The sequence below is a fragment of the Solanum dulcamara genome, chromosome 6, assembly GCF_947179165.1.
Source record: "Solanum dulcamara chromosome 6, daSolDulc1.2, whole genome shotgun sequence".
In the NCBI taxonomy this organism is placed as follows: domain Eukaryota; kingdom Viridiplantae; phylum Streptophyta; class Magnoliopsida; order Solanales; family Solanaceae; genus Solanum; species Solanum dulcamara.
Genome location: NC_077242.1, coordinates 8,223,110 through 8,295,198, shown reverse-complemented (window position 1 = coordinate 8,295,198; position 72,089 = coordinate 8,223,110). Strand labels below are relative to the sequence as shown.

Here is a 72,089-nt window from a genome sequence, read left to right as displayed (position 1 = left end):
TGCGTTGCATTGCACCTTTCTGATTATTTGTGAATTTGTGTTTACCCCTATATTGCGATGTATATGTTGACTTGACTTGATATGATTCATTGATGAGATTATTGATGAGTATTCGTGGACTATATTGTTGTTGTTATTGTATAAGTGTAGAGTTGGGCTGATTTTATGCAGGTTGTAGTTAAGGAGGTTCGGATGGGAGGACAGGAGTACTTGTATCTATTAAGCTTTGCTTAGTTTTAGTTGTCCACTTGCTGAGTACCGTGTTGTTTGGTACTCACCCCTTGCTTCCACACTTGTGTAGGTTGTGAGCCCGGACCTGCTTTATCTTCTAGCATTTTCTACTACATCCGAGGCTATCATTTCGAGTGTCGAGGTAGCTGTTACATCTATCTAGCGGATACCTCTTGCTCGTTTCTTATGTTTTAGTCCTATTCTAGAGACAAAGACATTATGACTGTATTTCTTTTCGTACTTCGATAATAAATTAGTGGCTTATACACGTGACAACCAATCTTAGGGGATGTTGAGTTTCTTTTACGTGTTTTCGCTTAAGTTAAATTTTGATTCTTTTCTTTTTCTTCCGCATCTACTTTTCGTTGGGTATTAGGCTGACTTATCTCGGTGGATTGAGATGAGTGTCATCACACCCGAATTCGGATCGTGACAATGAGATACCTTGTCCACATGCAATTGCCGTTTTAAAAAGCAAAAATGTTATTGATATGCATCCATGGTGCTCAGATTACTACAAGTTAGATGCATTAGCAAAGACTTATGAAGTTTCAATGGTCCTAATGTCAGATAAGATAGATTGGTCGGTTTCAGATTTTGTTCTAGATGAAATATTGTTAACACCCAAATACAAGAGAATGTTTGATCGATCAAGGAAAAGAAGGAAGAAGAACCTAGATGAACAGATAAGCTCAAATACAAATTGTTTTGACCGTTGCGGACAAGAAGGGCACAACCGACGTACTTGTACTTTTTTTCCCAATGAAAACGGACAATTATATTTTATATTACAAAATTACTAATAAATATAATTTTGGATTGTTCGAGTAGATTCCACTGCACTCACAGATTTGAAGGACATTTTTGATATATTTTATCTTTGTTTCAATTGAAATTTGAACATGAAAAATGCATAAGTTAAGATTCATGTGTTATAAATAGTTTCATCTTCGAAATTAGTGAAATTTTAGTATTCTGATACAAATAAATGGCCTATCAATCATTGGTTGACCTTTCCTTGAACCAGTCACGAAGCTTTCAACTTAATTGATTCAATAATAAATAAAATTGATACAAAGAATTGTACTTGATACAACAAAATTAGAAGTATAAAAATTTTGGACTTTTTAAAATAATCAAAGTTGATACAAGGAACTTTGAATTGTGAGATTTTTTCAACATGTTCCAATTAAACTTGTTATGAAGAATCTAATTTGACACATGATTAATATAAGTATATAATTTAAGTTGGTAAAAGAAAAACTAATAGATTAAAACAAGATAGAATTAAACTTGTTTAAAAAAAATAACTTGACATGTAAAAAATATAAATTTATCCAATGAAATTTAAAGTATATAGTTGTACTTGATACAAGGAAATTTGAGATGTTTGAAACATGATGCAATTAAATTTGATTCAAAAAATAAAGTTTGATATATGGAATAAAACTTGATACAAGGAGAATACAAATATATATATTTGTATTTGATACAAAGAGATTAGAAGTATAAATTTGAACTTGATACAAGAAAATTCGAGCAGCTTGTCATTTGATAACATATTTCATACCCTACATTAACAACCAAGAAAAATAGATCATTCAATCAGGTTTATACTAATGAGATTGATACAAATATAAATTACATAAATTTAAACCATGTATCATAAATATTCATAATTATGTTTTGAAATTAAAACAAGAAAACATGGTGTAAGTAAGTTTGATACAATGAAACTGCATATACTGATACTTGAAATAATAAGAATTGATACAAGTAACTATCACTATATATTTGAACTTGATAAAAGGGATTTGTGATCTTGATACAATGAAATTTGAACTGTAAAACTAAAATTGATACAAAAAATTTTGTGCTCAAGGTTTAAAATATAATAATGCTAATAGAATTAAACTTGATACAATACATCTTCTGACCAGCCAACTATATACAATAAAACTTGAAACACTCGAATTAATACAATGAATGTTAATACAGGGAGATTATACAATAAAACTTGATAAGATAAAACTTGATCCAAATCATCTCCTTAAAACACTCGAATTGATAAAATGAAAGTTAATACAAGGAAATTATACAGTGAAACTTGATAAGATAAAACTTGATACATCAACTTAATACAAGGAAATTTGTTGTAAAAGGGAAATTTGATACAATGAAATTTGATAAGAAGAAAATTTGATACAATGCACTAATACATTGAATCATACTTGATACAATGAAATTATAAAAATTATAGCTATACATTGAAACTTGAAATTCTTTTTCAATGTTCATAACATTCAACTTGATACAATAAAATTTGTGAGTAAGACTTGATACAATGAAATTCGAACAATATAGTTTAAATTGATACATGAAAATTGTAACATAACTATATCATAAAACACACATGCAAAGTCCAGAATTATCACATTACTGAATCAACAAAAATCTAGATACATTACGAAAGCAATACCTTGGGTAAACAAGGGCGCGAAGTAACCGCTTCGATTTTTTTCCCCTTTTGCTTTGATTTCTCTTGTTGAGGTTTCAATGATAACTTTGGATCATGAAATTTTTTAGATCTATTTTCACGAAATCCTACCTCATCCAAAACTAAGTCACGCCTCTGAGGGAGATCTTGATGAACTTCTTCAACTTGAGGAAGTTCTTCATTTTGAGAAACTTCATCTATTTGTACAAGATTTTCTAACTGAGAAAACAGACCACTTTCTTGAACGAGTTTGGATTCATCGTTAACTAGACGAGGATTACCTATTTATGTAATATCGAGACTAAATGATGGATTATAATTCATGGTAGCACCGAAAACAACACAGTAAACGAAGAAATTGAAGAACAATCAAATAAAATTGAAAAAGGGAACGAAGATGACAATGGCGATTTTCTTCAGATTTCATAAGTTTTGACAATAATGAATAAAATTTGAAAAAAGGATGTTGTAAAACAATCGCGGAAATGTTGCCTCGACTTTAGGAGTAAATTTAGCACGTCAGATATTTTAGAGGAATATAAAGGGTCATGTATCAAAAGTTTGGAGAGAGAAATACAAAATCAGGGATTACTGAAATATTTTGAAACGATAGGGACTTTTAAAAAATATGATTTTAAATGTTGTGTATTTCTGCAAAAATTCCATTATCTTTCTGATTTGGGCCCAAACGGAGGATTGGGCCAAAAATTACCATGCCCTTTACATGCCCAATTTCTCCTCATCTTCATCCTTTCAATGCATCTCAAATCAATTTGAATTAATTTTTAAATTATTAAAATCAAAATCTAATTAAATATAATATATATTTATTGATTTGATTCTTATCGATTTTGATTCGATTTGGTTCAGTAATTCAGTTATAATTAAACACAAAATAAAAAAATAATTTATTTAAAAGGGGAAAAAAAGACAATAATTAATTCAAAAAGGAAAATAGTAGAATGACTGGTATTACTAAAATTTCGATCCCTGAATTTACAAAATTCATCACTTTGGCGTAAACGTAAATTCACTATTTTGGCCTAGACAAAAAAAAGACAGTGACATTTTAGTCCACCAAAAACTGTCATACACCCTCATATACATGAAACCAATAAATATTTTTTTTTCGTCTCAGACCTTTTTGTTTTCATAAATAAGATAGTAACTAAATTTTGCTAGAAACGTATATAAGATATTTAAAATTGTTCATAAAAATGATATATTATGTATGTGTAATTATAATATATATATATATATATATATATATATATATATATATATATATATATATATATATATATATATATATATTCGGTTATTTCTTCAGATTTTTTTGAATAAAATCAAAATCAAACTAAATATTATCGAATTTTTAAAATATAAAAGCAAATTTAAAGAAATCAAACTCGAATAAAATTAATTAATTTAACTAATTTAATTTGAATCAATTTTCATCCAAATCGTAAATATTTCTACCACCACAAATTTTATAACTGCAATCTCTGAGTTCGAAGGATAGAACAGGAATGATATTTTAAAATATCATGTTTGTTTTTTAGCCAATATATCAAAATCTTAGTTACAGAAGGAAGAGTAGTGTGTTGGTGTGGAGATATTTTAGATGGATGCATAGAATTCAACAGCCTCACGTGCAGTGTGTGGATATTTGGTTTTCCCTGAAATTGCCGTCCTTTTTATCACGTGTTCCATTTGGGAATTTCTCTGTCTTTTTTTTTTCTTTAACTTACGTTTACCTAAAAGTACTATTAAATCATTATATCAAAATTATATTTTAAAATTTATATACAAATATTAAGTAATACTCGTATATAATAATTTATTGATGAAGGGTGTTCGATTAGACTTTTTTGCACCATTATAGCTCTTTTCTTGATTATGATACTCCATATTATTCTCTTCGTTTATTTTTACTCTATCATTTTGAATATTTCATGTCATTATAAAAAAATAATGATTTATAAGAATTGTTTTATTGTAATATTCATATTAACTAGTGTTTGGTTAACTTATTGGATTTTTACTCATTTTGCAGATATCGATAAGACATGTTTGACATTAAGATGTGTGCCTTTCTCCTCTATTCACATTTTCTAACTATCACTTGCCTTCCTCTCTACTCTTTTCCCCCAATAGACTTGTTCCTTCTCCCAACCCAATCCAAGTTCTAATCCATCCCTAACCTAATGAGATTTATTGAGTATGATTGTTAAATATTGTGCATCATAGTGAGTGGAGTAGATTTCTATACATTAAATGACTATTTTTTTTCGTCCATCTTTACTTCATATTTAATTTAATACATCTCTTAAAAAATATTCTCTCCTTACTATTTTAGTTGTTATGTTGCGCTTTTAGAAAGTCAATTTGACTGATTTTTAAAGTTAAATTATATATATCTTAAAATGTTAGTCAAAGCTCATATAGTTTGACTCTTAAAAAAGAAACCATGTAACTAAAATGGGACGGAGGGAGTAATAAATAGAAGGGTAATTTTGCTATATCACCCCTATTAATTATACGTCATTTAAATGTTGAAAAATGAATAACATTAAATAGCAAGGTAAAAAAAATATAAATTAATAAATTATCTCTTGATTTTTCAAATTGGACAAATATTGTTGGATATTCTAAAATAATATAATGTATAAGTAAATATGAACAAAGGAAGTATTATATTCAGACACTAGATTAAATTTTGAGCGTCCTACAGTAGATTTGATGACCATCATTATTTAAAAAAAATGCATATGAAGGTACTTAAAATTGACGCAAAGTTTTACTTATATACCTCAACTAGAATTTATACCATTAAAACACTTGTAATATGATTCAATTGTGTTATTTTGACATTTTACGCTAACTTGACAAGTTGTGAATTTCACAATAAACCGGCGCATGGAAAAAGCCATACAAAAATATCAGAATTTTTTTTTCCTCAAAACTTTTTCAGAATTTTTGTTGAGTTTCATTTTAATTTATTTCTTTAGAATAGTAGATTTTAAACTATTTTTTTCCTTTTTTTCATATATGTTGTTTTTTTAACAGATGGGATGTTAATTAAGTTTTCTTTTTGAGAATATTATTTTTATTTTGTTTATTCGATTTTGAAATACTTTCTCCTTTTCTTTAAAGTCAAAATACCCTATATAATATGTTAATTAGTTGTTTTTGTCACGTCAACAACAAGCAGGGGCGGAGTAACCCTCGGGCAAGGGGTGTCAAACGACACCTCTTTGTCGGAAAAGTACATTATATATATAGGTTAAAATTTAGTTTAATGAATATGTATAAAAGTGTTACACCCCTTAACATAAGTTAAAGCTTTAGTGCAGTGATTAAGGAGTTGCAAAAATTGCTTAAGATTGTGTGTTCTATCATTGATAACAACATCTATTTTTGTACTTTATATTTTGACACCCCTTAATAAATTTCTAGTTCCGCTCCACTGACAACAAGTGTATTGCGCTCTTCTTATTTATTTGTTGATTGTTAAAATAGTGTATAGTATGATCATTTTTGATGGTTTGAGTATTCAGTTATAACGTGTTTTAATTAAGGTATCTAAATAAAAAAATCATATTAATTTAAGATGTCTTTGTACGTGTTCAGACAAATTTAAACTCAAAATATTCAGTTCAATTATTCTCCAGTAGAAAATGAGCAAGCTAGACTTTGTGCTGTCCTTTAAGTAATTAAAAAGGGTCTGAATGGTAATTACGTTATATTGAAAAAGTAGTGTACCTTTTATAATGAAAACAAGTTAAGCCTTTGACAAATTGGGCAATAAATTCAGAAGCCCATACACCCCTTAAATAATACTATAGCATGGCATGTTCTGCCAGCAACTTTGAAGTTGACACATCACTCAATGTTATTAAGTCAATATGGAGGATTAGTTGTGTTTAATAATGGAGCATATAAATTTGTATTCATCCAACATTTTTCAAATGCCTACTTCTTTTGAATTCTTACCGTCACATTCGGTTAAACTTGAGATCAGTGTTTTACTAGACTTTTTTGGGATTCGCCATGAGGCGGGACTCTAGCTAAACGTCTCAAAACTCAAGTGTGAGACTTGGTTCTATAAGACTTACGTTTTAGGAGTCCGATTGTACGCTTTAATCACGTTCATCGTCTAATGCTCGGGGCTCACCTAACAAATCTTACACAAATTATGAGCCGTTTGAATTGACTTTAAGTTGGTCAAAATCAACTTAAAGCCCCTTTTTAACTTTTGGACGTGTTTGCCTAATGCTGACTTTAAGCCATAAAGTTCTTAAAGTCAGTCAAAAATGAAAAGATAGGATTCCTAATTTTTTTTTTCCAAAGTGCTTAAAGTCATTTTTTCTTTGACCATGGAAATTACTTTTATATCCCTTGTATTTTAACTAAATTCCCAAACTACCTTTTTTTATTCTTTTAACCCTAAAATTCACATCATAAGCACTTTTATCCAAACACTCAACTGCTTATTTATAAAAATAACTTTCAGCACTTCAAAGTTCTAAAAGCACTTAATACATAAAAGTTACTTTTTTTAAGCCGATCCAAACGGGCTCTATGTGTTAAAATCTTTAATTAACATTGCTGACCCTCATAATTATTGAATAAATGAATGACAATTAATAATTTTTAATCTATAGAGATAAGAAAATTGAGAGTAACTCAAATAACAAGTTGTAGTAACACATGTTTACTATTTGGTAACACTATGAAGGTGATTATATATTACGTAGCGAAATTTTATTTTTTCACTTATCATTGGTCTTCATGATTTTGTCATATGTCTCAAAATTATCATATTTTATTTAGCTATTTGAAAGTAATTTTATTTTATTCATGATGAAGTGATATTTTTATTATAATACTAAATTTCATTGATTATTTTCTTTTAGGGGGATAAATTGTATAGTATGATAAAAAAAAATACTTTGAGAAATAATGATTCTTTTATTATTAGAAAGTTAAGATATTAGATTATTTATACTTGTATAGTCATTTTATAAGTTTCCTTAATCATATTTGTAATTATTTCAAATTATTGATGTATTTTTATTATTTTGTGTTATTATATTATTATACCATAGTGTAAATTAAAAATTTAAAGATCCATAAGGCTTACGCCTCACATCTCGAGGCTTACGACTCGCCCTATACTAAGTAAAACGCCTCACCTTACGCCCCCATCTTTTAAAACATTGCTTGAGATTGGTATAAAAAGCTCGATTTTATTAGCCAATCAGTCTCTTGCAAGTGCTACAAGACTATGAGAGAAGCATGCTTTGGGAAGCAAAGGAGCTATTATCGTCCAGCTCCCTAACCTACAGAATTATTTATTGGACATCAAGAAATTGTAGCACGAGGTTGTAAAACTCATTTAATAAAATAAAATATGTACGACTATGAATAAGCTAACAATTTCCCTTTTCATTTAATTAAAAAAAATATCGTCTGACTAAGTGTTTAAATAAAATTCTTCATTTTAATTTAAGAGTCTTATTTTAATTAGACACAAAATTTTAAAAAATAAGACAAATATTTTCTCCAAGTATGCACTTCCTCGAACAACATTACTGTTAAGTGTAATTCGTCTCAGATTTGGGGAAAATTGGATGTTAGTGGATGTCAGTGGCTGATCATTTAGTCATTTTAGTGATGGCCAATATTGACTTCAATTATTAGGAATGATAGAAAAATATTGAATTATTATAGTGGGCTAAGTATGCACTTCCTCGAACAACATTAGTGTTAGTGCAATTTGTCTCAGATTTAGATTTTCTTGCTTTGGGTTATCATGTTACAAAATAAGTTTCGACACATTAAGTCGGGTAACTAAATATTAGAAATATTGTATTATATGAATATCCTCAAATTTATGATATTTGAAGGAAATTGAAACTTAATCCTATGCTTGATATTTAAGACTTTTTTTTTGGTAAGTAAATGATTTTATTTATCAAAAACCACTACAATTAAAAAATAGCAGACTTGGACATACAGCCCCAAGTCTTACTCAAACACCTGCCTCACGTTATTCATCCCTATCTAACGATATTTATCATATTGAGGGATATACATTAAGTTCTTGTAGTCGACTCGCTAGCCTAGGATGCTGGATTCCTCTGCCATGGACCTCTTGTATGACTTGTCGAACAATACTTTCCTGTGGTCTCGATTTCTTTTGAAAGATTCTGTAGTTTCTCTCTTTCCATAGACAATATAGAGCTCCAGCAAGTGTCATTATGTACACTTGATTCGTGCTACTCTTTTCTTTCTAATGCTTCAGTGCCCATCTAACTTCCTCCTGATACTCTAACTGCGTATTCCTTGCCATATTAATAGTTTTGTCCATACATTTGCAGCATACGAACATTGGAAGAACAGGTGATCTATGCCTTCAGCAACTAATTGACATAGTGGACATATTACTTCATCAGTTGAACCCCATTTTGCCAATCTATCTTTTGTCAGCAGCCTCCTGTTTAAAGCAACATACAGTATAAACAACCACTTAGGTACCCCATATTTAAGACTTGATTATAGATTTGGGTGAGTTTTTGGGTCTAGGCTAGACATATAGTAATATGAGTATTGTTAGTTTCGAAATCTTATTGTGACTATTTATTTGATTAGATTGTGGTGTTTCAAATACTATTAGAAAGGGGAAGGCTCAACTAGTTAATTGATCGTGATTTGATTAATATAAGTGAACTTCTAAAACTCCGTAAATCTATAGAATCCTCGAATTTCTTTTCTTGGACGCGTTGGGGAGTAATGGGAATGAGGTGATGGGTTATATGTTCATATGAGTTGATCTTAATAAATGAACGAGGTTAATAAAAAGGCTATGTGTTCCTATGATTGTGATTGAAAAGTGTGAAATGCTTAATAGTAACATTGATGTGAATCTTATGATACGCCTTGATAGTCCCATTGTAATTGTGAATTGGTTGAACTGGTCATTTCCTCATTATTGTGTGAATATGCTGAATTGCATTTTGTTCTTGGACACTATGATGAGATAGGGAGTGTGATGTTGATGTCATTTTCGGTGAGAGTGTGATGCTAAGGTCATTTTCGGCGAGAGTTCGATGCCAAGGTCATTTTCGACGAGAGTGTGATGCCGAGGTCATTGTCGGCAAATGTGATTGATGCTTAATTATTTATTGTGAATGAGTATCTTTGCATATTTATTTGTGGTGTATTGATTCTAGTGTTTGATTCGTGAGATACTTATAATATGACTTAATTGTGATTGTGGAACATTGTTTAACTGTGTATTGTGAAATCTAGGTTGGGCAGATTTGTCGTGCAAGTTAAAGTTATGGAGGTTCGGTTGGGATGAAAGGAGTTTTTGTATTCTTTAAATTTGTCTAGTTTAATTAGTTGACTTGCTGAGTACCGTGTTGTTCGGTACTCACTAATTGCTTCTACACTGTGTAGGTTCGGAGCTCTGAGCCCGGACAGTGAGTTTGAGTTATCCATTATCCTCCGAGGCTTCGAGGTCACTTAGAGAGGGAGCTGATTGACGCCCGACGATCTCCCTTGTCCCTTTTTATCTTATGCTTTGTTCTAATTGAGATACAAAGGCATTTGACACTTCTATTATCTTCATTTCGTATATAATTAGTGATTTGTACACGTGATAACCAGTTATTGGGGGTTATTCTAGTTTATTTCAGACTTCTGCTTTTGTGTATTTGATATATATAGTATTTTCGCAATATTTCCTATAATTATTGAGTTTAGACTAATTTGTCTATGTGGGATAGAACGAGGGTCATCACTGACAAACATCCTCAAGGAAAGAAAATAAAAGGAGATTTTTTTCTATATATATACTTCTATATCTGTTTCTTTTAGCATTTTCCTTCTCCAAATACATGGCTTCACAATATTATGTGCTTCTTCCTTTCAACTTAATTGTGAATTTTCTAATCAATAGAACGCCAAAAAAAGAATTAGTATTAAAGAACTAAAGTTCATAAAATACATCTATCAACTCAGTGCTCCTTTATCCAAAACCCAAAAACAAAAAAGGATTAAAATTATTCTCTTTGTTTCAATGAAAAGAGCAGTTCAATTATGAAGATTTGACATTGCACCAATCAAACAGTAGATTTCTTTCGGTGTTACAAAGCTTTTCCAATTATTGAAATTCATTTTTACTCTCCAGAAAAAACTTTGACCGGTCGAAAGTTATTGATTGCAACATGTCTAAAATATCTATTTTTTATTTTCCTCTCCGAATTCGATAATCATATTGGAACTCGATTAATTCAAATTTATGTCACACACTGCTCTAAAAAGTCATTTAGTTCATGTCACAATCCAACCAATCGGACTGTGCAGGCACCTAATCTAACACCTAGACAGGAGAACCCTTAACCATTCTAAGAAAACATTGCGAAAGTTAAATCAACATTGAATAATTAAACCAAGGTTCTAAAGAAAACTATATCAGACTTAGAACATGTCAATTATACAAAAACTCCACGGATACTAGTCTAAACAGGTACAAGAACTTCTAAGAGTAGTAATAAAATAAAAGACCAATGACTCAGCTTCCACCATAAGAAAGAAAAATTAGAAGCCGCTGGAGGATTGCCTTCGTCTTCACCTAAGAGACATAATTGACCCTGCAATCAGACTATGCCAAGTGGCATAGCAAGAGTAGTATCAGTACAAACAACACGTACTGGTAGGCATCATCGTTCAATCTGATATTCACCATATAATATATGAACAAAAAAATAAGAGATATCAGAATAATTAAACTTTATCATTTTATCCCTCCCAACCAAATAAATACGCTCCTTACTCCCACCTTAAGGTGCTCATCACTCTGAACTTCAGGGTTCCACTACCATTCTAGTTACAACTTAAAACTTATGGGTTATGAGCCCACCATACTACTGTTCATTCACTATAACAGCCCCGCCTAACAACCTTAACCACTCAAAAATTTCACCCAACCATCACTAGTCTTAGTCTAACTGTCTTACAACACAAGGCATATCCATCTCACAACCACACTTTCTAACTCACCCCGAGTTCTAGGTAGTCACTATACCTACCACGGTTACTCGTGAATATCACAATGGTAAAACTCTCTTGCATCTAGAACCTCAACTTCTAAATCTATAATATAGAATACGATTATACCATATAGATCACATCTAGGCCTAACACTAATGAGTTTGTTCAAGCTCACAATTTTTATAACTAACACACCTCAATTCAAGAGTTCGTTTATCGATTCTTAATCAGTGGCGCACTTGCCACTAACCTTACATTACATAGAGTTACAGATATCGTCAGTTCCTCTCATGGAATCATTTAAACATGTACATACTTGGCCCTCTCAGAGGACCCAATCCAGTCATATTTGTGTCAGAACGTGACACCAGATCCAAGAATGTGTCGAAACGTGACCCCCAATTCATATATGTGTAGAAACATGACACCCAATTTATATATGTATTGAAACGTGACACCCGATCTAAATATACCACAATCACATATACATTCATATGTTAACAACAATTTATCACCAGAACAGGTTCATCATAAAACAAGTCTGTAATTAATCATTTATATAAAGACTAACCTGTTTCCCTTATCTGTACCCATTTAGGCATATCATAAGTAACTCAATTACACACTTAAGATGATTTCGGGAAACAACCCAATACCCACACTATCAAAGCTTTAAGATTTATCATCAATCTCTACTTGGTTTTATATTAATGTATGCGATACTACACCCATTATAAATTAACCATCTGTATGCAATAATATCACCACCAAAAACACTTTCCCCAGATCATTATAGCACCCCTTTACCAAGTCACATTCGAATTAAATACTAACACAACCGAATTTTTACCCGTGACCCATGACCCACAGCTTAGTTATATAATTTCTCATTAAATTCCCTTTTATACTACATAGAGGGTATAGATTTACTACTCAAAAAAGAGAAGCCTAGCCTACCTGGGCGCCAAGCAACCGTGGGGAGATAGTGTTGTTGAAACCATTGATTTCCAACACCCTACGGGCAAGACCGGGTTGAATTTCACCAGTTGAAGCCTTTCAAAAGTTGAGATTCCCTCCCCTCCTCTTCTCCAGTCAAGAGCAGCCTTTTTGGAGGGTTTTGCAGAAACCCTCGCCGCCAACTTACACTTAGGAGAAGTGAGGGAAATGAGAAATTCGCGACTTAAGTTCTGTCCCACGATCTCCCGCTCTGGCGGCGTCGCTGAGGCGGGACCACCCCGCTCTGGCGGGGTGGTGGGATCCAGTCAAACCAAATTCTTGCGATTTCTTTTCAGTCATAACTAACGACGGTTTGGATTGTTACAGTTCGCTGATAAATTTATCTCGTTATTATAGTTTTGAGATTACTATAATTTTTTAATTAATTTATCTCTTCTGAACGGTGGGATAAAATATAAAATAATACTTAATTTGAGTTATAAATTTATTTTGAGATTAGTTATACTTTCGAATCAAATAAAATATATATTTAATCACAAATGTAATTATGAAATATCCGACCTTACACTATTAACCAAACAATTGTTGAGAATACATTCTTTGAGAAGTTCAATGGAAACTATATTACTATAACTTATTGGAAGACAACTGTTTTATCAGCAAATTGAAGTAAATAAAACATTCAAGATGAGGATAATCTGGGATCTGTCTGAACTAGATCTCACCTGCTACATTCCTCTTTATAATTTTGTAATTATAATTCTCTGAATAACCTCTATATTTAATTGCATAACCCTAGCAAAAATCATTGTTTAGTGTATGCTTCTTTAATAACAGGAGTACTAATACTCTATTACTGGAATCCAGTTGTAGAATATTTCTTTGTTTAGTACCTAAAAATGGTGCCCTTACTACGAGGAACGGAGGTTTTTCCATCGCGGATTAAAGAGAAATTTGTGCAATAGAACATAATTTTTTAACTCATTTTTCACTAAATCAACTTATTGAGAAAATGATCGGTGAAAAAAAGATTTTCACTTAAATGAAGTGAAGCTTCCTAATTTATCCATATGAAACATTTATTATTAGTGATTTTTTAGTAACATATCTTCGTCTCAATTTTTGCGTCACCTTTCATTTTTTAGTGAGTGAAACAAGTTTTTCTTAACCATGATCTTTTCATATCACTTATAAATATAGTTTGAATTGTCGTTAAAATTTTAAAACATAACTTTTGAAGTTGCGAATGATAGACATAAATTGAGACACAGAGTTTAACAAACAGGTTGTGTAATATGGTACACATGCAAGTTGATGCTCTAAACATGTACACACAAATAATGAATAAAGTGTGCCGTGTGAGCTTCAAAATAATATGGGCAGCTTTAAATTAGAAAAGCTTTAAAAAGAGAGAAGGAAAAGATGTTTGAGTATGATGAGTGCGCCCTGGCAAAAGTAACTGCAGCTGGCACTGACATTATCACACTATACTAATTCCAAAAACAAATGCAAAGAATAAAAGTGACCAACAACCCCTAAAGGTCCCCACAATTTCTTCACTTATATCAAGTATCATTTGAAAAATAGATTTGTGAAAATGTATATTTGTCAAGTATCTATCCCATTAAATTATTGGTTCTCATTTAAATTATGAAGTATTTAATTGGTTATTGAACACACGATAGACAAATTTAATTTAGATATTTGATCGCCTAAATATATAATAGACAAATTTTATTTAAACACTCAAATATGATAAAGTATTCATATTAGACGCTTATGATTTATATTTTGAAAAAATTTCACATATGATCAAGTACATATAGTTTAGTTAAGCATATAAATTATGTCCTCTTATAACTATACAGATCAACATCAATTGGAACATCCATGACATTTCACGTTTTATTAATTAGGCTAATGCGTGCAATCAATGAATATGACATATTTTAAGTATTTTGCATATGTAATTGATGCTTGAGAATCCATATAATATTTCTTTTCAAATTTAAAGTCAAAAGTGTCTAATGAGAACTTTATAAATTTTGGGAAATATAATTTAATTTCCTATTCTCATTCTCTTATCGTTTCGAGTATTACCAGAATGTACTATAGATAGACCTCAAAAATGCTTAGTAGATAATTTATGGATGACATATAACAAACAAGACAATAAGTATTATATAGCAGCATGTAATGCATTATGTTAATATTTTACAGACAAAAATAAAGAGAATAAATTCAAATACTATGTAGTCATATATGGAAAGACTAACAATGTTTTTCAGACATGTGTAGAAATAGTAGACTCCATAAATGAGATAAAAAATACATTTTCCAAAGATTTTAATGATTTTAATGAAGTTTTAGATTATGCTAGAGGAATTCTTGGTCCAAACTATTATATTTTCCCGGCCCTTAAACAAAGCCCAAATCAAATTCCTCAATATAATATCCAAAAAGACATCGATAAAATATTTTTTTGTGACCATTGCACTTCTATGACTGAGGCTTTTAAAAGATTGAATGAAAAAGTAAAAGTCAAACAACAAAAATTCTAGCTCTACTCAAGAAGAATGTTAAACTAGTAGAACAACTGGAGACACTTAAACGAACAGTTATTCTTCAGAAGATTAATATAGGTACATAGACATCAGAATCGAGTTTTCCATCTAAAAAAAATGAATGAGAAGAGTGTCCATTCCCCAATGAATGCAAAGAAATTCACTGCATCGGATAGAGATACAGCTAATCCGGTTCAAACGGAAACCGATAAAGATACATCAAATCCGTTGATAGCTGTCATTTTGCCAAAAAGTGAAGATGAAGGTTCTTCATCACAAAGACAATTACTCAATTTTTTACTCAAGGAGAAGTATTATAAAAGAAACACACTCTCTAAAAAGAAAAAACTGAAAATATTAAAAATATAATTAAACAGACATTAGAACAATTTTTTAAAAATAAAAAATATGATAAACATGTAATTAATAAAAGAAAATTCAAGTCCAAGTCCAAGTTTAGAAAAATTAATTTCAAATATAGATGGAGTTCTAAATGAAAGTATATATATATATATATTAAGTCGAAATTGTTTCAATAGGACTGAAGAGTATTTGAGATTAAAGATGTGATGTGGTTGCAATTGTTTTCAATTATAATGTGATGTGACATCTCTTTATAATTTTTATTTGTATTTTTTTTTTTGATTTTTTGATTTTATTTAAATTAATTATTGTATAAAAGTAAATTACTTAATTTATTACAAATAAATATTTTATTAATAGAGAAACATTTAGAACAGCGATTCTTAACATGCCAATTTACAAGAATTAATTATTCATAACTCAACATATCTTTAATTTTCAATCTAAATAAATTCATTTTTCCTTTTTATCTTTTTTTTCTTTCTTCTAATCATAAAATGATAATATTTTAAAATTTTATATTTTTATTATTTAATTTATACAAGGAGTAATTACCCATGATTTACACTCTTTAATTTTTACTTTTAATAATATTCATAACCCCCATAATTTTCACATCCATTACCTCAAAACTTTAATTTGTAAGTTTTTGGTGTCTTATGGTATTACTCTATTTGTCTATATAAATTCATATTTAGCGTTATGAACATTCACATTGAAGGTTATTCTTTTTGCTCTTCATCATATTAATTTGTGAATGAAGTAACATGTAACAAAAAAGAAGCATATGAAGGTAAAAAATATTTTATTTTCAAGTCTTTCTTTCTATTTTCTCTATTTTGCTTATATAAATTTTTATTCAGTTTCATGGAGATTCACATTCAAAATATCTTTTCTCTTATTCAATATATTGGTTTGTGATTTAACTCACATATAACAAAAGAGAATTATATTAAGGGAAGAAATATTTCATTCTCAAGTCTTTTTTTTATCTTTATGCATTTTCATGTTTTTAATATTGTATTAATTTATGTATTATAATCCTCCAAAAAGTATGATAATGATTATTTTCTCTAACAATTAGTGTGCAGTTGACACTAACATTATAATCATATACTGTACTTTGATTACAATAGTTGATTGATTTGAAGAGATGATTATTGTTTATTGTTAGTACAATTAAAAATATAATTTGTAGATACATTGTATAGTTTAGATTTCTTTCTTTTGATATGATTATTTTTAATTGGTATAATATTTTATTTGTTCATATTATGTTAATTTTTTTATTCAATTTATAGCATATGATGAAGAGTTTGACATAGCTAAAGAGCGGAATATGGCGGCGGATCTACTTGCAAAGAAAGATGGTAGAAGATTTTTTTTTGAAGCATAATTAAGAATTACTTTTGCTAGAATTTTTTCTTATATATAACTTAACTACTTTTGCTAGAACTTTTTTTAAAAAACTTTGGTTTGTATTAATAACATAGCTAGATGTATAGAAAATACTACTCATTTGATCTTTTGCTATTCTACTTTTTTTTTGTTGTGAAGCACAATTAATATAATTATTCCATTTCAATCAAAGGAATTACAATGTTCAGGAGTTTCATTTTTATTATGCTCGCAAAAAAATAATTATAAATAAAATATTAATTCTATGATTCCATTTTTTGTTTTGCGTATGTAACAATCTGTTTTCATCACTATTTTTTTTTGTTTGAAATGTTTTTATAATTTTTTATTTTCTTTTTTAATTATTTTGTCAATGTAATAGTGTAAGTTATTTATATATTTTCTATGAGTCTTAATAACATAACAAAAAAAAATCTATCATTTATATATCATATAATTGGAGTTTTTAAAATAATATGGTGACACAACTTTTATAGCCACCAATCATTTTTTAACCCCCCGCCCCCCTATTTTCACATTCATTAATTTATTATTACAAATAAAATCAATGCATAGTTAGTAATACATTTAATGACTCATTTCTCTTGATATTACTTGTAAACTTCTACTCTTAAATATATTTTTATAACTTTTGTGTGTTCTATTTTCATAGTATTTAAAAGATATTTAATTAATGTTTAAAAAATTATTACAAATGAATGTAATAATAAAGACATAATGAAAAAATTCAATTTTTTTACGAAATCAGAATTTGTATATATAATTAAGTACTCTCACAAAAGATAGAGAAAATTAAAATATAAAAAATATTTTAACATAGAATAGTATATTGTTATTTCAAAATATGACCTCTTATTCTATTTGCTTTACCACAATAAATATTTTGTTTTACTATATATATATATATATATATATATATATATAAAGTGAGAGAGAGAACCGCGCGAAGTGCGGACAATTTCACAAGTATATATAAAGTAAGAAATCTTCTAACACGTTTAACTTATCGTGATATCTTTGATTGCTATTTTGGTATTACTAACATTTTTCAGTAACCTAATTCATTCATACTATTAATAATCACTATCTATTTCAAGGAACTTACAATTTATCAGGGAGAGTCGGTAGAGGATAAGTTGGGAAATTATCAACAATTTTAGTTCGAATTTAGTATATCTACTAAAAAGAATAATCTTAAGGGGTACAAATAATTAATTTTGAACCAAATAAATTGTATCAATTTAATGAACTCGAGCTCAAAAATTTTAAATTTTAATTTCACCTCTAAGCAATAAGTATAATGATAATCATACAAAATATACTATAAGCATAATATATAAATATGTCTTTTAACATGGACCCAATTGATATTATACCTTTTCAATTTTAATTTTGTATAAATAAATAATTAAATTTTTATAAAACTGAACAAATAAACATATATAAAACATATGAAAATTGTCACATAAAATGCTAGTTAGAGTCCGTTTAGATGGAAGTGCTGAAAGTTATTTTTATAAATAAGCAGTTGAATGTTTGGATAAAAGTACTTATGCCGAAAAAATAAGGAAAATAATGTGAATTTTAGGATTAAAAGAATAAAAAGAGTAGTTTGAAAATTTAGTTAAGATATAAGGGATATAAAAATAATTTCCATAGTCAAAGAAAATGACTTTAAGCACTTAGAAAAAAGTTAGAAATTCTAACTTTTTATTTTTGACTGATTTTAAAAATTTTAAAACTTAAAATTAGAATTAGTCAAACAGCATAATAAACTAAAAAAGACTTATAAGTTGATTATAAGCTCATCCAAACTAGCTCTTAATTATAAACCTTTCTTGTACAAATTAAAAGGAGTGAGTGTCTTTTTTTCACTACACGCGAATAGAATACTTGGCTTTTAGAAAGGAAAAAGAATTTCCCATTTTTAAAAACTGTTCACGGCCAATTAATGACAACTGTACACTGCAGTACCAGCTGTAATATTCCACGTGTTCATCTCTCGATGGTTAGTACATTTACTCATCCTTTAATCAACAGTGACTACACCTACTGTGCTGTTCCCCACCATGGGACCAGCCTTTTTAAAAATCCAGCTAAGCCAATTATTTCAAACGGCTATAATATTTTTGATTTTTTACCCTCTGACACATCGAGTACAGGGTCCAACGTGGACAATGACGTGTGACATTGGTGTTTGTTGACGTGGCAATATGGCTTCTTGGTTAAGCCTGACCGATTTTTGGCTATAAAATCCACTCCACTTCCTTTGCCCCTCTTCATCAAAGCAGAAGATTATTTCATAAAATCTGTTTTTTTCTCTAAAATTCTTCTGAAAAAAAAATGGTGTCATTTGGTTGGGTTTTCTTGATATTTACTCTGTTGATGGTGGGGTTGGTTAGCTCTTCAAGATTTGAAGAGCTGTATCAGCCCAGCTGGGCTTTTGACCATTTGACAACTGAAGGAGAAATTCTCAGGATGAAATTGGACCATCTTTCTGGTACTTTTGACATTTTTTCATGTTGTATTATTTTCCATTCAAGAATATTATTATGTTCTGACATATATTATTTGTTATGTTTTGCTTACTTGCTAGCTTTTATGTGAAATTTTAGGTACTGGGTTTCAATCAAAGAGCAAATATATGTTTGGGAAAGTTACTATTCAGATCAAGCTTGTTGAGGGTGACTCTGCTGGAACTGTCACTGCATTCTATGTAAGTAAAGCATTACTCTCACCCTCTCAAAATAAGTGTCATTTTAATCTATTTCATGCCAAACGAATGTATATTTTACTAGTTATTAGTATTATTTAGTAGATGGTTTCCTGAGAAATAAAGAACACAGTACTATATTTTGTTCTGAATTTCTGAAATGAATTAATTTTGGGACAAGTTTTTTTTCTCGCTAAAACAACATTTAGTTAGGGATGCAGGGATTAACATTTGTTGAAATTACTTTTGCATTTCATTGAATTCATTAATGTTGAAATTTCAATTGGCCGACACTATTAGTAGTGTGACATTATATCAGATTTCAGTACATGCATTGGGTCATAGTTTCAAGTCCTGTGAACATGTTAAATTAAATTGCAATAAATCAATCAATTAGTACGACCTTTTATCATACTCAGGACTCTTTCCAATTATAATTATTCTAGTGGCTTGACTTTATTGACTACTAAACTTTTTTACTACTGAAATTGTCCGTTCTTGAAGCTGATATAAGTAGTACTATGTCTCATTAACTCTGTTTTTACTTGTTAATAATATGCAGATGTCATCAGATGGACCAACCCACAATGAGTTTGATTTTGAGTTTCTAGGTAACACAACTGGTGAACCATACACTGTACAGACCAATGTTTACGTTAATGGAGTTGGTAACAGGGAACAAAGATTGAAACTTTGGTTCGATCCATCTAAGGATTTCCACTCTTATTCCATTATGTGGAACCAGCGCCAAGTTGTGTAAGTTGCAAGTATTTTTAAAAATTTTTTTACAGTAAAATATGGCAATCCTGCTGATTTTTAAGAATTTGATTCCTTTTACTTGAAATGCCCAAAATGCATTTTTTCATAATGTCTTTTCTTGATTACTTAATTTTTTAAATTGTTTGTACAGATTCTTGGTAGATGAGACCCCAGTTCGTGTGCACTCGAATTTGGAGCACAGAGGGATTCCATTCCCCAGGGATCAACCAATGGGTGTGTACAGTTCGATATGGAATGCGGATGATTGGGCTACTCAAGGCGGGCTTGTCAAGACAGATTGGTCACACGCGCCCTTTGTGGCATCCTACAGGGGATTTGAGATTAACGGGTGCGTGTGTTCAGCAACTGCTGCAGCTGCTGAGAATACTCGGCGGTGCAGCAGTAACGGTCAAAAGAGGTATTGGTGGGATGAACCTATTATGTCCGAATTGAACTTGCACCAGAGCCACCAGCTGATTTGGGTGAGGGCGAACCATATGGTTTATGATTATTGCACAGATACTGCTAGGTTCCCTGTTGCCCCTGTTGAGTGCCAGCACCACCAGCACAAAAAGACTACTCATTACTAGCCGGCCACACATCTTGCTTGGGAATTGGGGTTCAGTCTTGCATTGTATAAAATATTAGACTAAAAGAAAATGACATGAACTCCATGTTACATATTTTTGGTGCTACTTCATCTTGTAGTGTGTAAAAAATTTCATTCTCTCTTTGTTTAATGTTTTATGTTAATTATTATAATGGAGTATTTTCATTTGCTTTCTACTCTTGGCCCAAGTATTACTTATTATTATTAATCTTAAAAAATTGAAATTTTGAAACTGTGTTTGAATATATATTTTACTTTTAAAAAATAAGAAGTTTTATGAGTTGTGAAATTTATGAGCTATTTTTGGGAATCAAATAAAATTTTAAAATTTTATTCATAATTTATGATCCACGCAAACTAATTTACATTGGATATTTGTTAGCAATTTTTAAATAATATTGCCGGGGTGTACGGAAACATGACCAAAATCGTATTTATGTTGTCAAAATCACGTATTAATCAGGCAATTCTGCACATGATAATTGTGTGCACAATTATAAATAAAAAGATAATAGAGAAAAAATATTTAAAGACAACATTTAAATTTTATTTTTCTATATTATCTTTTTATTTATAATTAATCTCATAAAAATGATTAAATGTGAAATTACAAATACAAGTTGTTTATTAGAGTAACATTATAAATAGTGTAGTTTAACTCTTAAAAAGTTACAAAACTTCATTAATAGAAAAAGTAAACATGAAAAAAAGTTTTAAATATTTATATTGAATTTGAACAATTCAATTATATTAAACAATGAAAAAAATTCTAAAAGTTCATTTAATATAAAATAAAGAAAATGGTATTTTATTTCTATGTTGACGCTCCGAACTCACGGGCTTCATCATGGCCCACTGGAGATAAGAGAAAGAAAAGGAGTAAACATATGGGTCCATGTTGAGTCGGCACAAGTAGAGTGAGGCTAAGATCTAAGTAAGTTTTGGTGGAGTGGTGACATTACTCCATCTTTAATCAGTTTATGTTTATTTCATTTTATAATTTTATATTATGAGATGAAATTTCAAATTCATCAAAAATCATAATTTGTTAATTTCAAATTATGATATGATATTTTTTTAAATATAAAAATTGACCCACCAATTTATATTTTGTAGAAATAATCCATATTTATTTTATATATATCTACTAACCATTTGTTTTGTATGTAAATAAAATTTATAATTCATATCATTACTTTTAAAACCGTTTATATCTCATATAATGATTATTCTTTCCAATATAAAATTAATTTTTACTTCAAATCAATTCTTAGTTTACCATTTATATTCACCAAATTCATTATTTTTGATCAAATTTGTTACTACTTAATTCAAACCAATGTTTAATAATAAAAAAATTTCATCATTATATTGAGTGGAGAACACTGGTCTTGGCATTAATTGCAAAATAATTTCCTTAGCTACTAACAACTTGAACACTACAACTTATGCTGATCAATTTGATTTTTATTTATTGAATTTATTAAGGTTTAATCAATAAATGTTGTATTTTTTTAGAATAGCCTTGTAATAATGTATAATGCGATTTTATATTTTTTTGCTTATTTGGTAAGATTGTATAAACAATTGGAACAATTTTGATAGTTTTACAACTTATGAAGTTTTTATGTTTATGAAAAAACATATAATATAAAAAATTCAAATTGCATGTCCAAACAAAATTTTAACTTTATCTCATAATTTTATATCGTGATTTCATATTGCATGGCCAAACGGACCCATAGTTTATAGGATGAAGTTTGTCTACTAGGGGTCACTTCAGTTCTTCACAATTCGTTTTGAATTTGTGAATGCTAGTAGAGTTCAAGGGTAGTAGCCATGTTCTAGATCCCCCTGTTAGAATTTGTCTTGAATTTTCTATCTTATTTTGTATTAATATAATCGTGTTTTAATTTTTTTTTTTTCATTAGTCTTTCAATCGCAAGTCAATTGCTCAAATCATAATAATGTTATATTTTTTAAATATAATTTTATGTGTGATTTGATTTATTATCGTCAAAAATTATATTTATTATCTTCCGTACGATACCCAATTGTTGTGACACCAACATCCCCGCTCAATTGTGAAGATCAACAAAACTCGAATAGTGTTAGTTGAGTGTCTTGTGCTCGAGCTCTCGACCTTTGTATTTCTCAAACTTCTCTCAATTTATTCAATTCTATTATGCAAGCATAACTTTATATTTAAAAGTTAAGTTTGATGGAAAAAAATATATCACAACGATATTTAAAGTGTGAATTTGAATTCTTTAAAACATCCTTCATGTTTTACATGTTACAGCCAAGGTTAAAGGAATTGCCACAAAATCTTGAAATCCAATAATTCAATCCTACTGGTTATTGTTCTTATTCTAGTATCAACTTGAACCATCACAAGTGATTATCTTGATCAACTTATATCACTTGCTATTAGGCACATTTTTATCATATTAATCATAATAAAAAGTTGTCAAACTTATAAAAAATCGAAAAATTTAGCTAAATGAGTCAGATAAATTGATGAACTCTATCTTGTTTATTTTTTTTCCTTCACATATTAGTGGAATCTAAATGTCATACTTTTGAGTCTAGATATTTTGATTCATTATTTTGTAAAACAAAAAGAAGCCTTACTTGTGTTACACGCAACGTAAATTTTTTCGTAAACAATGATGATGATCGGAGCATTTAACTCTAATAATCATATTTTGCAAATCAAATAAAAGATGCATTAATGTAGCTGTTGTATATCACATCGAGTTGTCATTCATATTGAATAGTACTAGTAATTGAACTTTGAATTATTGTACTACAAAGACTTATTATAAACAAACAAACAAGGGGAAACAAAAAAAATAATAATTCAAATCACAATAATTGTTAAGTTGGTAAATCGCTTGGGCATTTACAATTTTGTTTCTCTACGTTTGGTAAGTAGGAAAATGTTTTTTAATTTTTTTTTTATATATGAGTAAGTGAAAATTGTCATATTAAAAATTTTCATACATAATTTAGACCAATATTATGGAGGTGCGGGTGGGATATAGTTGGTGGTGTCATGTAGATGGGATCTACGCTGTTGTGAAACGAAAATGAGTTATATTGTAAGGCGGGAAACGACATAATCAATTTGAAATAACGCTTATGTAACTTGTTTTTCCTATTTTTCTCATGTTTTTAGAAACCTGTTTTCGTATGGTAAATATCTTTAAAAATTTTAACCAATAGTATTTGTCTCGTGATTCTCATGACCTTTATGCCACAATAATTCAATGTTTAAAAGTCAATGAGTCTCAAACTAGATTACCCTAAATGAATATATTCTTCCATAGATACGTCTCCTACTTCTTGACCTAAACTTTAAAATCTATTTTGTAATCCCAATATAATTATGACATTACCACCTACTTTACGAGTATTCAAATCCATCAATACCATGCACTATGTATAAGTGTGATATAACTGTGCTCATAATTATCTTCCTATATACAATCATATGTAGACCATTAGCTCAATTAATCATTATATAAAGACCATCATTTCATCAATTTTAAATTAAGAAATGAATTTTAAACCAAGTTCAATTAGAAATGTTAGCTCATAATTAGTTGAGGATTGGCCAAGAAAACCTCATACCTTGGTCTGTCAACTTGAGCATGAACAAGATAATATGATCCCAAAATCTATTAATAATAATTGAGATAGAGTCTGACTTTAATATTAATTACAATAAAGAAAATGAATATTGATCTAACACAACTTAAAAACTAACTCATGCAATAGGGATTATTCAAAATCATATAAAGAAATTATCACCATCTTTTTTTGATCGAAATATGTAAAGGGCCATCATCTCAATTAATCATTTTCTACAGTATCTTTCATTTTTCTTATTCCTTAAAGCACCATAACTCTATTAAATTAGTAAAAGAAATAAAGAGAAACAGCTGGAGCCAGTGAAATTATTTATTACGTCTTTCAATTAAAGAGTGGGGCTAATTTGAAATGAAATGAGTACTCGATGGAGGGTACATTTGGAGTGAGACGTAAAGCAAAAAATTTAATTTTATGAATTATAAATTTTGTAACGATGATTTTAATGTTAATAATTGAATTCTAAACATAATATTTATATATCTATAATAATTTTTTAAATATAAATACAATTTTGAACAAATATTATTGAGTTCTATTGAACGTATCTGAACTTCTACCTCAAGTACACCTTCTTTTGGATCATCCACCCTCATTGAATTGAAAGTTAATTCTATACTTCTATGCAAAAAAATATCATCCTTTGGAGAATGGGACAATCCAATGCTTTTGAATTTGTGCTTGGCTGACACCAATTATTGACTTCATAGTGGACCCAATTTTTTATATATAGTGACAAAAGAGGGTAAGGGCTAGGGGGTGTGTCTAATCATACCAAAGGAGAAGCCAAAACTTTTATCTTCAATTCTTCACTAAAGAACTTCTAATTTGGACCACATTAAATATCATGGTTCAATCAACAAGGAAATTGAAAATGGCTAATGTGATCAATTTCAGAATAAAACAATAGAAATGGGGACCCAATGAACTATTTCACTGAGTTTGATTTATGGCGCAAATTGAAAGTGAAAGAAATAGCCTTTTACCTACCATTATCTTTAGATAATCAACATGATAATGTAACATTTATTTGAAGTTGTCTTTTAAGTAACTTAAAATTCATGGAAACTTAATATTCATTCACTTTTATTTATTATATTTCACTTTTTAAGAATTAAATTATATGGACTTTGACCAATATTTTTCAGATGTATTTTTTTTTTCGTTATATTAATATGAGAAAGTTTGGAACTTATTGTATTTTCGTATAGTTTTATAACATCTAAATTAAAAATACTGAATTAATCTAATTTGCTTTAGCTCCAAAGATTAATCAAATCCGTAAAGTAAAACTTGATAAATAAAAATAAACGAAGGAAATATTTTTGTGATACATATAAAGCTGGAGAGGGTAATAGATTTTATCTTGAAGTACATGCAATCCCACCACGCATGAGTAAGGGGACCATTGTAATACAAACTTGGTTGAGACTTACGGGAAGGAGTTTAATCTAGGCACTTCAAGAACAAAAGCGAAGTTAGAACTTTAATTTTATAGATTTTGATTTTTATAACACAAAGTTATTAAAAGAAGACTCCCAAACAGTTATTTCGAGGTACGTTGAGGTTTTTCCCCAAGTCAAGGGCTCGATTAAATTGGGTGTCAATCCGTCCCGCCCCAGTTTGGGAGTGTGACAAACCAATGGATAAAATTTTTATTACAACAAGTTAGCCATAAAAAGTGTATAAAATGTAAATGGAATTCAAGATCGAGAAATCTGGACTAAGAGAAAGAAACTAGCCCAAAAGGTTGTTTTACACAATATAAAACAAACATTGTGTTTTGAAAGATTTAGATTTCAATTTTGAAAGATCTTTTTCTCAAGTTTCTTTTCAAATATAATTTTTTTTTATACAAGTCATTGATGTTTCTTCTTCTATCAAAAGCAACCAACAGAAATGCTTACTCAATATGGTTTATGCGGTGTATAATGAGTACATAGTCTATACTCAAATTTATTTTGACTTTCTTGCATAGGCAATTAATAAAAATGTATAGACTCGGTATGGCCAATACAATGTATATTTAATGTAGCGTGAGGTATCTCATATACATGTGAATCTTACTTTGAATACAATCATATTGAATCTTACAATGTATCCGAAACCAATTACATTTAATCTGACTCACGTATATCTGAAATACATATATCTGAGGGATAGATACATATATCCAAAACAATTGACTGGCATAAAATGTAATTTCGGAAGCTACTGTTTTCAGCGAGTAATTAGCACCAATAATAATGTGTTTTATGTTCTCTTTTTATTTTCGGCTAAATTGTAGAAATGGGCTTAAACGGGTCTATATCTGGGCAGTTCATTTGTAAAGTTCCCAAGCAAAACAAGAGGTCTGGAATGGGCTTCTCAGAGGCCCAAATTCATTCCGTCATCAATTTTTCGAATGGGTTGCACTACGAACAAACAAACTATTCTATATCACTTCCCTCTTGACAATGAAACAAACCCAGAAACAAAATTGAGTTATAAAATGGTTTGGGCTACTTTTCCTGCTTTGGCTGGGTTTTCATTCAAATTCAAATTATAAGACAAGAACCAACGGGCTTGGCCCATGAGAACAAAGAAGGAAAAAACAATCTAAAAACCAAATATTCCTATCATAAATAATAATTCTCCCAATAAGTTAAAATAATTACATATTGTCTCACTAATTAATAATTTTATATCATATTTCAAGTCAGATACACTTGGATATATATAATTTTGCTTCCAGATATATTCTAAAATACAAATATATAGGGAGCGAGACGAAAGAGAGGGGAGAGAGGCGAGCGATAGAGGATGGAGGTGAGCAAGAGAGTATATCCCAAAAATATGTGAATCACACTAAATATATGTTTCTAGGTTACTAGATACATTCTGAAATTCATATACATACTGAGAGAGGCGAGCGAGATAAGAGAGATGCAATCGAGAGAGTCAGTGTATTTCAGATACATACGAATCCACTTGGATACAGTCTATCTAGAATAAATTACATCTAATTTTGACCCATGTGTCTGGATCCACGTACATGGACGCGCCAGATACATGTATCTTGGAATCGAAATATGACACAAATAATAGTCGGGAAGACACGTAATAAAGTCTTAAACTAGTGGGATTTGTATTGTTTGCCCAATAAAAGAATGGACTAAACCCATTCCAACAAGTGTTAGTTCTATGTTCTAACCGAGAAATGGAAACCCCTCCTCTTAGTTATAATTAATTGTAAAAATAGGGAGACAAGAAGAAATTAACAAGTAGTTAAAGCATGTTTGGATTGATTTATTTAAGTGATTTTAAGTCAAAATAGTTTTTAATCACTTCTTTAATGTTTGAGTAAATTTAAGAAGGATAAACATAAGTTAAAAGCCATAGTTAAATTTTTTTTTAACTTGTGACTTTTAAATTATAAACCAAAAACTAAAAGACAATTCAAACCGACTGAAGTCTCACCAGAAAAGTATGTAGTTACAAAATATCAAAATAGTTGTTTTAGTTGTTCTTTACCCAGTTATATATATCAAAATACTTATGTGGACTAACCGAGAAAAAGATAACAAGACTTTAAGTGGAAAGTTACTAACCCTCTTCTAATAATCTTGAGTTATCAACGTGAGAGTATGTGGGGGAAATCAATTTTTTCCGTTAACTTCTTCTCCTCTTTTATATATAGAAAAGATACGATGCTTTTAAAAAAGACAACACAAAACTGTTTCTTCCTTTCTAATTTCTAACAACACATACACAAGACATCTAGTTAATTTGTGGATTCAAATCTTTATTTCCTTGTTATTCAAAGTTGGACTTAGGGTACTTCGTTTGGTGGCAAGATCAACAATTCTTCTGTTGCATTAAGGTACATAATTCGTTGTTCTTACTCCGTGGTTATTCTTGTAAAAATTAAGGGGTCTTTTGGTTTGAAGACAAGTTATGATCGAATTAGTTATGCTAAAATTAGTTATTATGGTATTAGTTATCCTAGTATTACTTTTTATTGATCAGTTGGTTTTTCTATTGAAAATAATATGCATTACATAATTTAGAAGAATAAGTTATTTGTTTATAAAAATACCCTACACCTTATTTAGCTTTTTATATTTTCTTTGGGAAGCTCTATATATTTCATTCTTCAGAACAAACGGAGCGTTTTGATACAAGGAACAAGAAAAAGAAATTCCAAGGAATACAAAAAATTTAAAAATTATATCTATGTCCAACAAATTACACCTATTAAGAAAATATTAAATCCACCTTATTTAGCTCAGATATTTTTTGTGTCAGCATTCCCCATGATCACTATATCTTATAAGATATTTCAACCTTGGCTGAACTAAAATTAGCCTCAGCCCTCATATAGTTATATTCCAATGCTGAAATTATTTTTTTCTTTCATTTTTTTAGTTCCAAAGTTTCTACTTTTTTGATATTTTTTTTGTGAGATCAATCCTGATCTTGGACTGGGCATACTGACCGCCTATTCTATTGAGCCGCTGCCCCAATGTTGTTCTTTGACACCATGATTTGTTCTTCTGTTTCGTCTTTTAAGTTGAAATAAAAGTAGTTCCTTATTGTTGCTCTGGAGAAAAATGAAACTAAGATAGGGACCATTTTAGTTAAACGTACACATTATGGAGCCCAATATTCTACAGAAAATAACTACTACCTATTAGAACAAGTAGATACATATATAGCTGAGAGAGTGCCATATAAATTAAAAGAGGAAACAAACGTCTAACCGTTGTATCCCAGCTGGGGTGCCAGCTAATTGACAGATTACCTCAGTTTTAAACTACTGCTTCTGAACTAACAACTTTGACTTACAAGTAGATATATATAGCTGAGAGAGTGCCATAAAATAGATCTTCTTGTTGTCCAATAATGGCATAGGTAGAGAGAGTCCCACTTGCGCGCTCCTTCAGCGAAAAATTATATTGTTTATACATAATTTAATTTTTTTTTATATATATATATTAGATGTTAAATGGAAAACACATACTTCATGACCACAATATTTACTATTATTACTTATACTTTCAAAATATTACGTATCATATTATTAATTAAGAGTTTCCTACCAGATACATATATCTTTGCTACCTGATACACTAAAACAGGAAGGGAGGCGAACGAGATTCGTATGTATCCCGAAAACATGTGAATCACACTACATACATGTATATGTATGTATCTGACGTGATTCGTTTGTAACTGAGATACCAGATACATGCAAGAGTGACGAGCGAGATGGGACGGAGGCGAGCGATATTTGACATGTATCTCAGATACATGCGAATCTACTTGGATACAATGTATCTAACTATATCTGGACGTATCTAAATGTATATCTGGACACACAAACATATGATATGATACATAATAATGCGAACTAAAGTGTATCTAAATAATTAGCTCCTAAACTAGTGAAATTTATGTAAGTTCCCCATATTAAATCTATCTTGACTTTTTCATATATTTACTTTTTACATTTAAAAATTCTTAGAGAAGATCCTTGCTCCGCCACGAACTTGAGCACCCTCTTATTGGATGAGAATTTGTATCCAACGTAGGTGAGAGATATTAAGATTAGATGCGTAGGTGATTGTTGCTTCACAAATTAGAAGGGGTTCCCACAGATCTTAGGTATAATTCACACCACATGCACAAAAAGCCAATGCCATTAATAAGTTAATTATCTTTGTGTTGTATTATTGGTTGCTAATAATATCTTCTTGTCCCCTTGAGCCCAGCCATGCTGCTTTCTTGAGTGCACTAATCTTACCTACTCCCTCCCATCTATTTTAGTCGTCCTAGTTGATCAAAATAAATATTTTATCTAGTTTGTATGACTCACTTTTTTTTTTGTTATTTTAAAAAAGAATGACACATTTTTATATTTAGTAACAAATCAACTTTGAAATGACCATTTTATCTTTAATGAAATGTTTTACAACCACACAAACATCTATCACTTATTATAGACCACAAATTTCAAAAGTTTTTCTTAAATTTCGTGTCAAGTCAAACTAACTCATATAAAATAAGACGGAGCGAGTAGTTTAAAATACCCTTGTTCACTTTTTCTTATTCCTTATTCTGAAATAAATTTTCATTTTTTATTTCTCACTTTTAACATTGTAAAAAAAGATAACTATTTTTTTCTTGGTTTATCCTTAGTATTAATTAATTATTTCTCAAATTATTTTGTAAGACTTAATACTAATATAAATTAATAACAGTAGTATGGTAAAATAGTAATATTAATTATTAATTTTTTAAGAAATATGTCAAGTCTAACTATGATAAGTAAAAATGAATAGAGTGAGTAAATTAGAAAGATACATGACCATCAGTTAAGATGAGCATATTCAAGTCGAAATTTGACCGTGAGGAATCCTATGAATCAAAAGGTTGCTAATTTATTGTATCTTTCAACCAATATTTTCTCACAAATTAATTCTCCACTGGTTGACCAAAGGGAAATTAAACTAAGTTCTTCACCCAAGCTGGAGTACACAACAAGGGGTCCTTTCTAAAATTTCCAACACGGTTTAATATAAAAATGAACAGCTTTAAGGTACTCTATATCACTCAGCTCCTCTCAAATTACCACCATTTTTAGAAAATAATGTAATTTCATATAATTCTCATAATATAAATTAACTAGCTTTATACTTGTCTTTCTTGTACTCTGATTTATGTTATTTATGATATTTATGGTATTTATGCTATTATCTAATAATATCTACTATTTTTTGTGCTTTGATTATACTATTATTTGGACCGTTTTCGTTATCTACTTATCTACTCTAATATTCTTGTCTGACCTTTTTCTATGCTTTTTTTGAGCCGAGGGTCTTTCGAAAACAGCCGTCCTACATTGATAGGAGTCAGGTCTGCGTGCACTTTACCCTCCCTAGACCCACGATGTGGGATTTCACTGAGTTGTTGTTGTTGTAGCTTTATACTTGTCAATGTACCATAACCTTCTTTCTTTTTCCATGTTTAGAAACGATAGTGTGAGCTCACTCATTCAGACATGTTTAGATTTGATAATTTCTAAAAGTCTTTTCGTCCAAAAGCTTATGAGCCAAAATTCTTAGTACTTTTTGTTTTATTTCTAGAATTTCAAATTGAAACAATCCGAATTTATATAATCGATATCAAATTTATATAATCGATTCTAACTTAATAGGAAATTCGATTCTCTTGTGATAAAGAGTCAAAATTAGAGAACAATCTAGAATAGTCGGCGGCATGAAATTAACTCCATTTTACTTTTTGAAATACTTTCCGTTGGTCCCATTTATTTTTCCTTTCTTTGTTAACGTTTTAATTAATCTCATAGTAATTAAAGTAGATGTCACTCTCCTTACCCACTTGCCGTCCATAATTTTACGTGTTATTACAGCTTCACAACCCCGCATTACTGTCACAGTACCAAAAAAGCTGTGTGTACTAGTATTAATTTCTCGATCTCAAGTTACATGATGGTGTTTAATTAAATTATAAATTAAAATTTTAAAATTTATGATATAAAATAAGTCTTGATATTTGTGTGGGTAGAATGAGTACATTCAGTGGCGGATCCACCTTATGTCGAGGGGTTCATCCGAACCCCCTTCGGCGGAAAATTGTACTATTTATATATGGTTAAAATAATTTTTTATGTATATAAAGTAGATGTCGAACCCCCTTCAACTAGTTCGTGTGTCTAGTTATTTAAATTTTGAACCCCCTTATTTAAAATCCTGGATCCGCCACTGAGTACATTAATTTAAACTTAAATTAATAATATTAAGTATAAAAATGTATAAGTCTCTCCATTTCAATTATGTTTGATCTATTTTACTTTTTAGTTTGTTTCAAAAAAATGATCCTTTTCGTTTTTAATAAATATTTAATTTCAACATTCTTCCTAACATATTTAAAATCATAAAATTAAATAATATTATAATATATTTAATAATTTTTTAATTTTAAATCATAAAATTTAAAAAATAATTTTATTTTATCAAATTATATATCAAGTCACTCAATTTGAAACGAAGGAAGTATTGGTTTTGGCATTGGTTTAGAAAAAAGTATATACTATTGCATAGATTGTAATACTTTGTGCTCCAAACCTATTGGACATAATTGGGTCCACCTAAAGCCCCAACTGGACCAGCTGAAACTTCTCTCAACCTTCAATTTTTATTTTTCTTTGTTTAAATTATTTTCACACACAACTTCTCTCCTCTATTTATACACAACAACTACTCAAAAACCAAATTCAGAAAACACACACAGATACTTGTAGATTTTCTAAGCAAAATATTCTCATCAACTACACTCAAACTCCATCTAAAAAAATTGCATAACAAAAAATCACATTCAAGATTCTTTTTGATTTCCACTTTCACATAATGGGTCGATTTAGATTTGTGTTTTTTTACTTTATGCTTCTAGTAATCTTGGTGATTCAAGCAGAGGCAGGGAAATTTCCAAATACAACTTCACTAACATATTCAAGAAAGATGATGGTCCAAAGAGACTTATTGATAGCAGATCCGCCAGCTGAAAAGTCATCTATAGAAGGTGAAAATGAAATTGGAAAAGGACCTTCTTCTTCCATTGTTGAAGCTCCAGAGAGTAGTGAAACAGAGCATCATCATTCTGATAAATCCGTTGCTGGTGGAGGGGTAATTATTGGTGGACTTGTTACTGCCCTTTTTGCTACTGTTTATTGCTATATTAGAGTCACTAGAAAGAGATCAGATGGAGTACAGAATTTGTGAATAGTAGGAGTTACTTATCATATTCATTCTTCATAGATAGGAAATTTTTGTGTCACAAACATGGGTAATTAATTAATTCATTACATACAATTCAGGATGTTTGGAACTAAATTTGTCACTTTCTGTATGAATTAGAGTTGAATAGTAGTTTATTACTACTAACAGAGCATCATCATTCTGATAAATTGGACGGAGTATTGTACTTGACTGTATATAGTGTATTCCCGTGGACTGCGCCTTAATTTAAGTGAACCTGCTATGTACTGTCCAATGTTTTCCTTTAAAGAAAAATTCGTCTCTTTCTTTTATTTTTCTCAGAGTGGTTTATATGGGAAAATTCTAAGTTAAAATATCAAGATGACAAAGTGGAGGTAAAATAAATTTCTTTTAGAAAAATTAAATCATTAAAATTTAGGTAAAAGTAGGGGCCGACCTAGTGAGGGAAAAAGGAAATGAGTAAAATGGAGCCATGTACGCGTATTATTATAATATTACTCTTAAAGGCAGGCCATGTATCTATTTATTGCTGCCGTTGCACACCGACCTTGGTCAGAAAATCTCATTAAAACATTTATTTTGGGGACTTAACTTTTGTAACGTGTACATGTAATGAAATTTTTTGTTATGCTATTTATGAGGTCATACTAATTAGTGAAAGCTAACCGGAATAAGTTTAGGGAGGAAAACGGACAATAATGATATTGATTTTTATTTTTTTTTGGTGTTCGATCTACTAAAAAATATCATCGTAAAATTATTTATATATTCTAAAAAATTATTATTGGAGATAGGGTAGTGTCGGCGGTAAGGGAGTAAGGTTGGGGAATACATGAGTGACATAAAGACGAAGTAGCTTTAAAGGTGAAGAAGACATAATCAATGTGGAATGTTATTTGTGAAAATGATTTTCTTTATTTTCACTAGCGAAATCATTATACTCATTTCTAAGTAACTTGTTTTCCTAAAAATAATATTTTTTCAATTTGTTTTACCAACCTAATATGGGAAAAGTGAAATTTCTCAATACCCAAACACACCCATATATATAGATTCTCTCTTCCATAAGATTACTTAGAACTTCTCAGTAACGACGAAAAGATCTATTTTATGTAACAATCGATTTGATGTGATAGCGTCATTACCTTAATATTTTCTTCTCATTTTGACTTTATTTTTTATTTAATAATTATATTTCATCTTTTACATTACCTTTTCATAGAAACTCTATCTCGTATCCTATTTTTTTTGAAAATTTATCATTCAAATCATAAACACGTGACATTATATATCGACGGAGTACGATACAATCTTTTCAAACACTATATTCATTAAAATAAATACAGTACGATACAATATAACACAATGCAATACAATAAGATACATTATGAAACAATATGTAACAACCATCCAAACAAAGTGTTAGTGCGTAGGTGAGAGAGGTTGACTGTTATGCCTCGAGAAGGTACCCTAGACGTGATCGGCACTCGAAGACTATTGTTGATCCCCAAGCGTACCATTTGTCTTATCACACATTCATTCAATCTCATTCTATTAGCGGAAGACTCAACTCACAAGAATATTATTCATAAATAAGGCCAACCATCTATCCAATCAACAACTAGTAAGAATGAAACTAGTTAAAACAAAACAAATCAACATCATCAACACTCTAGTCCATGAAGCCTCTACCAATAATTTAAGAGGTGTTAATGACAGGTTCATGGCTACCATAAATCAAATAAAGGAAAGCTAACACAAAGCTGAAAAGATAACTATGGTAACCTCCGAAAACAAGGAGGACTCACCAACTAGCTGGAAGCGAATAGATCCTCAATGGTGCGCCTGTTGATGATCTCTAGTACATGTCTCTGCATCATGAAACGATGCAGGCCTAAATGGACGTCAGTACGTGGAATGTACGAGTATGTACAATGGCAGAATGAAACATGCATCAGGGTAGAATCAAATCAACTCAGAATCCCAACTCAGAAGATGGAACAATTCAATTAAGATGTCCTAAGTCTAAACAAGAATATGATTTAGACAGGACCAATCATATACAATTCAATCAAATCCATTCTAAATCCAACTTAGAGTACTAGCAAGACCTATATGAGAGTTTCTCTTATCCGACAACTATCACTTATGAGCTAGTGATAGTACAACAGCCGACGTTGTTGCCACGTCCGTTCATACCTTGCCAGGGTAGGAATGAATCAACAATCATGGATCCGCAACCAATCAAATCCTATCATGTCAGGATAGTAATTTGGGAAATATCCGACTTTAATGGTTCAATCTCCTCCTACGTTTGGCGACGTAGTTATAAGGTTCGAATTATTACTTACTCTTACCCAATTCGGTGCTCGATACTCCTCCGAAGACTCAATGCTCATAAAAATCTATCCAATCAGTTCAATTTAGTCGTTTCGAGAAGTCTCACTTAGACCCTTATCAATTCATCAATTCTATCACAATCAAATCTCTCGATCGATCATACTATCCAATCAGTTCCATCACATTTTCAAGAGTAGTTTAGATATGCATTTATGACAACATTTAATCTTATCCAATTATTTCTCCATTCATTCAACCAATCTTTGTGGCTAAATCATGATTCATCAAGACTCCAAATCAACAATTAAGGAGACTCAAAATATTTAAACTTATACCAAAATATGTATAACAACTCATACCAATCAACACTTAGACCTAACCATAGTATAAGAATATAATAATATAAGAATTAACTCGGGTTCATAGGGATGAAGAAATGAAAAATTTATCAATTTCTCAACTCATCAACATCAACATAACAAAATCAAGTTAGTAGATGTAAAAACTCATTAGGACATAGATCTATCAAGAAAACTCAATTCACAACTCAAAGAAGATGTAGGCATATAGGTGAATTTAATCCATGTTATGAGCAATCTTACATACCTGAATCTTAGGAGTTATTGGATAAAAGTGTTAGGTTTGGAACCTTGTAGCTTGGAGTTGAGAAACCAATCTATGGATTTGTGAAGGAGATCTTGAACTTGGAATCTTTAGATCTCCCAATATTGGAGAAATCCCTTTCTTGAAGATCTTGATCTTTGGTAGAAGGAGAATTTGAGATTTTGAGAGTATCTCTACGTATAAGAATATTATTTGGTTGAAAGATTGAGAAAAATCACTTTCTAATGAATCCCGCCGGCAATTTTAGCAAGTTGGAGGTCTCCTCGCAGAACCATTCGGCGAGTCGCCAAAGGTTGTTTGAGCTTGCCTAAAATAACAGTTTATGGTGGGCTTCGGATCCATTCGGCGAGCTAAATCCACTTGTCGCTGAACCATTCGGCTAGTTGTCAAATTGGCAGGTGAGTTCGCCGAATTGTCCTGTCTAAATATACTTCAGTCAAACGATCATAATTTTCTGCTTCAAACTCCAAAAAATTCAATCTTGATGGAGTTGGAAAGAATACTCAAAAACCTTTAATTTTATAGTTTATGGGCCATCTAATTCGTTATATCCTAGGAGATATGGTCGTTTTAAGTTGACCCTTATACGAACTCATTCGAAAACTTAGCCGATAGAAATACTTTGGACTTGGCTTGGTTTTAGGGATCCCTTATGACCCTAAATCACATCTAATACACTTTGAATACTTATGAATTGATCCTAGATCATATTTACAATTTGAAGTCTTCGAGTTTAAGCCCATATGCATACGAAGAATGATCTGAATCTTAGCGTAGAAATTTTGAGGTGTAACATTGGCTATGCATGATTTCAGAAGAAGTAGAGACAAATAGAAAAAGTATTTGGGAGATGTGATTAGTTAGGACATGATACAATTGTGACTTACCGAAGACATGACATTAGATAAGAAAGTGTGGAAAACGCAAAATAGGTAAAAGGTTAGTAGGTAGGAGTGTGTTAATGCTAGTAGGTAGGATTGCATTGTTTAGGTGCCCTTATTAGTAGTCAAGTGTTATGCTTGTAGTTTCTTGTTCTTCGATTTGGTTGATATCTATTGTTTCGTATAGTTTGATGGTAGTATTATTTAGTTGTAGTATTTTTCTGCTTCTATCTGTTATTTTGCTTACTACCTATTGTCCCTGGACTTCCATTACGTCTTTTTAGTCTGTTTTTGTCTTGAGTTAAGAGTTTATCAAACAATTTCTTTAAATTCTCTAGGTATAAGTAAGGTCTGCGTATACTCTACCCTTCTCAAATATCACTCAAATGTCACTCTGCACGAATACACTGAATATGTTATTGTTGTTATTTTATTTATACAATCTAAATTTCTGACGACTTCCTACTTCCTTGCATGTGGGTCCGTCATAGGTATTTATTTATAAATGACGAGATGGTGTAAGGTGATGTTTATACTCATTACTTGATCAATAAAATACTAAAATTTAACCATAAAAGAAAAATACACAAAGGTCTCTTTTCTGCTTGAAAGAACTTTTCTTCTTCGTCTTCGTGAAACACAGAATCACAGAGCACAAAGAACAAAAGAAGAAGAAGAAGAGAATCAAGTGCAAGTATGGCTAGTTCTGGTTGCCATGCTCTGTTCTTCGTACTCCTCTCCATAATTCTTGCTTACACAGCAATCACCTCCAGCATGCATTCAAAATCAACCAACAATTACTCAAATTCATCTCAACAATTCAACAGACACGCCCTCGCAATGAACGCTTCTAAAGCACTTCGAAATCAAGGATTCAATATCTTAGCTACTCTCCTTCAAATCTCTCCTGAAATTTTCCTCTCAACCCCTCAATCCACCATTTTCGCCATTCAAGATTCTGCCATGTCCAAGCTCTCTGTCCCTTCTTGGGCAATGAAGCAGCTCCTTCAGTACCACACTTCTCCTTCTAAAATCCCATTTCAAGAATTGTTGAATAAGTCACAAGGTTGTTGCTTGAAGACCCTTTTGTCTGAGAAAAAAATTGCCATCACCAGATTTGATGAAAAACAGAGCACCATCGAGATCAACAATGTCTCTGTTTCTCATCCTGATGTGTTTCTTGAAGGAAATCTCTCAATTCATGGAGTTACTAGGGCCTTCTCTGTGTTAGATTTTCATGGAATGGACGAACACATAGACGTTATTCGATCACCAATTTGTGAAGAAACATTAAACGGAAGTTCTACTGATACCAAGAACTTGGTCAATTGGCCAAGAATCCTCAAATTGCTGAGCTCCAATGGATATGCTTCGTTTGCAATTGAATTGCATTCTGTTCTTGATGGGGTTCTTCAAGATTCTGCAAATTTGAGCTTTGTAACAATCTTTGCTCCTCCAAATTTGGGATTCTTATCATCTCCTTCACCTTTGCTTGAAAGAATCGTAAGGCTTCATTTAATGCCACAGAGGTACACTTTCATGGAATTGGCTTTCTTGCCTGACATATCATCCCTCAAGACACTGGCTCCAGGTCTAAATGTTACCATTTCTAAGAGCAATTTTTCGCGCATTTTGATCATTGATGATGTGGAGATCACAGCACCGGATATTTTTGTATCCAAGACGTTCGTCATCCATGGAATATCTCGGCCTTTTGAGTTGGAGGAGCTATCCATTTCATTCAGATAATAAAGTTTTCTTATTTTTTGCAAGTAAAGTATTAGCATTTCTGTTACATGTATCTTTTACTTCACCATAGTTTGCTCTATTCATTTTAAACTAGATCTTCTTAGTTTAGTTTTGTAGCTCCAAAATTGTTATTGGATGGAAATGTGCAAGCAGAGTTGATACACACCATTTTACATATTTGCTAATTTCTAGCTTGCTAGTTCTATCGTTACTCTATAACTATGCTGCTTGGACTCTCCAAAAATGTTGGTGCACCCGTGTTAGATAATCTAGAAAGACACTACTTTTGAAGGATCAGACATACACCCATTGACATTTTCGAAAATCCGAGCAATACAACTCTATATCAATTTGAATTTGTTCTTTGCAAAATTCCAATAGATGATATTAAGGCCACAATACTTTCTATAACAAAGTCTGAAGCCATAGAAAGAGGTTTCATAAGCTCCATCATTCAAAGTCACATACAACAGCAAACAATACAAAATTACATGGAAATTGTATTCGACGAATAAAGACTCAACAAACATGTGACTGATATTTTGTAAAACAAGCATACATAATAGCAAAAATAAGTCATCGGTGAGCTAACACATAATGTGGTACCGGTTTTCCAAACCAACAAAAGAAAAAAAAAATGCATAACTGTATACTGAAATTGAAGATAGGGAATCCTATAGTTTCAGTGCATGTCATCATATTCTCCTTCATTGCCTCCTTCGTGGCACGAAATCACGTCTTGATCTTCCTTGTTTTCCTCCTCTTCCTCTGGCTTTGTCCAATATCCTAAACCCTCGACGTTACATGGAAAATTTTTCAGCGAATTGCAGTGGCTGACTTCTAAGTATTTGAGGGATGTCATTGCACTTTGGAATGTTTTCCATGTTTCCTCCAGCCTTGGCAAGAATTTCAAGCACAGTCCTTCAACATTCCAGTTATCCTCATTATCTCCCCAGAAATTTTCACTCATACGGTTAAGCACTCTTGAATCTTCGATGCAAAGGTACTGCAGTTGGGGAAGTGAAATGGGGTTTATCCATGCTGGTGTGGTTTCTCCAAGGAAATGCCTTACATATAATTCTTCAACGCGCGTTGGTGGTGACAAGTTATCCAGCTTCCTTATGATGTCCTTGTTTTCACAGTCCCCAGCATTGATCGATAACACCCTTAGTAGTTGAAGTTGTTTCAATGCAGCCGATTCCTTGTCATCTATCATGCTTTCATCTGTTATGTCTAAGTGCAGTACTCGAAGTTGAGTCAGAGCCATGACCTCACTCAGGCGACAAGCTTCTGGTGTTGCGGGACTCGGTATCTTGAATCCATACAGCTCTTCAAGATTGGAAAGCCTAGAGAGACCTTTTGGTAAGAATGAAAAAGATGGACAGCTTCCAACATCAAGAATTGACAATCTTGGAAGTGTTGTGATTGATATTGGTAGCTTTTTCAGTTTCTTGCATTCTCTAAGGACCAGTATTTGGAGGCCCCATAACTTCCTTACGGAGTCTGGAATCTCGTCCAAATTTGCAACATCTCTCAGATTTAAATAAGCTAGTCGCTTGAGTGATGTGATCCATTGCCATAGATCGGGTACACATATATTCTCTAGCTTGACACATGACAAGTCCAAGACCCTGAGAGCCTTTATTTCAGCCAGAGCAATTTTCCTGTTGAAGCCGATGTAATTTGTTGTTGTGAGAAGAAGTGCTCTTAGCTTTGAGTTCCCAGCTAAGGACTGGAAAGTTGTTTCCCTTGTGACCCCCAAATGCCTAGAGTTAACTGTGGCTATGTGCCTGCCTCTATTGAAGCTACAAAATTTCTCGTCTTCTGCAACGAGAATTGTCATGTCCCTAACCATATCATGCATCTTGCAACTATAAACTCTGCCATCGAAGTTTCTTCTTTGGACAGCTTCAACCAAGCACCTACTTACGAGTTCAGACAAATAATTAAAAGCTACATCTGTTGCAGTTTCTGTGCCATTGCCACGGACTAATCCTTCCCCTACCCACCAACTAACCAATTGTTCCGCCTCAATTTCATGGTCATCTGGATAGATTGAGAAGCATAATATACACTGCTTTAGATGAGCAGGAAGCTCATCATAGCTTAGTTGCAAAGAAGCCATTACAGAGATATTGCTTTCACTATCTGATACCAATTTCTCTCGAAAGTTTTCACATATCCGTGTCCACTCCCCTAGTGAATGTGGTTTTGATGATAACATCCCACCTGTGGTCTTGATGGCTAGAGGAAGACCATGACATTTGTGCACGATCTCTCTTCCTACTTCTTCCAATTGAGTATTGCACTTCCCTTTAGTTGACAAAAATGCAAATTTACAGAACAATGACCAACTCTCTTCATCATCGAGCAATCTTGGTCGATGAATTCTTGATTCTGCGACTCCCATCCTCTTAACAACATCCTCATTTCTTGATGTGATTATAATACAACTATTGTGCTCTACAAACTTGGGTAATCCCCTTGAGATTCTATCCCACCATCCATCATCAATGCTCCATACATCATCCATGACAATCAAGTATGACTTATGTGAAAGTGCTTCAAGAATTCTGTTAAGCAAGTCTCCTTTGTCAGTTCCACTATCCTCTACATTCAGCTGTCTCAAAATACCCTTCATGATGGCAAGCTCATCATAAGTTTGAGATACAGAAACCCAAACTTTCTTTTGAAATCTCACATTCACTTGTCTGTCATGGTAGACCTTTTGTGCGATTGTGGTTTTACCCAAACCGCCCATACCAACAATGCCAACGCGATGAAGTGACTCACTGTGAGAAAGGATCCATTCTTTGATTTTTCTTGTATCTTCTGATAATCCCACAATTTCAGATTGTTCAAAAATGTGTGAGGTCCATCTCATCTGTCTGCTAATTCTTTCATTGCTTCTTGATTGTTCAGTTATTGGACCAACAAAGGTCCTCAGCTTCTGATGCATTTTCACTATCTCCTTGTTGAGTCCTGTCAGTTTCTTTCCAGTGAGATATCTGAAAGAAATCTCCCTCGGAGACGGAAGCAAGCAAGAAGAATTCTCTTTCATCCTTAGATAGTCTTCGCGGATTTGGCAATCTGTGACCACGTTATCTGCTTCATAAATTAGTTCTTGAAGTTCAGATAAGGTTGTCTTGACAGACTTATTGTTTCCTTTCAGCCTGTTTGCTTCAGTGAGATACGAACGCATGAGATTCAGCTCTCTCTTCATCACCTCAAACTGACTTTCAAATTGAATTGCATACTGAGCATGCATATTCACTTGTTTTGCCAAGTCATTTACGATGACCGCAGCTACAGCATTCGTGATTGCGTCTCCCATCTCTCTGCTGCAAATTTATCAAAATTGAAAATGTAATGAGCCCTCATAGATACTAAAGGACTCAGAAAATAAGTTGTTACATGTAAAATGGTCCAGAACCCACGACTCAAAATTTTATCTTAATTAATTTCTTCCAGATTCTGTCATACTATCAGTTTATTGGAAATTTGCAAGTCTAAGGAGGTCATTTTTCTTGAGTATATGAGTTCTACAAAATTGGAAATCTAAAGAAGCTATTTTGAAGCTCTTAGCAAGTCATATGGAATGATAAGATTATACTTCCCAATAGTATGATACATGATATGTCACTTAGACCACTGTATCCATGAACATATGTTTCATCACCTTTCTCTTTTTTATCGACACTTGGGTGAAATATTAGAAGGTTTCTGGACCAAATTTTTAGCAAGACTGACACTGGAACTATGTATGTTACTTTGGACAGCAACTCAACTAATAATTATTATTTCAGAAAGTCACATACCTCCTTATTTCAATTTTGTTCAATAAAGAAAGTGACTTTTTGAGATAATTATATTTGAGTGACGATATAAGAATTCTAACTCTGCATGCTGATTACAATGTTATGGGATTGAACATGTTTGGGAAGCAATGAAAAATAGTTGGTTTGAGAAAAGTTATCATAAAGGTGTTCTATTGATGTAATTTGAAGAAAACATAGAGAAGGTCTGCTGGTGAGATAGTATAAAATGGGAAATAAGCACTACAAAAAAATAAAAATAAAAAACAACAAAAAGATCAAAGCCCTTGAAATTTTTGCAAGAATCAGAGAAAGTGAAATTACTTCTTCAAGAAAACCATGTAACCTTGTAGTTTTTGATGTTTAATACTCTCTTCATTTCAATTGATTTTTCTTACTTTCATTTTTTATCCGTTTTAAAAGGTTATGTTTATGCTAACTCTTTAATTTCAATTTTTCAAATAACTTGTTTAAGACCATAAGTACTTTTGGTTACATTTCTTATCTTTAATTTAATAGCATAAGATTCAAATGCCCTTAAACTTCGTGTCAAGATTAAAATCAGACAAACCAATTGAAACAAAGAGAATATAAATTATAATGTAACATTTTAAGACGAGTCTCGAGATTTCTTACCTCACTGTTAGCCGATGGTCTGATAACAATTTTGATTAGAGAACTCAGAAATCCTAGCAGTTTCTCCGCAAAGTTCTTCAACACCTAATAACAAGTTATGAATTAAAATAAAATTAAAATGGAAAATGGAATAGTGAACAAATATATATAAAGAACATAACCCTTTAGGGGAACTAAGTAAATGACAATTTAAAAAATACTATGACATGTTTTGGATGTACTATTAAAATATTTTTTTTGTGTGTTGTTAGTAGGATTTATAATAACATTAGAATATAAAGTATGATACGTTACTTTACCTTAAGCTAGTGATAACAAGTCCTGAGTTCATAAAAAAAAAAAAAAAAGAGGTTGTGTTTCTTCAAACTTGGGAAGTGCCTATTTATGAGAAAGGGAGAAAAACAATACAAACAAAAGCAAGGTCTGTTTTCTCTTTCAATGCATCAAAAATGATAACTAGAAAGTAGGAGATTCGATTTTTAATTTTGTGGTCATTATTAATGCTATTTTAGTTATACTTTTTTAAAAAGAGATAAAGTAGGAAAATTAAGCAAATAATCAAACATATATTAGTTAATTAGTTAACATAGCTAAAATTAGTTAATTTACAATTCTCCACTAACATTTAGCATTTATTACTATTCGAATTTGTATAATTTACATGTTTATATAATTCAAAATTTGTATAATATAATTTGTATAACTTTTGTATAATGTAATTTTGTATAATATAATTTGTATAACTGATTAAAGTTCATATGTTTGTGTTTGTATAAAAAAAATTATTTCTAGTTTATACAAAAATACAACAACAACAACAACCCAGTGGAATCCCACACCGTGGGTTTGGAGAGGGTAAAATGTACGTAGACCTGACTCCTACCAAGGTAGGACGGTTGTTTCCGAGAGACCCTCGGCTCAATAGAAGCATAAAAAGATGTCAGATACGGTTAAGAAGTTTAAGAGGTTCAAAGCGATATGAGAAATGCAAATAACGTAACTGACATAGATAAAATAGAGTAATGAAAGTACAGAGAATAATACGTAATAACGGAAATCATAGCACAAGAAATTATAGTACACTAATGCTCCTACTAATAAGGTAGAATAACGAGATTTTGTACTAGCCTTCTACCCTAATATGGGTCCTCCACACCCTCCTATCTAAGGTCATGTCCTCGGTAAGCTGTAACTACGCCATGTCATGTCTAATCACCTCTCCTCTATATTTCTTCGGTCTACCTCTACCTCTTCTGAAACCATTCATGGCCAACCTCTCACACCTCCGCACTAGGGCATCTGTGTCTCTCCTCTTCACATGCCCAAACCATCTCAGTCGCACTTCCCGCATCTTATCTTCTACCAAGGTCACTCCTACCTTGTCTCGAATAGCCTAATTTCTAATCCTGTCACTCCTGGTATGCCCATACATCCAACATTCTCATCTCGGCAACTTTCATCCTTTGAATATAAATTCACTCGCAAATTATACAAACCTGCAAATTATACAAACAGACGAATTATACAAATAAATCAACTTAAGTTATAACTATATCTCATAAATATGCAAACTATACCTAAAAAGCATAATCAAAATATTTACGATTGTTTGAAAAATTTCCTCTAAATAAAAGAAATGAGATTTTTATAGAATCGTATTTTTCAATTCAAAGGATAAGTAATCATAGAAAATTCTATTAGTTCTTCCTTTCATTAGTGTTTAGACAACTAGAAATTTCTCCATCCTGTTACTTTTTTTGTCTTATTTGCATTTCATATTTAATTACTAGCTCTAATTCAGAATTGCTAAGTGTTAGGGGTGTTCAAAGGAAATTCACAAATTGCACCAAATCGATAAGAGAAATCAATTTGAGGAGAAAAAAAAAAGACTAATGATTTGGTTCGATATAGAGAAAAAAATCCAAAAATAATAAATATGATCTTAATTAAAAAAAATCGAAATCAAGTCAAAACGATACTATATTATACAACTTTATACATAAGTTATACTTTATGATATTGTTATAATGTAATTTGTAAGTATTTTTTTAATTTTTTTATAATTTATATTTTTAAATATATTATTTCAAGTCTGAACTTACTATTTTGGTTAGCATAGCCCTGCACATTGATGACCTCCACAAATGGGGAAATGGTCCAAAACTTTTTGTTTACCAAAAAAGGAAAAGTCATGTTCATATCCATTATCATCTCTTATTAATAGTGATTGTTTTATGGGTTTTCATTATCATTATTGTTGGCAGAGGTTTAATAGATTGTTTGATTTTTCATTAAAAATAACTAAATTAATTATGTTAATTTATTAAATGTATAAATTAAATCAAATTAATTTAACATAGGTTTTTTTTATTTTATTTTTGTTTTTATAACTACACTTTAATTGAAAAGGAGATCAAATTGAAGGGGTTATTCTCTTGATCATGTGATTTAATGTTACACTTGAAGTTCTCAATTGAAGGTTGTTCCCTTGATTGTGTGATTATATTATTTAATGACATCTTAATGACACTTAAATAAATAAAATAAAATAAAAAGAAGACCGAGAGTCTTTCGAAAACAGTCGTCCTACCTTTCAAGGTGGGGGTTAGGTCTGCGTACACTCTACCCCCCAGATCCCACATTGTGGGATTATACTGGGTTTGTTGTTGTTGTAAAATAAAAAGAAGTGCAATGACATCTTTAAGACTTTGTTTTAGAAAAACATATCAAAAGCTCACGAAAAGACACAATACATGTCAATTTTTTAGGAAATATAAACAAATTGGACTCATTAAAATAATTATTTTGTCCAAATTGGATCCAACCCAGTATATTTATGGGAAAATTAGCTAACATAGTTATAGTTTGAATTAATTATGGCTCTCGGTAAACATCTAACTGTAATTACAGTTTGAGTTTTGTACAAACATTATTATTGTATAGCGAATTATACAAATGTTGTGCATGAATTATATAGTGAAATATACAAATGTTATACAAAGAATGTGAATTATATAACGAATTATATAAACGTATATAAATATTGCACGAATTATACAAAAGTTGTTATAACTGTAGCTACGAATTGTTATTAGCAAACTATAGTTATGGAGCATAATTAAGATATTTTTGAATGGCTATATGCGAAAACTCCCTTATATTTATCCTTATTGGACCAACTGCCTAAATATTTTACCTGACTGCCCCCTCTCCCCAAATTGTAGCAAAAATGATTTTTTCCAATAATTTGTGGTCCTTAAATTGTACAATGAACTTCTTTTCTTATTCTCCTTTTTTTCTCTCTTAGTTGTTTATCTTTATTTTTTGGGGGGTAAATTTATATTGTTTCTCTTTTCATCTAATTTTCTTTTTGTTTTTTGGTGAGATTTTCTCTTTATTTCCTATTCATTTTCTCTATTTCTGATTATTTCTTTATTATTTATTATTTTTCTTTTTCTTTTTAATTTCTGTAATGACCCATTAGATTGTTTTGAGAACTAGAGCTTCTTATTTCATAAAAGACTCATCTCGTAAATTTTTAATTGGTATTTTGAACTATTCAATAACTATGATTATTTAGTTGAGGGTGAATTTAAATAACTAATTAAATTAATGGGTTAAAATGGTAATTTATTTAATATCCTATACCATTTTATTTATTTTTTCTTCAGGCCACTGATGGGTCTGGTGATGATGGATATTATGCATGACATGCTCACTAAGTTCCTCAAACTCAAACCTCCAGTTTTCCATGGTACTGAAAATGAGGATGCCTACGAATTTATTCTTAATTGCTATGGGAGGCTGCACAAGCTGGATATAGTGTATCAGCATAGAGTGGAGTTTGTGATTTTCCAGCTGTAGGGTGAGACCAAGCAGTGGTGGAGGGCCTATGGGGAGTGTCGTTCGCCTGTGTTGCCCCTACTTACTTGGGATCAGTTCCATGCTCTGTTTCTAGAGAAATATGTGCCCCGTACCTTGATGGATAGAAAGAAGGATGAATTTATGTCCCTTGAGCAGGAAGGGTTATCAGTGGCTGCTTATGAAGCGAAATTTCATGCACTATCCAAGTACGTTACTCAGCTGGTCACTACTGAGGAAGCGAGGGTCGGGTTGCTCGTGAAGGGGTTAAACCCCGAGGTGTAAGTACTTTTTATTCATATGACTTCATCCGGCAGGAGTTTCAATGAAGTCAAAAACTTTATTAAGAAAGTTGAAGGTGTGATAAAGGATGGGCAAGCCAACGCTTTGGCTAAAAGGCCCAAAAGTGCAGGTAACCTCCAAGGATCCCATTCAAAGGTTCAGGCAGGTCGGTGATTGTTGCCCGATCAATTCAGTCAGCACTGCGCGCTTTCACTGATAGTTTTTTAAGTACTCCACAGCCGCATCAGGCTCATGAGGATCAGGGAGGATCATTCCCAAGTAGTCACTCGTCTTTTAATCATGGTTATTTTAACTGTTAAGAGATGGGCCATATATGGAAGGAGTTCCCTCTCCCCCGCGAGACAGTCTCAGCACCCCAACAGACCAGAGTAGTGGTCTCAGCAGCTGGAGGGAATAGTGTCAAAGGACGTCCACAAAGTGGGGGAAGAGGAAATCTGAGAGGCCATGAGGGCCAAGGAAATAGTAGTGCAGGTCAAGGAGCAGCCCATCCAAGCAAGGAGGTGTCCAGTGAGGATAACAGGGATTATTTTTATGCATTCTCAGGAAAGACCGAGGTAGAGGCGTCTGACACAGTTATCATAAGTACTATTCTTATCTATGACCGGATGACTACTATTTTATTTGATCCAGATTCCATATATTCCTATGTGTTTGTAAGATATGACTTGTATTTTGATGCATTGTGTGATGTATTGGATGCCCCTGTTCATGTTTCTACCCCTGTTGGAGAGTCAGTCATAGTCACCCATGTATATCATTCTTGTTCTTTTGTGTTTATGAAATACCAGACTTGGGTTGACTTAGTGATCCTAGACATGACAGATTTTGATGTGATTTTAGGCATGACTTGGTTGTCCCCCTACTTTGTTGTACTTAATTGCAATGCAAAGACTGTGGCAGCTCAGAGCAGACAGAAGGAGTATGCAGACCGATAGGTCAGGGACATGGAGTTTATAGAGGGAGAGCAAGTGTTGTTGAAGGTTTCACTCATGAAGGGTGTGGTAAGATTCGGTAAGCAATGTAAGCTCAGTCCAAGGTATATTGGGTTGTTTGAAGTTCTTAAGCATATTGGAGAAGTGGCCTATGAGTTGGCTTTACCTCCAGGTTTGTCCGGAGTACACCCAGTGTTTCGTGTGTCTATGTTAAAGAAATATCACGGTGATGGAAACTATATTATTCGTTGGGATTCAGTCTTGCTTGATGAGAATTTGTCTTATGATGAGAAGCCTATAGCTATTCTGATAGGGAGGTCCGCAAGTTGAGGTCAAGGGAAATTGCATCTGTGAAGGTTCAATAAAAGAATCGTCCGGTTAAGGAGTCAACTTGGGAGAATGAGGCAAATATGCATGGAAGATAACACATTATACATATATCACACGCCTTAAAAATTCGACCTTTCTTCAAATCTAACATAAATGGGAGATGCTTATTGAACAAAAGCTAGAATTATTTCAGTGTAATTACTAATGATATGATATTTAGTGGGTAAAATAAGAGAATAAATACTTGATCGACTTTAGATGGATGTTTCATGCAAAGTCTTTAATCATGGTCCATGATAGCAAAATAGAACTTTTTTCATTTTAGTGTAGTGGCTCTCATTGTTCAATCAATCTTGCAATAAAAAAAGTAACTTTAGAAAGGGTCTTGTTTTTGTCAAAATGAAGTTGAGGGGCATCTGATCCTCATGAATTGTTCCACTCCATTAATCTCCACTTTCAGATCAAGGTTCCATTAATGTCTTCTACGTAATTCCAATTTAATTCCTTCATAATTAATATGTGTAGCCGAACTAGTTTTGGCCGGTAATTAAAGAGGTACCTAGTTTTGCCGGACAATAATTAACTCGAAAAAGAAAAATTAATCTAGATAACTCTATTCACTTTGTATATGATTGATAGAGTTGTACGATGATGGATAGTTATAACTTCACACTAGTCCAAGTAAGTTCATGTTTTCACCAAGGATTATAGTGCAATGGTGAGACTGTTTCACCCTTAATCACAGATCTCAGGTTCAAGCCCTAGAAATGAAAAGAATTCTATTGAGAGCGCTATCGCCGAATGGACCCTGCAGTGCGCAATTCGAATTTAATCGGAATTCCACAGGCTTCGAACACCAAATAAAAAATCAAAAAAAGGGAAATTTACATAAATGTACTACATTAAGAAAATATTTACCATTTATAACAATAATAATTTTTTTACTGAACACTTATATTACAATTATAATATAATTTTAATACATATTAGCGAGAATAATTTATAAAACTCATATAATACAAGTTTTATTCATGGATAATTTATTTATCACATACTTTAATACAATTATAATACATTGTGTCAATTTTCTTACCAAACAAGTATAATATATTTTAAAACACTTATAATACATTTATATTGCATGCATAATTTACTTTTAATACATAGTGAATATATTATAATATTGCTATAAAGGGTAATAAATAAAAAGTATCGCTAAAATCAATAATTATTTATTAAAAAGTGTTTTTCCTAGTAATTTTTTTAAAAAAAATCTCGTGTTTTCAATCATATGAGAAGTCTGTCCTGGGCTTTTTCTTCTATTTTATTGGTGTACATAAGAAAATCAACAAATCGTATTCAATTGAGAAAAAATTGCAATTAGCGATTTGATTTGATTTTAACTAAAAAAAATTAAATCGAACCAAACCAATCTAACTACATATATACAATTTTTATAAATATTTTATGTAAATTCTAAATGTTTCTTAACCTTTTTGTTATATAGTTTTTCTCTTTAAACATATTATTTCAAGTTTTGTCATAAATTTTGAATAGTCCAATGAGTTTTATAGCTCATAAATGCATGTTATTAATCAATTTAAATAAAATATATATCAAAATCAAATCAATACTAATGCTATAAATGAAATTATTTCAATATGAGGAATAACAATAATATATTAGATATCTACTTTTTAATTTTGCATTGGTTAATTTACATAGTGAAAATACATATCTTAATTTTTTATTTAATGTTAATTAGGTATGTAACTAATACTTATTCATCGTACTTATTTTGACACGACTTAATACTTTTAGAATATGACCATTTTCATTAAGGTTATTAATTAGCAATATTTGATTTGTGTGATTTCACTATTTTCTTTTACTGAATATTTTATTATAATATCATCATTCATCTCATATGTTATTAATTAAGAAACATCTTAGATAATTATATCTTATTAAGATTAAAGAAATATTTCAAGTACAAGTTATATATTTTGTGAGAAGACTTTATCAAGATAAAAAACTCAAAAAATCGAAAAATCTGAAAAGATCCAAAGTAAAAAATTCTTATTTTTGTTGATTTAGTTTAGTTTATAACTTTAAAATTCTAATACAATTAATTTGATTTGATATTTTAAAAACGAGAAGCAACCTGAAATAGGTACACCCCTAACCTCTCTTGGCTTCTCCCACAATTCACAGTCCTAATCTCATCTAAAAAAGTGAACAAAAAACCATAATCTTTATTAGACAATTAAACCCCTTATAATTGTGCAGAAGAATTGCAGCTTATTCGAATGGTTGTTACCGGTAATACTTCACTTTTAATCAAAGGTCTTGAGCTTAAATCAGAGAAAATAATAAATTTAATCTTTTTATTAATTTAAATAAATTTTTGCTTTGATTATTATTACTCAAATATTATTATATTATATTAATCTTTATCTTATTTTTCTTCCTTATCTTGCCATTAGTTTTAATTAATTTAATAATGTTGTTTTGTCCTTCACCCTATTTTTTCGGGGAAATTTACATAAATGTATCATTTATAGCAATAATAATTTTTTTCACTGAACACTTATATTACAATTATAATACAATTTTAATACATATTAGTGAGAATAATTTATAAAACTCATATAGTACAAGTTTTATTAATGGATAATTTATTTATCACATACTTTAATACACTTATAATACATTGTGTCAATTTCTTACCAAACAAGTATAATATATTTTAAAACACTTATAATACATTTATATTGCATGCATAATTTACTTTTAATACATAGTAGATATATCATAATATTGTCATATATTGCTATAAATGATAATAAATAAAAAGTATCGCTAAAATCAGTAATTATTTATTAAAAAACATTTTTTCTAGTAATTTTTGCATTTTTTTTATAATAGAGATTACCCAAATCCAATAGTGTTAAGAGTTAATTTCATCATATCATTATTCTTTTTCAAATTACAAAAATCTCTTAAATTTGGTGGAATCCGAATACATCCCAAAAATGCTCCAATAGATCGTGTCTCGGTTTCGGATACATCACTCAATGTCTTGATAGATCACGTCTCAATTTTGGATACATCACTTCTCTTTTCGATACATCACGTAAAGTAGTATATCCGATAAAGTGATATATCCGAAAATAGAAAAAAAATAAAATATATATATATATATATATATATATATATTAAATAATACAATACAACAATATATAATATACGGAAAAGGGTCAAAATTACCCTTGAACTTTGAAAAATAGTTTATTTATGCCATTCGTTCTACTTTAGGGCCAATTATACCCCTACCGTTATACTTTGGGCCAAATATGCCCTTGAGATTAAATCTGTTTTTTTATATATTTTTTAAAATCAGTTTATTTTATTTTAAATTTATTTTTAAAATCTGTTTTTATATCCATTTTTTAATCTATTTTTAAATCTGCTTTTTAAATTATTATTTTTAAAAATCTGTGAATGCAAATTTATTTTAAAAACAAATTTAAAATAGAATAAAATAAACATATTGTAAAAAATAGATAAAAAAACAGATTTAAAAATTTTTATTTTAAATTTGTTTTTAAAATCTGTTTTTATATGTTTTTTAAATCCATTTTTAATCTATTTTTAAATCTGCTTTTTAAATATATTTTTTTAAAATCTGTGAATGCAAATTTATTTTAAAAACAAATTTAAAATAAAATAAAATAAACATATTGTAAAAAATACATAAAAAACAGATTTTAAAAAAATAAATTAAAAAGCAGATTTAAAAATAGATAAAAAAAACGAAATAGATTTTTTTTAAAAAAATATTTTTAAAAAATGGTTTTAAAAACAGATTTAAAAAAAATTAAAAAACATATTTAAAAGGAGAAATAAGTTGACCACTGAGAAACTGACACGTGGCATTCTATTATACTGAAGGGCATATTTGGCCCAAAGTATAACGGTAGGGGTATAATTGGCCCTAAAGTAGAACGGAGGGCATAAATAAACTATTTTTCAAAGTTCAGGGATAATTTTGGCCCTATTCCGTATAATATATTATAAAACGATATTCAACTGATTGCTTTATAATTCATGTATAGCAAACAAAGTCCGTAGAATATGACATTAGGCCTTGGCCTTACGTAAATGAGTACTGTAGTAAATGCTGATACGAGTGGTCCTTAATAAAAGTAATAGGCTCCATTTTTCTAACTTTTTTTTATTATTGGAGCAGTACTGCAAGGATAATACAAAATGCAAAGGTGGAATGTAACGCTGGAAAGTTGTTCCTTTTATTACAGAAAAATTTTAAAAGATTATACTGTTCGAGAGATTTGATTCTGTAATTCAATCATAACGTTATTAATGAGGGCATAACATTAGATATCAAGATGAGGAGATTCACGTATAACCGTAGAAGTTTAGGATATAGCCAAGCGTTTGTTTTAATATTAACATATTCATATAGTCTTTGGCTTAGTAGCAGTCTAAAGCATTGTATATGTCATATTATTAGCCTATTTATGTAGGTTTTGATTTTTGGTATTTGTTATCATATGTTGTTTACGTGATCACACCTTATTATGGATGCTACGATTTGTTGTATATATATTTTACATTATTTTTTTATTAGTTATCATGTCTCATTTTCCCTTTCCATTATTACTTTAAATTGTTTTATTTGCGTAGAGGGTCTATCGAAAACAATATTTTTATACCTTCAAGAGGTAGAGATAAAGTCAATATACGCTCTACTCTCCCGATATCTTACTTTGTATGATTTCACTGAATATATTATTGTTGTTTGTTGATTTATATATATATATATTATAAGAGATTTTTATTTTCATTAATAAAAATATTTAAAAATTATTATTTCTTCTATTTAATTTATAAACGGTCATAAAAAACCATTTGTTCCGATTGTTCTGGATATGTCTGTAAAGAAAAGACCAAGACCATATATAATATTAGGGTCCATAGCTTTCTCAAAGTCCAAGGTAATGGAAGACTAGCTAAGTAGTTTTCATTGTGGAAAAAATAGAGGATTCTTGGGGGACATATCACACATATGCTGATTGTGATATATTCTATCTTATATTATTGGAGAGAAAAAGTAGAAGTGCAGACAAATGCTTTCCTACATAAAGCTGATTGAGCCAGCACAAAAGTTGCTCTATGCAGAAAATTACTTTCCAATAAAGATGAAATTAATAAGTAGACAAAAACAAAAGCGGAAGAAAATGTGAAACACGTTGATCTCTCTCTATATATAAAATAGATGTTAAGAGTTTTTAGGAAAGGAAAGTTAACTTCCTCTCCACTTCTTTTCTATCGTTCATTACTTGTAAGTTGTAAATACCCATATGCTGATTGTGATAGATTTAGTATTTAAATACTCGTAGTTGATTTAGATATGAGTTATACAGACATTAAATGTTATATAATTAAATAATATTATATTTGATAGAAGATTAGAAAGTAAGTTATTTAAATATAAAAATAATATAATATTTGATTTGTAATTTAGAAACATGCACAATTAATATATGCATAAATTATAAAAAAAATGATTTATTTTTTATATGAAATAAATAATACATAAATAATTAAACATTACATAATAAATAATTATATAACATAATATATAATTTTTTAATAAAATTATTAATATCTACATGACTCTAATCAATTATCAAAATTTGCATACTCTCATCAGTTATCAAATGATCCCTAATTTATTTATTTTTGGGTCAAATAACGACCCCCTAAGTTATTGTACAGCACTACAGCTATAGAGCACTAACGCTAGTGAAAAAAAGCAATGTTCTTTGTCCTTTTCTTCTTTTTATATTAAACTCCAATTTAGGTTGACTTGAATAATGTATAACTATTCGAAATTTTAGAGATATATTTTAATTTAACTAAAATTTTATTATTCTTGAATTTAATTTTTTATATTTTTATATATTTTTTGTGCTGATATGACACCTTTAATCAAGTAAGTTGATTGTATTTGTACAGATACGCCTATCATATCAACAAATATATTTTTAATTTTTTAAAAAACATTTTTAAACAAATAATTATTTTTTAAAGTTTTGAATTCTTTTTAAGTCTTCTTATTTTCTGTTGAAATAATAATTCAAAATTAAAGTAGGAATCTTAAATTGTTTAGAATTTGTTATTTGTTATTTATTTAATTCATGTCTAGTTAAAATTTATTTGTCTTAGTTTATATAGAAATAGGTTCTTTATTCCTAGTTTAATTTGACTTCTTACTATTATAAATAGGGATGTTGTTAAGTTATTTTCAATAGACAGAAACACACAAGAATATACAGAAAATACAGAAATTGAGAGAACTTGAAGTAAGATTCAAGAGATTTTGAGTTTATAAATAAAATATTTCCTTCATTTTCTTTATCTTATATTTAAATTAAATTAATAAAAGTATTTTTTTAAAAAAAAATTCCTTATATTTAAATATTTTTTAAGTTTATTTACCTTCATTCGTCGTCTTTACTCTTTTATTTTCTTATTGACTTTATCTACTCTTTTTATTTTCTTTGTCTTTCCTTTTAATTTGATTTCAAATTTAATTCTAAATGTCTTGTATTTAAAATAATTTAATTTCGAATGGATATCAAAATAAGTGAAAATCAAATAAAACATAAAAAAATTAAAATGTTAAAATAAATGACACTTTTTAATTATTTTTTAAGAAAATCCACATAAATTTTTAAAAATATTTAAAAGTAAAAAGATAAGAAATTAATGAAAAAAAATAAAAAGTTCAAAGTGAGGAAGAAATTAAAATAAATATTTTACAAAGAAAGAAGTGAAAATAATTGAATATATATATAAGTTTTAAATCAATAATTATGTGTACTAACTAATTATAATGTTACCAATTAAAAAAGGATATGTGGCCAATTTTTACGCTCATCACCTGCCTTCAAGAGAATATGCACACTTTCTGTGCTACGTCAACTTTTAAGGTGTATTTATTTCATTTTAAAATATTTAGACGTCAATTTTTAGAATGTATTTATACCATTTTAAAATAGTTTAGGAGGGGAGAAGATAATAGAATCATAGTTAAATTAAGATATATTTTTAAAATTTTAATTATAATTCAGATTACTTATGCATTATTTTTGTTATACACTTATGAGTTTATAGCCTTTATGCATTATCTTTGTTATACACTTGTAAGTTTATAGCAACATGTATATATAAAATATACCGCAAAACCAATAACATAAAGTGATAGCAACATGTATATATAAAATATACCGCAAAACCAATAACATAAAGTGATTGTGGATTTTGTGGAAAGCTAGGGGTCACTTGACCCCAATAAACGAAACTACTATGGAGCTAAAAACTTTATAAGGATTGATCTAATTCAATAACTTTAATTTAAATAATATATTTTTATTAAGAAACATTTTCAATATGTATATAATAAAAATAATAATATATTTAGTAAAATCTTATTAATTGGATCTGTGAAGCATATAAGGTATGGAGACTTTATCAATTATTAGAGATAAGTATTAAAAACACACTTAAATTATCTATTTTTTTTAGCATCATACCTAAACTATTGAGATTGTGAGTTTCATACCTAAACTATCACTTCTAATTTGAGAAACACACCTAAGTGGTGTGTGTAATACACTCTCTCTACTCTCTCTCTACTCTCTCTATTTTTTAATTTTTTTTTGCCATATGGCTAAAATATTCTATATTGATAAAAAATAAATAAACTATTAATATTAATTAAAAGTTAAAACTAAATTATTTCTATTCCCCCAAAAAATATTTTTTAAAAAAGCAAAATTATTTTTTTAAAAAAGTTATTTTTTTAAAGAAAGTTATTTTTCTCACTCATGTGTATAGTGTATGTATCTAACACAAAGCAAGAAAAAAATTTGGAAGCGGATGATTAGGTGTGGAGGGGTAAAATTTTTTTTTTTTTAAAAAATAAAAATAATATATAAATTATTATTTAAAGTGGGAGGGGAAGATGAAGTAAGAATTTTTTAAAAAAAATTTTATAAAAGAAATTTAAAAAATAAAAATAAAACAAAAAAAATTGGGGGAGGAGTATGGTGAGAAAAAGTGGTGGAGGAGGGTAATAAAAATATATATATTTTTAGGGTGGGATAGTAATACTTTAATATTTAATTTTAACTAATTTTAAGAATTTATTTAATTTTTATATATGTAAAATATTTTGTCTATGTGGAGTGTGATGTGACAAATCTTTTAAAATGATAGAGAGAGTGTAGCACACACACCATGGTGAGAGTGAAATAAAAGAGAGATGTGTGTTTATCAAATTAGGAAGTGATAATTTATGTATGAAACTCAGACTCCCAATAGTTTATGTATGAAACTCAAAAAAAAATGACAGTTTAAGTGTATTTTTGACACTTATCTCCAATTATTATCACTCAAAATCATTATTCTAAAATTTATAAAATTAAAATTCCAGCCTTGTATGTGAGTATACATGTTATCTCACCAAAAGTATAGTGATTTATTATGATTTTCAGCCCAGCTTTGCTTTTAAAATCAAACTCCTTCCTCAATTTTGAACAATAATCAAACTCTCCTTTCATCTCATGCATTATCTATTTTACCCTTGTTATATCATATTTATTTAATATCTTTTTATATTATATATAATTTACCTTTTAACATAGATACTTATAACTTTTTCTTTAAGTTTTTTAACATTATAAGTAGAATAATATTTTAAAGAATTTATCATAAAATTTAGTATTATTCTTATGACTGTTATTTCAATATAATATGTATTAAGTGTGTATAAATGTATGTATACGTATATTTTTCTTTTCTCCACTATTTTACTCCGTGTGTTTCATATTACTTGACTCTGCTTGATATATATGACACCCCTTAAAATATTAATAAGAGGTGTATTTTATTAAACTAACATTATTAATAGTATTTGAAACCTTAAATTTGACTACTACTATTTTATGCAGTTATTTAATACTAAGGGTAGAAATAAAAAAATATTAAAAATTTCTTAAATTTCATAAATTGGACAACTAAACTAAAACAACTATTTTTAGAATGAGAGACAAGTAATATAATGGTGGTGGATATTCTCTTCTATATAAATAAATAAGTCTTGATTGACATTAATGAAGTATTACATAAATTATAATCTAAAATAATTTAAAATGTAAATAATACAATCTTTAAAAAAATTTCCTTAATTAAATTAATTATTTGTATTTCCTACATTGAAATATATTTGTATAGTTACTATTCTTTGCTATTTTCACTTGCATGAATAAATATTAGAGTTTTAATTATTATTAATAAAATTAATTTTCTCACTATGCTAATTTACTTCATTATAAAATATCATTAACTTATATATTTAATTAGTATTTTTTACTTTTTTTATTCAAAAAATAATATTTATGCTTTTATGAAAAATTTGTTACATTAAATAAGAAAATAAAAATATCATAATTTCTAAAGAAGTAAAAAAAGAAATAATAAAAGAATATAATAGGTATTTTAAAAATTTAATTAATATAAAAAAGGGAAGAGAGTTTGATTTTAAAAAAAAAGTTGCTATTATTTAGTGCACCTGCAGCCATAATGTGAGTGCTCTTACTAATTTATTACTATTATAGTATGCTATTTTGAATTCTTACATATCATACTGATTTTCCCCGGTGCTTGCTGAAACAAAGATAATTTTGCTCTAAAGAATTTAATTTCCCTGAAGAAGTCATGTGAGTAATAGTTCTATCATATCCTTTTTGTTCTTCATCAACTTGCACTAGTGTATTTTGTTTTTTCCCTTCTGTTTCTGCTAGTTACTCAACGCTCTTCTCCGAAATCTCTTAATCTCTGATTATAGATCTATCTTCATTTAAGAATACTTTTAATTTCCATATCTGATTTGTCTTCTCATTTTTCAGTTAGATATATTTGACTTGATAATTTCAACTCCCTCTGTTTTTGTTTTTTTTGAAATTACATTTACTCCAAACTAATACATGTATTTAATATAACTTTACATGCCAATATCAAACAATGAAAGAAAGATATTTTGTTGGTTTATGTTTAGTACTATTTTTACTTCTTTTATCCTAAAGAATGATGTGAAGTTTTCATTCTAATATTTGGAAACTTTTAGGATTGTTTGATCATAATATTATTCACTTTTGTCTAAATAATTTTTTTACTTTATTTGAAAATCAATGTTTACTCCTGAAAATTCAAAATTCAATTTGAAATTGTATTTTACATTTGGAAAATAGTTAGTAATCTGTTTTTCAACTCACTACTCACATTTAGCATGAACATTATTCCAAAAATATTTGCCAAAAAATTAACTAAACACAACTCTATAAATTAAAAAAAAAATGTAAAAAAATGTGAAATTTATGACTCTATTCTCAAAAGAGAAAAGATATAAATTCACCATTGAAATTGTAGGTTTCTCCATCTCTTCTAAACTTCCCCCGATCTTCGGCCGGAGCTGTATGAGGCAAAAACTCCCTTTTTTAAAAAAGACATTCAAATTTTACGAGATCTTAATACACCCCAAATTAATTTAAAGTTAAATTATTAGACATTTTTTCGACATCTAACACAAAGAGTGTATATCACTCTCTGACAGAGCGCTAAAACTAAAAACAAATAAATTACTTTTTATTAAATATAATTATAACCCTTTATTTTCTCGTTTCAGTCTTTTTCTTTTTCTTTCTCTTTTACTTCTTTTTTCTACTTCTCCACCAGTGAAAGAAGTATTTTCTTTTTCTTTTTTTTTTCCTAGCCCAAATCATTAAGATAACAATAAAATTAATTCTTTCTTTTTTGTTATCTTCTTCATTCAAACTCAAAAGATTCAATTACCTTTTCTTTTATCTACAACTTAGAAGATCCATTTACTTTACCCATTTTTGTCATTTTTCTCAATTAAGGAATTCTTCGATGAGAAAGTACTATATTATGGAGTTTTGCTGCATCATTGTTGTAAAACTTTGTATAGAGTACTTCAAAACTCCATTGTTATCGTGTTGAACTCAATTATTGTAGTATTTAATTTGTCAATTAAGAAATTTCTTTGATTAGAGAGTATTATAGAACTCCATTACCTTCATGGTAATGGAGTTATGCATCATTGTTGTAATATTGTTGGAAAGGAGATGGTAGATTGGAGGTGATTATTAATTTTTAATTTGATAGTCAGTTTTCTCAATTTTAATTTTAGTTTAGTGATTTAATGATATTAACGGTGGAGGTGGTATTATAATAATGATGAAAATAGAGGCTACGCCAAAGAATTAGCCGCGATGACAACTACGCCAAGGACCGGCAGTGAAGAAGAGAGCAAGAGTAATGAAGAAGAAAGAAAAAATAAAAAAGGAAAAAAAGTTAATAAAATAAGAAAAAATAAAAATAAAATTAAAATTAATTTAGCACTTTCTTGCAATTAAAGTTGGATGAAAATTGGGATATAACAGTTTTAAATTATTTAAGGAAGCACTAGGACCCTTCGCAAATTCAATGTCTTTTTGAAAAAAACGCAATAATTTTAATGGTGATTTTATGTCTCAAAAATATCTTCTTCAAAAGTAAAGTTAACTACCTCTCCATTTCTTTTTCTATCGTTCATCCTTTTTTCTTGTAAAGATACTTTTAAATACTTGGGAATATATGCTGATTGTGATAGATTCAGTACTTAAATACTTGTAGTTGATTTGGATATGAATTGTGCATGCATTAAATTTTGTATAATTAAGTAATATCATATTTGATAGTGAATTAGAAAATAAGTTAATTCATATATAAAAGTAATATGATGTTTGGTTTTGTAATTTAGAAATTTGTATAATTAATATATGTATAAATTAGGAGAGAATTTATTTATTATTTTATATGAAATAACTAATAAATAGATAATTAATACATGAATAATTAAACACGACATAATTAATAATTACATAACATAGTATATAATTTTTTAATGAAATTATTAAATCTACTTAACTCTAATCAATTATCAAAATCCGCATAACTATCATCAATTATCAAATGATCTCTAATTTATTTATTTTTGGGTTAAATAACGACCCCTAAGTGATTGTACAGCTATAAGAGCATCTAACGCTACTGAAGAAAAGCAATGTTAGTTGTCCTTTTCTTCTTTTTCTTTTCTACTAAACTCCAATTTAGGTTGCTGCTACATTTGACCCTGCGTATTAATATGTTTGTTGCTATCTTTATCTCTTAGATGAACATTTTACTAAATAAAAATATAATTAATTGATTTTTTTTTATTTCTATAATTAATATATTTTTGAAGTTTAAATAAATTTTGAAAATTCAAAAACTTCTTTTTTTCAAGAGCCTAATTAATATGAGCTAAAGACAAAATAGTAAAATTAAACAATTTATTAATAATTTCTTTATTATCATGTAAAATGCAAAGTGCTCATTTAATATAAAACGGAGATAGTATAAGGGATAAATATACAAGCCCCTGTTTGAATTAACTTAAAGTTGGTCAAACCTATTTTAAAATCATTTTTAGCTTTGAGAGTATATGACAAAGTTAAAAATAACTTAAAAGTAAGTTAAAAATAACTTTTAAAAAGTTAAAACCCAAAAATAGGATTTTTTCTGCTTTTTATTTTTTGGCTTAAAAGTCATTTTAATTTAACTTTTTATTTTTTAACTTAAAGCTATTTTTTTTTGAAATTCCAGCGACGCATCTTAATTTAACTAAGATTTTATTATCCTTAAATTCATTTTTTTATATTTTTGTGCACCTTTTGTGTTGACTTGACACTTTTAACCAAGTAAGTTGGTTGTGTTTATACAAACGCGCCTACCATATCATCAAATAAATTTTTAATTTTTAAAAATAAAATTAAAAACAATAATTATTCTTTTAAGTTTTTAATTCTTTTTAAATCTTCTTATTTTCTTCACATAGTTTTTTTTTAAAATTCTTGTATTTAAACCTTTTTAAAGTTTATTTACCTTCATTCATTGTCTTTACTCTTTTATTTTTTTTAGTGATTTACTCCTTTTATTTTCTTTGTCTTTCCTTTTGATTTGATTTTAAATTTAATTTTAAAGTGCCTTGTATTTAAAATAATTTAATTTCGAATGGATATCAAAATAAGTGAAAAATCAAATAAAACATAAAAAATTAAAACGTTAACATAAAAGACACTTTTTAATTATTTTTTTAAAAAAAATCCGCATAATTTTTTTTTTAAAATAGAAAGTAAAAAGATAAGAAATTAATGAAAAAAAAGTTTAAAGTGAGGAAGAAATTAAAATAAGTATTTTACAATGAAAGAAATGAAAATAATTAAATATATATAAGTTTTAAATCAATAATTATGTATACTAACAAATTATAAAGTTACCAATTAAAAAATGACATGTGTCCAATTTTTATGCTCATCACTTGCCTTCTAGAGAGTATGTATACTCTCTATGTTATGTCAACTTATAGGGTGTATTTATTCCATTTTAAAATAGTTTAGACGTCAACTTTTAGGATGTGTTTATTCTATTTTAAAATAATTTAGAGGGGATAATAAGACCATAATTAAATTAAGATATATCTCTGAAATTTCGATTATAATTGAGAATTACTTAATTATGCATTATCTTTGTTATAAGTTTATAGCCGTGTATATATATATATATATATATATATATATATATATATATATATATATATATATACCAATAGCATAAAGTAATTGTGGATTTTGTTGAAAGCTACGGGTCACCACACCCCAATAAATGAAAATACTATGGAGCTAAAACCTTATATTTGGATTAAGAAATATATTGGATAATAATAATAATAATAATAATAATAATAATAATAATAATAATAATAATAATATATTAAGTGAAATTTTATTAATTGGATCTGCAGAGCATACAGGTATGCAGATCTTATCATTATCTCCAGGAAGTAGAGATGTTACTTCTGCAAAAACTTTGGCTCAAGTGTCTTAAATCCAAATAAAAAAAAATGAAACAATTAAAAAAATGTAGGTGTTAATAAGAAAGACAATGTAAAGGTTACAAGAAAAAAAATAATAACATCAAAATAGCGTGATAATCGAAATGAGATAGACAACAATAATATGCCAATCCTCCACTAACTTTCACTCATACTAACCTTCTATCCTAATACGCATCATCCACTCCATATATTGAATATGTATGAATCTTAAATTTAAAATCCAAATATTATTCTAAAATTCATAAAATTAAAATTTTGTGCGTGAGTAGACATGTTCTCTCACCAAAAGTATAGTGATTTATTATTCTCAGATATATTCCTTAATCCACCTGAACCCCTAACGTGAGTGCTCTTACTAATTTATTACTATTATTGTATGCTATTTTGAGATTCTTACATATCATACTGATTTTCCCAGTGCTTGCTGAAACAAAGATAATTTTGCTCTGAAGAATTTAATTTCCCTGACGAAGTCATGTGAGTAATAGTTCTATCATCTCTCTTTTGTTCTTCATCAACTTGCACTAGTGTATTTTGTTCTTTCCCTTCTGTTTCTGCTAGTTACTCTACGGGTTGTCCGGTGCACTAAGCTCTGCTCCGAAATCCCCTAATCTCTGATTATAGATCTATCTTCATTTAAGAATACTTTTAATTTACATATCTGATTTGTCTTCTCATTTCTCAGGTAGATATATTTGACTTGATAATTTCAACTCCCTCTGTTTTTTTTCTTTTGAAATTACATTTACTACAACCTAATGCATGTATTTAATATAACTTAACATGCCAATATCAGACAATTAAAGAAAGATATTTTGTTGGTTTATGTTTAGTACTGTTTTTACTTCTTTTATCCTAAAGAATGATGTTGAAGTTGTTTCATTCTAATATTTGGAAACTTTTAGGATTGTTTGATCATAACAGTATTCACTTTTGCCTAAATGATTTTTTACTTTATTTGAAAATCAATGTTTATTCCTGAAAATTGGAAATTCAACTTGAAATTGTATTTTAAATTTGGAAAATAGTTCATAAATCTGTTTTTCAACTCACTACTCCCATTAAGCATGAATATTATTCCAAAAGAACTTGCGAAAAATGCAACTAAACTCTATAAATTCAAAAAAAAAAGGAGGTGAAAATATGTGAAATCTATGGCCAAACACCTAGTAATATACCGTTCGAAAATTGTGTTAGGGCATGGATACAAATTGGAGTTGTTTTTAAATTTTTCTGAGTAATGTGAAGTGAAATTAGTTTATTGGTGTTTTCAAATTCCGGAATTTTATGGGAAAAAAAAAACTCGTAGTTTTCAATATGATATGGTTTAATGTGGATAACTCTGTTATGTTCATGTTAGTTTTCATCTTTCTGATTGTCTAAAGTCTGTGTAGTATTACACTAATGAGATTTCTGAAAAAACGTTTTGCAGAGGAAAAATGATTGAAGATGCGATAGTTAATGTGACTATCCAGATGCTAATTAAGGGTTTGGTTGACAAAGTTGATGCTGAAGTTCAATATGTTCTTGGATTTGAACATGAGTTTGATAAGATGAAGTCAGAGCTTGTAAGTTTGCAATCATACCTCGGTGATGTGGACAGGCACAGAGAGAAGTACGACACTCTTAAGGATGCTTCTTCTAGACTACAAGATCTGATTTATAGAATTGATGATTTGGTCATTGACTGCCAGAACCGAGTAGAGTATGAAAAGATGAAAAACAGGCATTTCTCATATATTTCTCCACGTGGAATTTATTTCCGTAATCAGATTGGAAAGAAGTTGGCAGAAATCAACAGGGATATAGTGAGTATCCGTCAATTATTGAACATTATTCCCGCTATGGCTAGTCTTGTAGATAAGAGTGAAGAACTTGTAAGTAGGGGTAGTGGAAGGATTCGATGGACATCAGACATCATCGATGAATCTCAGATCGTTGGCTTAGCTGAAGATACAAAGACACTAAAAGAGTGGATCCTTCCTTTCAACGGATCGTTACAACTAATTGGCGTTGTGGGGATGGCAGGTGTTGGCAAAACCACACTTGCCCAAAAGATTTACAACGATAAAGACGTTTGTTCATCCTTTGAAGAGAAAATTTGGGTTTGTAAATCAAAATTTGGTGAGCTTGAGATCATGAGGAGTATTGTGCAACAACTCACAAAGACGGATCATGGGTCAGATAAAATTTTCTTGTTGAAGACAATTCATGAACAACTTTCCAACAAAAAATACTTAATTGTCATGGATGATGTGTGGAGCATTGATGACGGGTGGTGGAAACGGATCTTTGAAGGACTGCCCAAAACAGAGAAGCAGAACAGCTGCATCATTATTACATCTAGAAATGAAGTCGTCGTTAGGGAAATGGGAGTCGAGGAAGAACAAATTCATCGACCCAAGGTTCTTTCGGAGAAAGAGGGGTGGTTGTTATTTTGCAAGGTTGCATTCGCGTCATCCAAGGGAAAATGCGAGGATACTGAACTAGAACAAGTTGGAAAAGACATCCTGAAGAAATGTGGTCGTCTTCCCCTAGCAATCAAGGCAATTGGAGGTCTATTGTCATCGAAATCTCAGTTGCGTTCCGTGTGGCAGGAGGTATATAAAGATTTGCCTCAGATATTGGCAAATGAAAGCAAGAGCCAAGATTCTTTAATGGCTACTCTGCAACTAAGTTACGATGATCTTTCTCTCCAGCTAAAGCAGTGTATTCTATGTTTCGCAATTTATCCAGAGGATTATGAGATACAGGTTGATCAACTGGCAAATTGGTGGATTGGAGAAGGATTCATTTACAAGAAAGGGAAAAAAATTGCAAGAAAAATGGCTCTTGAATGTTTATCAGAATTGATAAGTCGATGCCTCGTTGAAGCTGTGAGGAAAAGAAACTATGACGGGAGAGTTTACAGTTGCAAGATGCATGACTTGGTTCGAGATATGATAATCAGAGTTGCAATAGAAGAGAGCTTTTGCAGTTTAGATGAGAATAATACAAACATAGCCACAAAAGATTCTCGCCGAATGGGTGTGACAGATGAAACAAAACTGGAGCCCTTGGCTGGAAACTCAAAGTTAAGGGCACTTCTTCTCAACAAAGCCTATTGCATGGGCTTCACTAGGCAGGTTGCATTGGCTCAAGTCAAGTCTCTCCGGGTTTTAGACCTCTCACACAGCAAGTTTGAGGAGAGTCTCCAATTTTGTGAAGAGGATATGTGGCATTGGATCACATCCTTGAAACGTCTAGCCTATTTGAGTTTTCGAGACGTGGCAAATTTGACTAAACTGCCAAAATCCATCAAGAAGTTATGGGGCCTCCAAATTTTGGTACTTGGTGAATGCAAGAACTTAAAACAGCTCCCCAAATCAATCACCCTTCTTTCAAAGCTGATCGTCTTGGATGTGGGGAATTGTACCTCTCTTTCTTATCTACCACGCGGTCTCTCCAAACTCTCCCATCTTCAAGAATTGTATGGCTTCAAGATACCTGATGCAACGATACGAAATGCATGTCACTTGCGTGATCTAAAGGATCTGAGGGAACTTCAAGTATTACAATTGGATTTCATGGATGGAAGCATGATAGAGGAAGACGAACTAACAGTACTCGAAAAATTTCAACATCTAAGGATGCTAATTGTTAATGCTGGTGACCGTAAAGATGATATTTTCTTAGAGAGGATGGAGAAGTTGTCACCACCTAAATCTCTCGAAGAATTGTATCTAAGGCACTTCAATGGACCTACTACACCAGCATGGATAGCCCCTGATTTGCTAGATCAACTACATTATCTTTGTATCGAAGAATCCAGCGTGCTACAACAATTGAGCAACAGTTTCAGGGGTAGTGATGAAAAGAAATGGAAAATCGAAGGACTTTGCTTGAAATGCTTGCCAAATCTAGAGGAGACATGGGACGGAATCAGAAGTGCAATACCTGGCCTAAAGTATGTGGAAACAAGCCACTGTGGATCGCTGAAATCGTTCAATTGTTCTGTTAAGAATATAGGATTTTGGAGGAAACCAGAGGAAGAAAATGAAGAGCCAAATGTTGTTCCCCTCATGGAAGGACACCATCACAAAGATGAGATGAACTAGTTTCTTAGTATTCAGTTTGTGGCATTGTTTGCTTTCTATTTATGTTGTTATTTACAAGTTGTATTAGTTTGATGCATTTCTCATTTCACTTTTGGTTTGTAACAATATTGTAAGTAGCTTTCACTATTGTGGTATTTAGATTAGTTATATGGATGTATGGAATAGCCAGTGTTGCAATAACAATTAAGAGTGGTTATGTTGTAGATGCTGTACTAGAGTGGTTTTCTTGTGGCTTCCCTGCCCAACTGTATTCACTGATAGTTTTGTCTATAGTTTGGGCCAAATTGAAATCTTAACTTTTTGGATATAAGCTTCGGATATTTGGATTATGAGTTGGATTTTGGATTTTATTTTAAAATTTATGAATTTCAAATTCAATATCCGATTTAGTACTACGGATTTTGATTATTCAAAAATTCAAAACTTTTATGTCTTATATTGATGTTCAGCTCTACTCATATCACATGTGTATTCAATGCTAATAAGTCCAATTTCAAAGGTGTAATTGATTAGTACCGTACGACCCTAATCACTATAGTGTCAACTGTAATATGAAATTACACGCCTCATATGGAATTACACGACATGGGTGGCGTAAATCCTTGTTAATTGTATGAAGTCATATATTTTAAGAAGAGAAAATTATTTGCTGTATTGGGACTGTTAACTGTTATGACTTGCCTTGAAGGCTAAAAAATTAAAATCGAAAATCTGAAATATCCAAATTAAAACCAAACTTAAGAAATCAAATTTAATCCAAGGTTATTTGAATTGGCTTTAGATTATAATTTCTTCAATCCAAGAACTAAAAATTCAAATTGAAATTTTTATATCCAATTTGAACAGCTTGAACGCCCATCCCTAAACAAGGAGATCAAAAGGACTCTCCCATTTTTAATATTGTTGTGTAATTTCCTGGAGACCAAGAGAGACTCTGGCTCAAGAAATGAGGTAAGTTGTACATTCTGTTGGACCAAATATTTCTGCTTTTATTTTGGTTTCTTTTGAACTATAGAGTCGCACATTAAACAAAAATAACAAATACTGAAAATATAATTAGGCTTCTTAATTACAGTTTGTCTAATTATGTTCTATAACTATAATTTCAGTTGCTATGTCAATTTTCATTTATATATCTCGCTGCATTATACAAATTGAGTTTTCAAAGAGATTTCATATACAAATACAAATTTGATTTAGAGATTTGTATATGAGCCCTTAAATTCGTTTTGTAGACAAATACATACCTTTAGAGATTTATATATGAGCCCCAAATTTGTATAATAGTAAATTTTATTAAATTATAGCCATGATTCATAAATATGTGAAATTATAACTATATTAAATAATACACTAATAATATTTGCTAATTCTCGTAATTTTTCCTTAGAATAATAGCCCGCAAATATATGGCTAATAATTAAAGGCCCAATGTGTAACTTTTTCCTTTTATTTGTAGAAGAAGAGTTCCTTACAAAGGCCTGGTGACAATCCTTCTTGGACTCGAGTCCGGGTTGTTCTTCGATAGTCAGATTAACGAGCTAAAGTGTATCAAATTAGTACCAAGAAATATTATTTCTAATTGAATATTTCTTGATAAATATTTTTCTTCAAAAATTTCCTAGAAACTATTGGAAGTTAGAGGAGGGGACTCAAAAAAGAAAAGGAGAGAAATTAGGGTGTTTTCGGTAATGATGGTAAATGTATTCTAGGAAAGTAAGTGTGTTGTTTACTTTTTTTTTTTTTTGATCGATATGTAAGTAAAAAATATTATTCTTAAATTATTTATATATAATCTAGACAAATAGTTAAATACCATGGAAGGTGAGAGTCGAGTGTAGGGGAGTGGAGTGACGGGCAGGTGGGCTACAAGGTTAGGGATCAAACATACACATGAGGTGTGTTGGAAGGTGCAGAGGACACTATAATCGAGAATGTCACTTGTGTAACCTAATTTCTTTTACTTCCACAAGAGAAATCAACTTTCTCAATATTTATAAGTGTTGGGTAACGCCAACATCCTGTCTATGGCAAAGCCCACGAGAGGACTGAGGTGGCCGGGGCCTGAATAATGATCGAACATGACACTTGCTCGGTAAATTTAGTTAAGAAATGAAGTTGCATCTTTGCTATCAGCTATAACTTTAGGCGTGATGGTAAGCGCTTATGACGCTTCCTTTATGGACTTAATTAAGAAATAAATTTGTGCCTTTGCTATTAGATATAACTTTTGGAATGATGATAAACACTTAATTCTAACATGAAAGAACTTATTTTCCTAAAAATTTAATTACCCAAATATAAGAAAATCGACAAATATTATTTTTGAAAATATTTTTCTCCATACCGAACGCACCCTAAGAATCAATAACAACCTCACAATAATAATAACAAGAAATACTAACAACAAGATTATTGAATAATAGAAATTTGTTATTAAAACCTTTAAGCATTTGTAGCTATTCATCACATTTTCTTAGAAAGGAAACAAAATACGTACTATTTAGGTCTGATGAACTGGTATTAGTCCAAAAGAATTGTCAAATTGACAAGTGCAGAAACAGAGTCCGAACTGTCTGGCAGCTGACAGACAATTGGTATACGTGTGGATTATTAAAATTATATGTATATACATATAGTGTTTTAAGGGGTAGAAGTCAAGAGGATCGATGTTGATTGCCATAAACAATTAAAGATGTCAAGTTCATATATACAAAGGCGGAGCTAAAGTTTAAAATTTATAGGTTTAAAATTTTATTTTCTTTTTAAGTTATTGAATTTTAAATTAAAATTTATTACCTATTTAATGAATTTCTTATTATAAATTCAAAATTTAAACTAAAATTACTAAATTCGACTGAACCCGTAACTAACCCTGACTCCACAATACACGCTACATTTTCCCACAATATCTATCATGCAACCATTGTAGGGGACAAATGGACTCTAAGACTAAAAGCTATCATGATCAAGCTCCCTTTCATTGTCTTTTCACTTTTTGATAGTTCATAATTTTCCACATAAATATTGTCTTCTCATATTTGCCATATTATTCGAGTGAAGTTTAGCTAGGTGAGTTGGATTGTTTCATTTTTGCAGCTAACTTTGGTCCCATTTGTAAACCAAAGAAGCTGCATGAACGATAGGGATTTAAAAGTTTGCACTATTGAACTACAGGGTATATATAATAAAGGATTGGTCAAGATTTGTCAATAAATGTGGAGTAGTACTCTCAATGGCAGCATGCATGCATCTTATTTTATAAAAAAATAAAGTGCTTTTAAATTCTATGGTGATATATATTACCAACAAATTAATTCTTCTTTTGATGTCTTACAAATCTAGTCACATTATAATTGCCTTTTCATGATCCATCATGTCAAGTAGACTTTAGTTAATTAGCTGAGAAAAAGTTTAGCAACATCTCATCTTCTTTAAATCATCTAGCCAATCTACAATTTGAGGTGTATGGGGATAAAAAATAACAATTTTAAGATAAAATGTAGAATTATTTTATCTTGTATTTGTTTGAACTTTTTATTGCAAGATTAACAATTTAGGGATTAATTATTTAACAATTGTTGTACCAACATGATTTGTGGTGCAGCGGTGGGACTGCTCCATCCTTAACCAGAGGTCTCGAATTTGAGCCCTAGATATATAGAGAAAATTTTATTAGGAGCCTTGTAGTACGCGATTTGAATTTAATCATTTATACCACCTTTAATGCTGAATAATAATCCTGAGATAAGTAATTCCTCAATAAAACACCAAAATGACCGAATATGCTCTTCTCCCAAAGTCCATTAAAAAAATTAAGGTTAAAATTAAAATTAAAAATTTAACTCTAACTTATCTATTGTAATCTATCGTAAAAGTTTAACGCTAACTTATCTATGGTAAAACTTAACACATATATGTTTTATATTATACTTCCTTATATCCCATATTTAGGGTTGTTCACAGTTTTGGTTAAAACCAAAACCAAACCGAAAATTTAACCAAATCGAATAAAAAAACCGACATTTGGTTTGGTTTGGTTTGGTTTTAAATTTGAATAACCGATAATATTTGGTTTGGTTATGGTTATAGAAAAAAATAACCGAATAAATAACCGAACCAAACCGATAATTATATACATAAAATTTATAATTATTTATATGTATAATATTAGTTTTTCATAAATAATTAAAGATATTTTATACCTTTTAATTATTAATTTAATATTAATCTACTTATTTTTAAGGCCCAACAATCCAAGCTCAACTCTCAAGCCCAATTCTAAATCTTAAATTCCTAATAAGCACTAAGCACTTAAGCAGCAGGCAACAACATAAGGTAAAAGTTAAAACTTTAAAACCCTAGTATCTATTTTTCTTTTACATTTTTGTTTCTCTCACGTTGGTTTCTCACAAAGTCACAGACCCACAGTCATAGACTAACAGTGAAGGCTCAAAAGCAACCTCAACTTCTCAACCCCAAGTACAAGATTGTCAAATTTTGAGAAGGTTTATAAGAAGTTTTTCAAATTTTAAATTGATTTTAAGTTGTTTTCTTTTTTGTTTAGAATGTTTAAGTTGTTTCCTTTTCTGTTTCGAATCTCTGTGGGCCGTGAGGAAAAAAGAGCTTCGTAAGAATTTGAAGAATGTAGAGAGAGAATATTTGAATTGTCTCGGCTAGTCATAAACCGAATAACCGAACCAAACCCAACCAAACCGACAATAACCAAACCCGTGGTTGTTTTTTACTTGATTTGGTTATGGTTTTAGATATTTAATAACCGATTAAATTGGTTTGGTTATGATTTTAATCAATAACCGACCCA

The 72,089-nt window shown here is 30.1% G+C and overlaps 5 protein-coding genes across 5 annotated transcripts; 4 read left to right on the top strand and 1 right to left on the bottom strand.

The window, feature by feature from the left end:
- The first annotated feature begins 19,371 nt into the window (after nt 1-19,371).
- On the top strand, nt 19,372-21,352 carry LOC129892388 (xyloglucan endotransglucosylase protein 6). The gene is made up of 4 exons (XM_055967958.1): nt 19,372-19,594; nt 19,710-19,810; nt 20,370-20,563; nt 20,718-21,352. The coding sequence occupies exons 1-4, from the start codon at nt 19,438-19,440 to the stop codon at nt 21,154-21,156; spliced, it is 891 nt and encodes a 296-aa protein (XP_055823933.1). The 5' UTR covers nt 19,372-19,437; the 3' UTR covers nt 21,157-21,352.
- Nucleotides 21,353-33,092: 11,740 nt separating this feature from the next.
- On the top strand, nt 33,093-33,884 carry LOC129892073 (uncharacterized). Its single transcript, XM_055967613.1, has one exon. The coding sequence runs from the start codon at nt 33,242-33,244 to the stop codon at nt 33,611-33,613; it is 372 nt and encodes a 123-aa protein (XP_055823588.1). The 5' UTR covers nt 33,093-33,241; the 3' UTR covers nt 33,614-33,884.
- Nucleotides 33,885-38,040: 4,156 nt separating this feature from the next.
- On the top strand, nt 38,041-39,369 carry LOC129892329 (fasciclin-like arabinogalactan protein 21). The gene has a single exon (XM_055967899.1). The coding sequence runs from the start codon at nt 38,152-38,154 to the stop codon at nt 39,202-39,204; it is 1,053 nt and encodes a 350-aa protein (XP_055823874.1). The 5' UTR covers nt 38,041-38,151; the 3' UTR covers nt 39,205-39,369.
- Nucleotides 39,370-39,684: 315 nt separating this feature from the next.
- Nucleotides 39,685-44,059, bottom strand: LOC129892231 (disease resistance RPP13-like protein 4). The gene is made up of 3 exons (XM_055967789.1): nt 43,955-44,059; nt 43,656-43,739; nt 39,685-42,545 (listed from the first exon to the last, which is right to left on the bottom strand). Exon 3 carries the CDS (start codon nt 42,536-42,538, stop codon nt 39,887-39,889), a length of 2,652 nt encoding a protein of 883 aa, XP_055823764.1. The 5' UTR covers nt 42,539-42,545; nt 43,656-43,739; nt 43,955-44,059; the 3' UTR covers nt 39,685-39,886.
- A 14,707-nt stretch (nt 44,060-58,766) lies between these two features.
- LOC129891747 (disease resistance RPP13-like protein 4) lies at nt 58,767-67,522 on the top strand. Its single transcript, XM_055967214.1, has 3 exons — nt 58,767-58,890; nt 63,586-63,644; nt 64,600-67,522. Exon 3 carries the CDS (start codon nt 64,607-64,609, stop codon nt 67,262-67,264), a length of 2,658 nt encoding a protein of 885 aa, XP_055823189.1. The 5' UTR covers nt 58,767-58,890; nt 63,586-63,644; nt 64,600-64,606; the 3' UTR covers nt 67,265-67,522.
- The last annotated feature ends 4,567 nt before the right edge of the window (nt 67,523-72,089 follow it).

Coding starts and splice junctions, on each gene's coding strand:
- LOC129892388 (XM_055967958.1), top strand. CDS start 19,438: ATGGTGTCATTTGGTTGGGTTTTCTTGATATTTACTCTGTTGATGGTG. Junction 19,811..20,369: donor GAACTGTCACTGCATTCTAT/GTAAGTAAAGCA, acceptor AATAATATGCAG/ATGTCATCAGATGGACCAAC. Junction 20,564..20,717: donor TGGAACCAGCGCCAAGTTGT/GTAAGTTGCAAG, acceptor TTGTTTGTACAG/ATTCTTGGTAGATGAGACCC.
- LOC129892073 (XM_055967613.1), top strand. CDS start 33,242: ATGGGTCGATTTAGATTTGTGTTTTTTTACTTTATGCTTCTAGTAATC.
- LOC129892329 (XM_055967899.1), top strand. CDS start 38,152: ATGGCTAGTTCTGGTTGCCATGCTCTGTTCTTCGTACTCCTCTCCATA.
- LOC129892231 (XM_055967789.1), bottom strand. CDS start 42,538: ATGGGAGACGCAATCACGAATGCTGTAGCTGCGGTCATCGTAAATGAC.
- LOC129891747 (XM_055967214.1), top strand. CDS start 64,607: ATGATTGAAGATGCGATAGTTAATGTGACTATCCAGATGCTAATTAAG.